Here is a 72,089-nt window from a genome sequence, read left to right as displayed (position 1 = left end):
AGCGTCTGGGCCCGTGAGCCATGGCCGCTGAGCCTGCGCATCCGGAGCCTGTGTTTCGCAGCGGGAGAGGACACAGCAGTGAGAGGCCCATGTACCACAAAGAAAAAAAAAAAAAAAGCTTCCTACCTTTGAGAAACTTATGATCTTTTTTAGGGAGCTAGGCTCTCAGTACACGAGCTGTGCAGTCAGTGACCAATGGGAAGGGAAGTACAGTGGGTGCTTTGCAGTGGTTTCTGAGCTGGGGCAATTCGGGACGGCTTCTCAGAGAAGTGAAAATGAGCTGAGTCTTCAAGTGGGTGGCTAACAGGGCAGGATAAAGGAAGAGTGTGAGAGTGTGAAGATGAAATTTCACAAGCATTTTTTGGAAGACAGTGACTAGAGTAGACTGCCTAGAAGAAAGTCTGATGTGTAGTGGACAGAAAAGCAAATTGGAAGCAGAGTGGAGAAGGCCTTGAATGTCAGGCCATAGGGGCTAGACATCTGGACCCATCTCTTTAGAACTGGAGTCCAGTTCAGGCAGCCATGAAGCAGTCACAGAAAGGCAGGCTCCTCCTGAATGAAGCCAAGGCTGGGTCACCAGACTGATAGGGAACAAGAGGGTTTGACTACTAGGTACAGAGGTACAGCATGTGCACTGCACAAGAGCACCTGGGCAAGGGAGCAGGTTCTCACTCCTCATCAAGCTATGCACCCTGGCATGGGGCTGCCTTCTTCTAGAGGGGCCCTCCATCCAGTGTTCATAAAGTCACTCCCACAAGCTGGCAGTGGTCTGATCCTCTAAAGCCACAGCCATGGATGTTTTCTCCTCACGGCAAGGCATTTTCTCAGAGCAACCAGTCGTGTACGTTCCCAGGGTGTCCCAGGGAGGGCGCTGCTCAGCTTTGCACAGGACGACAGAGCCCAGGACACAGAGTGGTTCTGAGAATGCAGCTAGTACTGGAGCAAGCCAGATTTCTGCTCCTGGGCCGACAGACCAGCGAGCAAGTGTTCTGTAACTGTCCACTTCAACCAAATTTAACCACATCTTACTGCGAGGACGACTTACTGCTCCCAAGCAGGAAAGGAGTGAGGACAGAGCATCTGCAGCCCTAAAGATTCTGAAGTTAGGACCAGCAGCCCTCTGTCCTGAGGGGTCTGGGCGGAGACTTGCTTGCTTCCCAGAGGCCAGCAGTTACCAGCTGGGCAGGAGTGAACATCACATATACAGACGAAACAGAGAGACGCAGAGGGCTCCGAGGATGGGAGAGCCGGTGTGTCTCACCAGGGCCACTGCTGGCCTTTTGGTTCCCAAGTCCCTGTGACAATCAGGAACTTTCCCCTGCATGATTCAAAGGCTCTCTAAGGAGGGTTGAATCACCCCCAAATGAGAAATGGGCTAGCAGCATGTGGATAGAGGCAAGGGTCCCAGCCTCAGTCAAAGGCTGCTGAGTGGGCAACGCCACTACCTCCCACCAGGTCCTCGGCTGGCATCCTCAGAAGAGTGAGTTTACTCACTGGGACACAACCCCCAGCAAGGACGGGGTGCCCCCAGTTATTTTCAGGGAGGTAAACCCAATGGCAAATAACCACTTAGATAGAGAAGGTCATGTGTGGCTTTGGTTGTTTACTGTTCCTTTGCCTTATTTTCATATTTTATCACATTCTTTCTTTTTTTAATTTTAATTTATTTTTGGCTGTGTTAGGTCTTCGTTGCTGTGTGCAGGCTTTCTCTAGTTGTGGCGAGTGGGAGCTACTCTTCATTGCGGTGCGTGGGCTTCTCGTTGTGGTGGCTTCTCTTGTTGTGGAGCACGGGCTCTAGGGTACACAGGCTCAGTAGTTGTGGCGCACGGGCTTAGTTGCTCCGCGGCATGTGGGATCTTCCCGGACCAGGGCTCAAACCTGTGTCCCCTGCACTGGCAGGCAGATTCTTAACCACTGTGTCACCAAGGAAGTCCCTATCACATTCTTATGAATGTTTAAACGATGTATTGTTTCACCTTGCTCGTTTGGGAATGTTAGAAAAAGATCATACCCTAGGTGAGCTACATTTTTTTAAAATCCAAAGCTATGTTTGTGAGATTCTTTTGAGTTGATGCAAATAGCTGTAGTTCATTCATTTTCACATTCTCGTTACAGGTCTCCCAGTGCACATGTGCAAGAGTCTCTCCAGGTATGTATTTAGGAATGGAATTGATAGGTCATAGAGTTAGCAAATTTTCAACTTCACTAAGCAGTACCAAATCATTTTGCAAAATGATTGTGGATTTCATACATAGTTATTTCATATTTATATATGATTATTTTAATATTTAAAGTCCTTGAAGATCTAAATCTGGTGTACTTTGTTTCTGCTGCCTCTGGCCCAAAGTGGTTTGACTTCTTATGTTTTGGTTTCTTAAATTTTATTAAGAGCTTATATTTTGTTGATCTTAATCTGTGGAAATCCTAGAAACCCTAAATGAGGAAGTTTTCTCCAGAGCAGAATTGTATTGGCATTTGCTGAGAGTCAGTGTTACCCAGCTTATACTTTAGCCCCCCTATAGAATCCCAGACTTAATCTCTTCACCTTGTTACTTAGCTTTGATTTTTGGTTTTAATATCAGCATTTGCCAGCAGGGCAGCGCTACCTTTCTCTCATACTTATCACTTATCACTGTGAGTTCAGATCTTTGGGAAAGGGTGAGTGTGGGTGTGCAAGAGTCATATATCCCTTCTCTCAAGCCTGGGAATGAAATAAAAGGTATGTTTTATCAGGTTGTATTCATTTCATAGTAGTGGAGACTCCATAGCATGTAGTTCTCCATAGTGCCAGAAATGCTTTTTAACACTTGGCTATTGGATTCTATTAACAGGGAATTTTGGTGTAGATGGTCAGGATAGAAATTATCTGGTCTTCACAGTCATCTCTACCTCCCAAACACCTTTAGGCAATACCATTTGTTTCCTTTGTATTTCTTTGGCCTTTCTCTAAATCTGCAGCATCTTTGGTGTGCGAATTTTTCCCATGATAAGAAAATCTCTTCAATTTTTTTCAGCTCTTTGGTTTCTGTTTTACCCACTCCAGAGAATAAATCTATAAGCCTGCACTGTTCAGTATGATAGCCACTAGCTCCATGTGGCTATTTAAATTTAAATTAATCAAAATTAAATGAAATTAAAAATTCAGTTCTCGGGCTTCCCTGGTGGCGCAGTGGTTGAGAGTCCTCCTGCCGATGCAGGGGACATGAGTTCGTGCCCCGGTCCGGGAAGATCCCACATGCCGCGGAGCAGCTGGGCCCGTGAGCCTTGGCCGCTGAGCCTGCGCGTCCGGAGCCTGTGCTCCACAATGGGAGAGGCCACAACAGTGAGAGGCCCGCGTACCGCAAAAAAAAAAAAAAAAAAAAAAAAATTCAGTTCTCAGTGAAAAATCTCAAAAGAGAAATGCGCTCAGCATGTTGATGGATTTCTTTGAGGCCAGCTCACCACTCTTTGGTGTAGCTGCTCACCTCATTCTAATCAACCCCAGTAGAGAAGGGAGTTGGGGGCTGGGGGTAGATCACAGAACACAAAGCAGGGTGGGAGAGGGGAGTGTACTGCCTAGAGGGAGCAGGGAGACAATGGTGGGCATTTCTGATATCCTCCATGATTTCATTTGGTTCGCAAGAAAATCCTGGCACATTATGATGCCGGTTTAAGCCCCCTTTTAAAAGATGAAGAAAGTGAGAATCTGAGAAGTAAAGTGAGTTGACCAAAGATACAGAGCTATGAAGTGTAAAGCCACACACACACACACACACACACACACACACACACACACACACATGATTTATAGAATAATCCTTTTCCCACTTTCCTGCTCAGCGTCTTTGTGCGTTCCTCTGACTTTCAGTGTATAGTACTAAAAGGTTTCCCATAGATGTAGCCTCAGAATCCAGTCCTGTCTTCCCACCCCTGCTTCCTAAGTCAGACTTCTTGCTCTAAGACTGAGGTTACCCACACCCTCCACATTCTAGCAAGTATAATTTTCCAGTTTTACATGGTAGCTAGTTTCTTAGTAAGTTTTGAGTAGAATTCAGAGAGAAAATTAGGATCCTTTCTTGTCTGGGATTTGGACTTTCTGGAGAACCCAGGGCCCCTTTGACAGTGAAGTCTGCCATCGTTTCATAGCTTGAAATTTGCAAAGTTGCCACTCATGACCATTTATTTCTTCCTGGAATCTTTCTCTCCAATGAGGCAGACCTTGGTTATGGCTTTGTGGCACATAAAACTAGATTTTGCATAAAAGTGACTGAACTGAATGTGTCCATTTTTATAGACCCGGGAACTCTTTGTTAAAACAATTAAGTAGCACAAAAACAAGCAATACTAAACAATGTGAAAGGGCTACACAAAATATAGACACTCAGGTTGGAAGTCTTTTTCCAAAATCCTATACTATTACCTCTCACGTGGATAATTAATATATATATATATATATATATATTATCAGATAAACTAATTATGATGCTTCAGTAGATCAGAGAAGGAGCAGGACTCCTCAGCCCCTGCCTTTCCTCCAACTTTTCTGTCAAGGAATTGGAAAGAGAGATAAAGGTGGATTAGATATTTAGTTTCATTAAACATACTGGTTTGGATAAGTTAGAGCTGAGGAGAACGGGACCATGCCAGTGAGATCAATTATCCACAGGCAGTGACCTCCTGGGACCTTAAAGACCAGGAGAGGTGCCAAAGAGCCAGAGACAGCAGGCTGCCACCTCTACGATCCTGAATTTTCCAATGCTGAAGGTGAGCTCATAAACTTGACAACAGAAGCAGACAAGGAACTAGGAGCCCTGGACATCCACGGTTCCAGTAGAGCTGGGGTGTGGGCCATGTAGTGTTGCACCAACAAAGGAGAAGCAGTCTGGGGGTTCTCACTGATTGCAGACTCCAACATGAATCACCACTGGGATGTAGCAGCCACGAGCTAATGTGACCTTCAGCCGCATTCATGGAACTATGGTGTTTCCAAAAGAGAGCACAGCGACTCCCCCCACCCGTCCCCAGATGTAGCGACATCTGAAACACCGAGTCATCCTCTGTTGATCCTGATATTGTATAAAGAAGAGTTTCATATGACATTTACGCTGGGCAACAGGGTCTGTGCTTTGATTTTGGTTTTCTACCGCAATGAAATAAACATCACGGGGCCCTAGAGACAGTGGCTCTTCTCTTAGTTCTTTTTTTTTGTACGCAGGCCTCTCACTGTTGTGGCCTCTCCCGTTGCGGAGCACAGGCTCCGAACGTGCAGGCTCAGCAGCCATGGCTCAGGGGCCTAGCCGCTCCACGGCATGTGGGATCCTCCCGGACCGGGGCACGAACCCATGTCCCCTGCATCGGCAGGCGGACTCTCAACAACTGCGCCACCAGGGAAGCCCTTCTCTTAGTTCTTAATCAAGCGTTGTATCAAGGAACATTCTGTTTTTTCCCCCACTGCTGCTCCCCTCCATCTGAAGGTAGGAGTCCCTAACTGAATGGATAGTCCTGGGCCCCAGAGCCAGTGTGGCTTGTTGATGAAGAGCCTATAGGACAGAGGAAGGATATGTCTCAGCTTATAAACAAGCCTCTGGGAACTTAGCCAGTCAACTACATCAATCAGGGAAAGTGCCACCCACCCTGCATCCCATTTTTTGACACACTGTAAGGCAGATTTCCTAACAACCAGGGCTGTTTAAAAGTAAAATTGGCTGTCTTAGGGAGGAGTGAGTTCCTCATCACTGGAAATGTGCAAGAGCAGAGTGTGGGTGACCCTCTGAAAATGAACGTGGATCAAGAAAAGGTTTGGGGCTTCCCTGGTGGCGCAGTGGTTGAGAGTCCGCCTGCCAATGCAGAGGACACGGGTTCGTGCCCCGTCCGGGAGGATCCCACATGCTGCGGAGCGGCTGGGCCCGTGAGCCATGACCGCTGAGCCTGCGCGTCCAGAGCCTGTGCGCCGCAACGGGAGAGGCCACAGCAGTGAGAGGCCTGCGTACCGCAAAAAAAAAAAAAAAAAGAAAAGGCTTGGCAGAGATGATGCTGGGCCCTCCTCCCAATCTGACACCATGATCTTACATTTAGACCACCCTGCTTTTTGCTGGTGATAAAATTTTCCAAGTAGCTTAATCCTCCCCATTTGGAGTTAGCAGCCCCCTGTGAATTACAGTGTTAGGATTCTGAATCCATTTTAAAATAAAAAGTCTTTGCAGATGTTCCTTTACCTCTCTTCATCACTATCGGTGTAGCCCCCAGTGCCTCTGCTATGACCACCTGAATTCATAAGAAGGGAGAGACTGCCCTCTTGGGTTTTCTGGATTTCCGGGTCCAGTAGAAGGACATCATGGTGTTCCCTCTGGCCTCCTCTCTAATCCCCATAGCCTTTTTGGCAAAGCGGTGGAAAAATCACTTTATAAGGAGTGTGAACAGATTGCCATGGGAGCCACCTGTGATCATTCTCTCCTCCTCACCTGCTTCCCAGCCAGCTCAGTCCAAATGCATTTGAAGCGAGAGCATGAATTACTCTAATTTAGGGCAATTATAGGATTTACAGATTAAACATATTCCCAGTGGTTTCCCTGGCAACCATCTCTGAATCACACAGTGAGATAAAACTATTGTTCTATTTAATAGAGTCCACTGTTAAGAGAAGTCCAACTATAATTCACAGCGAGTACCTGCCTGGTGTGGGCAGAAAGAACACTGGGCAAGGAGACCCGGGGGTCAGATCCAGAACAGGAACACATCCCGAGACCCTGGTGATAGTGCCCCAGCAAAGCAAAGGAGTCTGAGCAGGGACAAGAGAATGTAGACTCAGGTGCTTCTGAGCGAGTGAAAACAAGCACAGAACAATCTGAGGCGAGGAGTCTATGTGAACGATGATGAGATGTAGTAGGGTCCAGTGCAAAGCAGGCTTATGCAGTGCCACAGTGCTCAGGCAGTGCTTAATTAATAGAGCAGGGCAAGGCCAGGCAACCGAGCAGTCTTGGGCAACCTACTTCATTATGCTGCTGGCTTCGGTGGGGTCTGGGAGGGCAAGCCAGCAGGAGGGCATTCAGTTCGCAGCTTTTTACCTGTACGATAGAGACTTGAACCATATCCCTTTCAAGCCCCCTTCTAGCTCTTCTGGGTAGTAGGACTTATCTGGTTCTGGAACAATTAAAAAATAGTCATACTTATAGTCAGACAGAGATGAAAATAGCAGCTTTATTGGTGGTCATGTTGGAGCACTTCAACTGGACCTACAACCAAATGACCTTCAAAATGGCACAACCCTGACCAAGCCTGGACCTGCGCATGGGCAGAATTGGGGCTACAGCTCAGACACACGAGAGTGTTCAGCTTGCCTCGAACCCATGAATTCTGGAGAAAGATGTGTCCCCCTTGACTGTGGACTGGGATCCAACTGTTCTTCTCACAGGAAAGCAGAAACAGTGAAAAAACTCTTCATTCAACACACAGCCAGCCTAACAAAGAGAGTCCACGTTTCAGGGCGCTTCTCCAATCTCACCAGAAAGAGAAGTCTTTCCCTTCCCTGGGAAGAAATGAAGGAGAGGGAGAAAGATGGGTGTGAGCTAGCTCTCCAGTATCCCAAAGAGGGCAGAGATTCCTGTTTTGTGGACTGGCAAGAATGCCGGAGGGGAGAAAAGGATCCCCTAACACAGGGCCGGGGGGTGTTGAGTGAAATACTAGAGGCACGTAGCTGGCTCCTGGTGGACGCACTTTGCCTCTTCTTGCTTCCCAGACAAAAGACGTCTGGCCACCTGCAACCCTGTGTGTGCACAGAGAGCCTGCAGCTCCCAGCAGCTGCCACCCGTACATGGACAAGTCAAAGTCCCTTTGAACATTAAAATCTGCAATAAGACATGTCATTTCTGTCCAATGACTGGTTTGAGTAGAGTGGAGCTATTGAGTTACTGAATTTTTTTTTCTTTGCATTTTTTATTTTATTTTATTTACACCTTTATTGGAGTATAATTGCTTTACAATGGTGTGTCAGTTTCTGCTTTACAACAAAGTGAATCAGTTATACATATACATATGTTTCCATATCTCTTTCCTCTTGCGTCTCCCTCCCTCCCACCCTCCCTATCCCACCCCTCTAGGTGGTCACAAAGCACTGAGCTGATCTCCCTGTGCTATGCGGCTGCTTCCCACTAGCTATCTATTTTACATTTGGTAGTGTATATATGTCCGTGCCACTCTCTCACTTTGTCCCAGCTTACCCTTCCCCCTCCCCATATCCTCAAGTCCATTCTCTAGTAGGTCTGTGTCTTTATTCCTGTCTTACCCCTAAGTTCTCCATGACATTTTTTTCCTTAAATTCCATATATATGTGTTAGCATACGGTATTTGTCTTTCTCTTTCTGACTTACTTCACTCTCTATGAATTTTTAAGGGTATAAAAAAATTTTTTTAGTTTTCCAGTATTTCTCACTATGACTGAACTATAGAGTTTCATAACGTTCCTTGTAAAAGAAGGAGAGTGTGTAAGCATGCACTTTGCAAAGTCCCTTGCTGCCAGTCTTTCTGAACTGTCACCAGTGGGAGATTCATCCCCAATTCACTGCCTTTCTAGATTTCTTGTACAGTTTTTCAAAGTTCCTCATTTAGGAACAAGCACTTTAGTAATGGCAAACGCTGACATGTGTCATATTCTGGGCAATGAACAAATGTTTGTCTAAGGGTCAGAGGGGGAAGAGAACGTGCTCAGGAACTCACCACAGTGAGTGATTGTGTTGGGTTCCACCCCACATCCATGCTGCCTTGCACTGCTTCTCATGGGCCTAGAGTGACTGGGCTTTCAGGTGCTTTCTTTCCAGACACCGCCCCGCCCCCCATTCCCCTCCCCTAGATAACTGGGTTCTTGGAGGAGGAAAACACTGAAATAAAATCTTTCTGGGGTGAAATAACATGTGGCCTCCTTTCTTCGGAGCGTGAAGGAAAAATCTCTCTCTTCTGGTAGGTTGCTGATGCCTGATAATCTTTATTGGCTCCTGACCCTGTGCCAGGCATGGTGCTGGGCAATTTACGTTATTTCATTTAATCTTCACAGCGATCCCATGAGCAGTGATTATCATCCTCACGTTACAGATGAGGAAAAGGAGGCTTGGAGACCCTTAGGTAACTTTCTGTGCAGTCTCGCTAGAAAGTGGTGGAACTTTGCCAGCTCAGACAATTTCATTTTAAATTCTTGCCAAAACCTTTACCCTCTACCTATCCATTCCTCCTCCTCCCCAGAGTTGGAGATTTATTCAAAGGAAATCCACTTTGAACGTGCATGTGCCTTGAGTGTTTGAGTTTATGGCTCACTCACACTTGATTTGTTTCATTCTTTGCTCTCTATACTTAGGGACAAATGGGAGTTTGGAGAGTAAGAGGACAGTTGGGGGGAAGGCAGGATTTTGGAACCTGCAGACATGCTGGGTGCGAAGATCACAGGCCCATTCTCTGCATCCTCTCCCTGGGCCAGCTCCAGCCATGGAGGGTTGGGAAGAGCAGCAGACTGGAGCCGGTGACCTGGCTCTTCCACCACCTTAGCTACATGAGTTCGGCCACTAGATTTCCACTCTCTGCTTACAGTTTCCTGCACTGTAGTGCAAGCAGGTTGGGATTGATGAATGTTGAGTTTCCCCTAAGCATCCAAGCTAAGTAATTCAATCTCACATCACTCAGTGAGAGAAACTGCTAGGAAAAGCTGTGTTTTCTCTGAGCAACTGTTTTAGCTTGTTTGTTTGGCAAATATTTATATAACATGTACAAGTAACTACTGTGTACTGTTTTAGGCACTTTATGAATATCAACTTATCTAATTCTCCCAATACTCCATGTGGTAGGTATTCCAGGTATTATTATTATTACTCAAGGTCCCAAAACTAGTAAGCATGGAGCCAAGTTGAACCGAAGCAGTCAGCTCCAGAGTCCACGTTCTTACCTTGTTTTTATCTCCTGGACAGTGGAATTGTGTAACTGACCCAGTGCCCCTCTTTAACTTGACAACCCAGGCTACCTATTACATTTAGCAAATGTACAAGCCCTGGGAGTGTGTGCTTTAGGCACTAGGTTCACCCCCAGCTTCATTCTGCCTGCGTGTTTTCCTCTCATTCTTCACCCCACCAGATTTTTTCCCCCTGTTTATGAGTAGACCTCTTTGCCACTCACCGAAACATCCTTTTGGGAAGATGATAAGAAATTTTAAGAATAATAATAAAAATAAATATAAAGATGATTCAATGATGCAAGTTTGGAATCCTTCTAAGGGGCTTGCTGTATCCTCCAGTGTCTGTGTGGTGCTTTCACAGAGTTTGGGAGAGAGATTTGGGGTGAGGAGGCAGCTCTGTCTCAGGGGAACAAGGTTCAGGTTCTCAGCAAGGATGACAGTGCTTCCTGGCAGGGGGCAGGGGTTGTTGGAAAATTTATTGTGGGAGGGGATTGATTATTGCAGTAATTGGGGGGGTGCTATTGGGATAAACTGGGTGAGGGACAAATCCACTAAAGTCCTACAGTGAGGGAGAAAGCCCCACACAAATTACAAATGCCCCATTGGAAATATATGTAGGTAAAAATCTCTATGGTTACCAGAGCCTAACACCTAACTCCATTTTACATATGTTTAAAAGGATGTTTTACATGGTTTTGACATATACTGAATTTTCCAGGAATGCAACTCCCGTGTAAATCAAGAGAAGATTGAACTTTGTTTCAGAACTTTACCAAGAATTGTTCACCACTTGGAAATATTCCATCATCAACAACAGCACTTCTGGTATCTGAGTCAACAATGCAATATACCGTATCAGTTTACACTTGTAGCTGTCACATTCATATTGATACTACTTATATATATATACACACACAAATATGCTCATTTAGCTTTTATCTCAAAATGTTCAATATAAAGAAAAAGTGTCAACAATAAACATTATTTGAGTATTGTCTTCTCATACATCCAAATTTGCTCATTATAACTAGGAGCAAGCATCTGCCAACTTCAACATGTCTCTAGCGTAATCATGCCTAAACATTTCCAGGTTGAAATACACACTCTTTTTATTATAAATTACTTTTCATTTATTGATTTTCTATTCAAGAGTTTATTGTATTATTTTCTAAAAATTTAGACTATTTGTGAATTTCTTTTCAAGATATCAAAGGGGGGAGTTACAAACGTATATTTACAATGATGGTGTTGTGTCTGATAGGTTTGGGAACCGTTGGCTAAGGCCTCAAATATACAGGCTCCCGGCATGCACAAGGGTCTTCTTCAACTGTGCTTCCCAGCTTAATATGACAGTAAGTAGTATTTGGTCACTGTGTCTTCATGTGTTTCTGTTTCACTCAAATTTATTCATTCATTCCTCAAGTAATTTATTGAATGCTACCAGCTGATAGACACTGTGCTACGTGCTAGAAGGGCAGTTTGCTTAAACTCAACAAATGCTACAAAATTAACAAGAGAATTATATAAATAATTTTTGCCAGTCAACTTGAAATTTTACATGACATGGATAAATTCCTTAAAAGTCACTACTTACTGAAACGGACCCAAGAAGATATAGAATATATGAATTAGTCCTATAAATAATTTTTAAAATTTAATTCCAAGTTTCTTTCCCAGAAAGAAAAGTTGGGCTTCACTGGTGAATTGTACCAAACATTTAAGAAAGAATAATTCTATTTCCATAAAAACTATCCCAGAGGATAGAGAGGAAAAGCTTCTAATTTGTTTTATGAGGTCCTAAAACCTTGATACCATAACCTTGTTATCAAAAATCATAGGCCAATATTATTCATGAACTTAGGTGTGAATACCCTAAAGAAAATATTAGCAAACTCAATCCAGCAATTCATCAAAATCAAGTTGGATATTTTCTAGGAATGCAAGACTATTTTAACATTGGAAAAAAAACAGGCAGTGTAATTCACCATATTAACATTAAGAAAGCTATAAATCTTTTGGACATTTCAATAGATGAAGAAATATTTAATTAAATTCAACATCTACTTATGAGAAAAAAACTTCTTAAAAATTATAAATAGAGAAGAATTTCCTTAGTTTCATAAGGGGTTGCTAAACAAAACACAACATCATAATAAATGGTGCAATGTTGAAAGCTTTCTTTCTGCGACTAGGGATAAGACAAGTATGCCCAGCATCACCACTTCCATATAGCATTTTACAGAAAATCCTAGCAAGTACAACGAGAACAGAAAATAAACAAAAGATATAATGAATGTAAAGTAAGAAATAAAACTATTATTGTTTTAAAAAAACTATTATTGTTTACAAATAGTGTTCTATGCAGAAAAAATTCATTTACAATTAAATTATCAGAAATAGTAAGTGAGTTTAACAAAGTTTGTGGATACAAGGTCAAGGTACAAAATCAATTAAAGCAGCAAAAGTTAGAAAATACAAATTTTAAGCATATACCATTTATAGCACCAAATACCTATGAATAAATCTTACAAAATATGTGCAAGATTTCTGCACAAAAATAACAATATTGAGAGAAATTAATGAAGACCTATATAAGTAGAGAAATATCTCATGTTTATGGATTGAAAAACCCTGTAAGACATAAACTGCATGGTTATAATCCTGATAAAAATCACAGGGTGCTCAGCTTGGTGTTCTGTGATGACCTAGATGGGTGGGATGGGGGGAGGGAGGTACAAGAGGGAGGGGAATATATGTATACATATAGCTGATTCACTTCACTGTACAGCAGAAACTAACACAGCATTGTAAAGCAATTATACTCCAATTTAAAAAAAGAAAAAAAACTTATGAGCTGCTTCTAAAATATATATGGAAATAAAAAGGGATACTATGAAAGAGTAAGGTCAAAGAACTTACACACTAGATATCAATACTTATTATAATGCTATAGTAATTAAGACCGTGTGGTATTTATGTAAAGGTAGACAAATAGACTAAGAAAAAGGTCCTCAAACAGGTCCACACATATTTGGACATCTGATCATACAAGTTGGGGAAAGGACAGGTCAATCAATGTTTTGTCTATTGGGTAACTGTATGGGAAAAAGAAAAGAAACTTGATTATTATGTCACAGCATACATAAAAATCAATTCTCAATTGATGGTAGCTCTAAATGTGAAATTTCTTTAAGATAAAGTAAGAAAATATCTTCATGATGTGAAGATAGAGAAAAGTATTTATTAAATGACACATATACTCACCAACAATAAAGGAATTATTGATAAATTGGACTACATTAAATTAAGAACTTTCGTTAATCAGATGACATCACTAAAAGAGTGAAAAAGTAAGCCACTTAGTAGGAGAAGATACTTGTGACACATAATTGACAAAGGACTTATGTCCAAAATACGTGAAAAACTTTTTATAAATCAGTAAGTAATACAGATAATTCAATATATCTTCTTTACAAAAGAGGATATCCAAATAGCTGATATATCTACAAAAGGTGCTCAACCTTATTAGTAATCAAGGAAATACAAACTGAAACACACCTACCCTGTGACCAGCAACTCCACTACTAGGCATATACCCAACAGAAGTGCAAGCATATGTGTACCAAGACATTTATGAGAATGTTCATTGCAGCATTATTTGAAACAGTCCTAAACTGGAAGCAACCCAAAAGCCCATTCATAATAGAAATTGTGGTATACTCATTCAGTGAAGTACTCTTCAGCAATTATGATGAAGAAAACCATGGAAGAGTAAAACATGAGAAAATCTCACGAACATTATTTTGAGAACAGAAATCCAACACAAAATAATATATGCTGTATGACTCCACTTATACAAGGTCAAAAACAAGCAAAACTTAACTATAGCTTTGGAAGTCTGTGTAGTAACTAAATAGGGAGAAAGTAGTTTTGGAAAGGGGACCTGAGCTTGGCTTTTGGAGGTGCTAAAAATGTCCTATTGGTTATGATTATGGATTATATCAAGTTGTATGCTTATGATTTGTACATTCTTATTTAGTGAGGTACATTTCAATAACTTTTTTAAAAAATTCAGCAATGCCCTAATAAGACTAATCTTACAGAATTATTTGTTGGCACTATCAGTTATAATAACATAATAGTTGATGTGAAAATTTATAAGTGATATTGATGAAACAAAAGTGAGAAATTATCCATGGTTAATAACTGCTAATAAAAAATAAAGTTGAACACATGGAAGGAAAGCTACACACAGAATGTAACCTGAAGATTTTGAAGAAGGAAGTTCAACAAAGATCAAACACCTTAGGAAAAGTCTTCTTGCTTGACTCAAGACTTTGGGCCCTGCTGGCATTCAAGCACACTCTGTCCTGGCCTATGAGGCTCTTGCTGGTTTATACCCAACTTACACCTCCTCTGGCCCCAGTGAGTCTTTTGTATTAATCTTGCACCAGATGAGGACCGAACTCTTTGAGCACTGACTGGTTCATAGAACTGAAATGTTTCCAATAACACAAAGCTGCAAATTGCTATGATTCAGCCTGAGTCCATGCAGCCCTTGGAGAGCTTTATTGTAAGAGCAACACACTTGCCAAAACCCTTCTGTATGGCCACAACCTCCCTCGTCTACACGTGGGATCCTGAGATTTGGGTTTTAAATTTTAATCTGAGAGCACAGATTGGTATCTGGGCTGTTTTCCTCTGTGAGGTTTTGTCTTTGCTGTTGCCATTGTTATTACTGTTGCTATAAGAGAAAGGGAAGGAGGGAGGGAGAAATCTCATATTCTTTTGCCTGGATTTCAAGACCCTTATAATGGTTCCCCAAGCTACCTTTTCAAACATATCTCCCACTGATCACCTGGGTGGTGCCTATATTAACCGAACAAAAGTCACTACTGCAAAATACTGTGTGCTTCTTGCTTTTAAGCATTGTTCCATACTTTCCCCACTCATTTCTACTTAGATGAATCAATTCCGCCTTCAAGGCTGAATTCAATGCAGCTTCCACCAGAAGCGTTCACTGACCATTCCCAGCCCCTGTGAGTGCTCTTTCCTGCTCACTCTAATGGCTATTTAACTGACCCTATTTTCCATACCCTAAATCAGAATGCATAGTCTGCAGGGTACTTGTCAACCATTTATGGGTATGAACAGCCATCTATGAGACGTTTGAAGCTGGGAATAATGGAATTTCACATCAAAAAATTTTTTTCCTGCTGTTAAAGTATATATCATGTGCCAGGCACTATATGAAACACGTCATCTACATTATTTCATCGAATCCTCATGATAATCCTAGTTGGTGGATATTCTCATATATCTGCCCAAGGTTATTCTAGAGACAATAAACTGCAGAGCCAGAACTCAAACCCAGAACTGACTCATCAGGATATGCTCCCCCACTCTGCCACAGAGCTGTTCACAGATGTGGAGAGGGCAGGGGTGCAGGGTGTAGGACGCTGAGGCAGCATTATGGAGAGAAGCTGGGAGAGACGAGGCTGGGCCTGACCATGTTTGGTCCATGTCAAATCAGTGCATGCTAATCTGAAGCCCTGTCCAACAAGCAGCAGGAAGACAGCGCGTGTGAGTACGAAGGCTTCAGGGAGCTGCCTGGAAATACAGATCCGGTAGATCCCCACTAGTTTCAGAGTTGGCGTAGTACAGCGGCTGCAAGCATAGACTCTAGAGCCAGACTGCACGGATTTGAATCCTGGCTCCATCACTTATTAGATGTACGACTTTAGGTAAGTTACTCGCCCTCTCTGAAGTCACGTGTCCACTCTGTACCTGTTTTTTTTTTATCTGCAAAACGCAGATGATAGTACTTATCTTGTAGTGCTGTTGTGAGGATGAAATGAGTTAATATGTGGGAAGCTTTCTGCAGGGTGCCAGGCACACAGTAGGTCCTGTGGGAGAGTGGGCTCTTCCTCTTCTTCTCTGTTTGGGCCTCTGTAAATGAGAGTTGGATCAGATCGTCCACAGTACGGCCACCATAACATCCGTTTCTGCTCTGCTCTTAGATGTCATGAGTTCTTGGAAAGTCTAAACTCTGCTTCTAATTTGCTGCATCATGCCGGCAAACCATTTAAATGGAGAAGCAGCTAAATGACCCTGAATGGGTTACTTGATGTCTCCAGCCATCACTTCTGCTTAACTTTTCCAGGACCCCAAACAGAATAGTGCACACCTCTTAGCTGAAAAGTGTTTCTGGGTCCCCCAGACCTATGGAGTGTTAGAAGCAGGACTGTTTTCCTCTTTCAGCACCCATCTGCCACCTCCCGACTCGTGGGCAAGTTGCCCTTGAAGGTAAGGTCCAGGTGAGGCATTTCTGAGGTTAGCTCTATGAGGGGGGAAAGCCGAGAAGCCCACCTCCACAGGCGTGTGGGCAGCAGTGAGGGCTTTAGGCCCTCATAATTCTGCCGCCTTCTGCACCCCGTTCTTGGATGAAGACAATTGGCATTTTCAACATCTGATATGAAGTACTGTATGTATGCAGTTCAGGCTTCACTCCAACCCAAGGACTGCCCCTTAGCCCCTTAAATCAGGGGTTCAGGAGCCACTGATGCCTGCAGGCTTCCTGTGAAGTTTCACCAGGGCACACCGCAATCCCTTGCACGGTGACTCAGGCAACAGTTTTATCAAATATTTTGCCATAGCAAAACAGGACTCCCCAGCCTGCCCATCTCCAATACCTGTTTCGTCACACAGTCAGTGTCACATGCTTTAGTCTTCTGTTATGGGAGCACACACTTCAAAGTACCAATTTCTAATTTGGTTAGGGTAGTCTAAGCAATGCTGTGATTGCAGACAGGCCCAAGCATGTCATGGTTCAACAGGAAAGCAGTTTACTTCTCACTTGTCTCAAGGTCTAGCAGGATGGATCATTCTTTTCGAAGCAGTGATTCAGGAAACACAGCTCCATCTACCCAGTGGTTCTACCATCTACAATGCATGGTTCTCAGAGTTGGGAACTTGGGAGTTCACTCCATTCCAGTATGATGGGGAAGGAAAAAGAGAAAGAGAGAGAGTGAGATGGGCCTGGAAGTGTCATCCCTGACTTTCATCCGTAACCTTTCTGTCCACCTGGAACTCAGTCACATGCTGCCAGCTAATAGAATGGAGGCCGGGAATGGAGTCCAGCTGTGTGCCTAGGAAGAAGAGATGGCTTTGGTGAGCATCCTGCCAGTCTCTGCTACTGTTAACTACGGTATTGGTCCAAATCCTGTCTATTCTGCCTCCAAAAGTTTTCCACTTTTTTTTTGTTTAATTTTCTCCTCCTATTTTTTTTTTTTTTTTTTTTTTTTTTGCGGTATGCGGGCCTCTCACTGTTGTGGCCTCTCCTGTTGCGGAGCACAGGCTCCGGATGCGCAGGCCCAGCGGCCATGGCTCACGGGCCCAGCCACTCCGCGGCATATGGGATCCTCCCAGACCGGGGCACGAACCCGTATCCCCTGCATCGGCAGGCGGACTCTCAACCACTGCGCCACCAGGGAGGCCCTCTCCTCCTATTTTTTTAACATCTTTATTTTTTAACATCTTTTATAATTGCTTTACAATGGTGTGTTAGTTTCTGCTTTATAACCAAGTGAATCAGTTATACATATACATATGTCCTCATATCTCTTTCTTCTTGCGTCACCCTCCCTCCCACCCTCCCTATCCCACCCCTCTAGGTGGTCACAAAGCACTGAGCTGATCTCCCTGTGCTATGCGGCTGCTTCCCACTAGCTATGTATTTTATGTTTGGTAGTGTATATATGTCCATGCCACTCTCCCACTTTGTCCCAGCTTACCCTTCCCCCTCGCCGTGTCCTCAAGTCCATTCTCTAGTAGGTCTGTATCTTTATTCCCATCTTGCCCCTAGGTTCCTCATGACCTTTTTTTTTTTTTTTTTTTTTAGATTCCATATATACGTGTTAGCATACAGTATTAGTTTTTCTCTTTCTGACTTACTCCACTCTGTATGACAGCCTCTAGGTCCATCCACCTCACTACAAATAACTCAATTTCGTTTCTTCTTATGGCTGAGTAATATTCCACTGTATATATGTGCGACATCTTCTTTATCCATTCATTTGTTGATGGGCACTTAGGTTGCTTCCATGTCCTGGCTATTGTAAATAGAGCTGCAATGAACATTTTGGTACGTGACTCTTTTTGAATTATGGTTTTCCCGGGTATATGCCCAGTAGTGGGATTGCTGGGTTGTATGGTAGTTCTATTTTTAGATTTTTAAGGAACCTCCATACTGTTCTCCGTAGTGGCTGTATCAGTTTACTTTCCCACCAACAGTGCAAGAGTGTTCCCTTTCCTCCACACCCTCTCCAGCATTTATTGTTTGTAAATTTTTTTTTCTGCGGGCCTCTCACCGTCATGGCCTCTCCTACTGCAGAACACAGGCTCCAGAGTGCAGGCTCAGTAGCCGTGGCCCACGGGCCCAGCCGCTCCGCTGCATGTGGGATCTTCCCGGACCGGGGCACGAACCCGCGTCCCCTGCATTGTTAGGCAGATTCCCCAAAACTGCGCCACCAGGGAAGCCCTGTTTGTAAATTTTTTCATGATGGCCATTCTGACCATTGTGAGATGATATCTCATTGTAGTTTTGATTTGCATTTCTCTAATGATTAATGATGTTGAGCATTCTTTCATGTGTTCGTTGGCAATCTGTATATCTTCTTTTGGATAAATGACTATTTAGGTCTTCTGCCCATTTTTCGTTGGGTTGTTTGTTTTTTTTGATATTGAGCTGCACAAGCTGCTTGTAAATTTTGGAGATTAATCCTTTGTCAGTTGCTTCACTTGCAAATATTTTCTCCCATTCTGAGGGTTGTCTTTTCGTCTTGTTTATGGTTTCCTTTGCTGTGCAAAAGCTTTGAAGTTTCATTAGGTCCCATTTGTTTATTTTTGTTTTTATTCCCATTTCTCTAGGAGGTGGGTCAAAAAGGATCTTGCTGTGATTTATGTCATAGAGTGTTCTGCCTATGTTTTCCTCTAAGAGGTTGATAGTGTCTGGCCTTACATTTAGGTGTTTAATCCATTTTGAGTTTATTTTTGTTTACCGTGTTAGGGAGTGTTCTAATTTCATTCTTTTCCATGTAGCTGTCCACTTTTCCCAGCACCACTTATTGAAGAGGCTGTCTTTTCTCCACTGTATATTCTTGCCTCCTTTATCAAAGATAAGATGACCATATGTGGGTGGGTTTATCTCTGGGTTTTCTATCCTGTTCCATTGATTTATATTTCTGTTTTTGTGCCAGTACCATACTGTCTTGATTACTGTAGCTTTGTAGTAGAGTCTGAAGTCAGGGAGCCTGATTCCTCCAGCTCCATTTTTCTTTCTCGAGATTGCTTTGGCTATTCGGGATCTTTTGTGTTTCCATAGAAATTGTGAAATTTTTTGTTCTAGTTCTGTGAAAAATGTCAGTGGTAGTTTGATAGGGATTGCATTGAATCTGTAGATTGCTTTGGGTAGTAGAGTCATTTTCACAATGTTGATTCTTCCAATCCAAGAACATGGTATATCTCTCCATCTATTGTATCATCTTTAATTTCTTTCATCAGTGTCTTATAATTTTCTGCATACAGGTATTTTGTCTCCTTAAGTAGGTTTATTCCTAGATATTTTACTCTTTTTGTTGCAATGGTAAATGGGAGTGTTTTCTTAATTTCACTTTCAGATTTTTCATCATTAGTGTATAGGAATGCAAGAGATTTCTGTGCAATAATTTTGTATCCTGCTACTTTACCAAATTCATTGATTAGCTCTAGTAGTTTTCTGGTAACATCTTTAGGATCCTCTATGTATAGTATCATGTCATCTGCAAACAGTGACAGCTTTACTTCTTCTTTTCCAATTTGGATTCCTTTTCCTTCTTTTTCTTCTCTGATTGCTGTGGCTAAAACTTCCAAAACTATGTTGAGTAATAGTGGTGAGAATGGGCAACCTTGTCTTGTTCCTGATCTTAGTGGAAATGGTTTCATTTTTTCACCATTGAGGATGATGCTGGCTGTGAGTTTGTCATATATGGCCTTCATTATGTTGAGGAAAGTTCCCTCTATGCCTACTTTCTGGAGGGTTTTTATCATAAATTGGTGTTGAATTTTGTCGAAAGCTTTCTCTGCATCTACTGAGATGATCATGTGGTTTTTGTCCTTCAATTTGTTAATATGGTGTATCACATTGATTGATTTGTGTATATTGAAGAATCCTTGCATTCCTGGGATAAACCCCACTTGATTATGGTGTATGATCCTTTTAATGTGCTGTTGGATTCTGTTTGCTAGTATTTTGTTGAGGATTTTTGCATCTATGTTCATCAGTGATATTGGCCTGTAGTTTTCTTTCTTTGTGATATCTTTGTCTGGTTTTGGTATCAGGGTGATGGTGGCCTTGTAGAATGAGTTTGGGAGTGTTCTTCCCTCTGCTATATTTTGGAAGAGTTTGAGAAGGGTAGGTGTTAGCTCTTCTCTAAATGTTTGATAGAATTCGCCTATGAAGTCATCTGGTCCTGGGCTTTTGTTTGTTGGAAGATATTTAATCACAGTTTCAATTTCAGTGCTTGTGATTGGTCTGTTCATATTTTCTATTTCTTCCTGGTTCAGTCTTGTAAGGTTGTGCATTTCTAAGAATTTGTCCATTTCTTCCAGGTTGTCCATTTTATTGGCATAGAGTTGCTTGTAGAAATCTCTCATGATCTCTTGTATTTCTGCAGTGTCAGTTGTTACTTCTTCTTTTTCATTTCTAAATCTATTGATTTGAGTCTTCTCCCTTTTTTTCTTGTTGAGTCTGGCTAATGGTTTATCTATTTGTTTATCTTCTCAAAGAACCAGGTTTTAGTTTTATTGATCTTTGCTATCATTTCCTTCATTACTTTTTCATTTATTTCTGATCTGATCTTTATGATTTCTTTCCTTCTGCTAACTTTGGGTTTTTTTTTGTTCTTCTTTCTCTAATTGCTTTAGGTGTAAGGTTAGATTGTTTATTTGAGATGTTTCTTGTTTCTTAAGGTAGGATTGTATTGCTATAAGCTTCCCCCTTAGAACTGCTTTTGCTGCATCCCATAGGTTTTGGGTCATCATGTTTTCATTATCATTTGTTTCTAGGTATTTTTTGATTTCCTCTTTGATTTCTTCAGTGATCTCTTAGTTACTAAGTAGTGTATTGTGTAGTCTCCATGTGTTTGTATTTTTTACAGAATTTTTTGTAATTGATATCTACTCTCATAGCATTGTGGTCAGAAAAGATACTTGATATGATTTCAATTTTCTTAAATTTACCAAGGCTTGATTTGTGACCCAAGATATGATCTATCCTGGAGAATGTTCCATGAGCACTTGAGAAGAATGTGTATTCTGTTGTTTGGATGGAATGTCCTATAAATATCAATTAAGTCCATCTTGTTTAATATATCATTTAAAGCTTGTATTTCCTTATTTCTTTTCATTGTGGATGATCTGTCCATTGGTGAAACTGGGATGTAAAAGTTCCCTACTATGATTGTGTTACTGTCAATTTCCCCTTTTATGGCTGTTAGTATTTGCCTTATGTGTTGAGGTGCTCATATGTTGGGTGCATAAATATTAACAATTATTATATCTTCTTCTTGGATCAATCCCTTGGTCATTCTGTAGTGTCCTTCTTTGTCTGTTGTAATAGTCTTTATTTTACAGTCTTATTTTGTCTGATATGAGACTTGCTACTCCAGCTTTCTTCTCTTTTTCCACCCCCTCACTTTCAGTCTCTATGTGTCCCTAGCTCTAAAGTGGGCCTCTTGTAGACAGCATATATACAGATCTTGTTTTTGTATCCATTCAGCCAGTCTATGTGTTTTGGTGGGAGCATTTAATCCATTTACATTTAAGGTATTTATCGATACGTATGTGCCTATTACCATTTTCTTAATTGTTTTGGGTTTGTTATTGTAAGTCTTTTCCTTCTCTTGTGTTTCCTGCCTAGAGAAGTTCCTTTAGCATTTGTTGTAAAGCTGGTTTAGTGGTGCTGAATTCTCTTAGTTTTTGCTTGTTTGTAAAGGTTTTAATTTCTCCGTCAAATCTGAATGAGATCCTTGCTGGGTAGAGTAATCTTTGTTGTAGGTTTTTCTCCTTCATCACTTTAAATATGTCCTGCCACTCCCTTCTGGCTTTCAGAGTTTCTGCTGAAAGATCAGCTGTTAACCTGATGGGGATTCCCTTGTGTGTTATTTGTTGTTTATCCCTTGCTGCTTTTAATATTTTTTCTTTGTATTTAATTTTTGATAGTTTGATTAATATGTGTCTTGGCATGTTTCTCCTTGGATTTATCCCGTATGGGACTCTCTGTGCTTCCTGGACTTGATTAACTATTTCCTTTCCCATATTAGGGAAGTTTTCAACTATAATCTCTTCAAATATTTTCTCAGTCCCTTTCTTTTCCTCTTCTTCTTCTGGGACCCCTATAATTCGAATGTTGGTGTGTTTAATGTTGTCCCAGAAGTCTCTGAGACTGTCCTCAATTCTTTTCATTCTTTTTTCTTTCTTCTGCTCTGCAGTAGTTATTTCCACTATGTTATCTTCCAGGTTACTTATCCGTTCTTCTGCCTCAGTTGTTCTGCTATTGATCCCTTGTAGAGAATTTTTAATTTCATTTATTGTGTTGTTCGTCACTGTTTGCTCTTTAGTTCTTCTAGGTCCTTGTTAAACATTTCTTGTATTTTCTGTATTCTATTTCCAAGATTTTGGATCTTCTTTATTATCATTATTCTGAATTCTTTTTCAGGTAGACTGCCTATTTCCTCTTCATTTGTTAGGTCTGGTGGGCTTCTGCCTTCCTCCTTCATCTGCTGTGTGTTTCTCTGTCTTCTCATTTTGCTTAATTTACTGTGTTTGGGGTCTCCTTTTCGCAGCCTGCAGGTTTGTAGTTCCCATTGTTTTTGGTGTCTGTCCCCAGTGGCTAAGGTTGGTTCAGTGGGTTGTGTAGGTTTCCTGGTGGAGGGGACTAGTGCCTGTATTTTGGTGGATGAGGCTGGATCTTGTCTTTCTCATGGGCAGGTCCACGTCTGGTGGTGTGTTTTGGCGTGTCTGTGGGCTTATTATGATTTTAGGCAGCCTCTCTGCTAATGGATGGGGTTGTGTTCCTGTCTTACTAGTTGTTTGGCATAGGGTGTGCAGCACTGTAGCTTGCTGGTCGTTGAGTGAAGCTGGGTCTTGGCATTGAGATGGAGATCTCTGGGAGATTTTCCCTGTTTGATATTACGTGGAGCTGGGAGGTTTCCTGTGGACCAGTGTCCTGAACTTTGCTTTCCCACCTCAGAGGCACAGGCCTGACGCCTGGCTGGAGCACCAGGAGCCTTTCATCCACATGGCTTAGAATAAAAGGGAGAAAAAAAAGAAAGAAAGGAAGAAGAAGATAAAATAAAATTAAGTTATGAAAATAAAAAGTAATTATTAAGAAAAGTTTTTTAAAAATAAAAAAACAGACAGACAGAACCCTAGGACAAGTGATAAAAGCAAAGCTATACAGACAAAATCACACACAGAAGCATACAGATACACAGTCACAAAAAGAGAAAAAGGGGGGAAAAATATATATATATATATCTTTGCCCCCAAAGTCCACCTCCTCAATTTGGTCGTTTTCTATTCAGGTATTCCACAGATGCAGGGTATATCAAGTTGATTGTGGAGATTTAATCCGCTGCTCCTGAGGCTACTGGGAGAAATTTCCCTTTCTCTTCTTTGTTCGCACAGCTCCCGGGGTTCAGCTTTGGGTTTGGCCCCGCCTCTGCGTGTAAGTCGCCTGAGGGCATCTGTTCCTCGCTCAGACAGGACGGGGTTAAAGGAGCCGCTGATTCGGGGGCTCTGGCTCACTCAGGCCGGGGGGAGGAAGGGGTACGGAGTGCGGGGCGAGCCTGCGGCGGCAGAGGCCGGCGTGACGTTGCACCAGGCTGAGGTGCGCCGTGCGTTCTCCTGGGGAAGTTGTCCCTGGGTCCTGCGACCCTGACAGTGGCGGGCTGCACAGGCTCCCGGGAGGGGAGGTGTGGATAGTGACCTGTGCTTGCTCACAGGCTTTTTGGTGGCGGCAGCAGCAGCCTTAGCGTCTCAGGCCCGTCTCTGGGGTCCGCGCTGATAGTCGCTGCTCGCGCCCGTCTCTGGAGCTCCTTTAAGCAGCGCTCTGAATCCCCTCTCCTCGCGCACCAGGAAACAAAGAGGGAAGAAAAAGTCTCTTGCCTCTTCGGCAGCTCCAGACTTTTCCCCCTTCTCCCTCCCGGCTAGCCGTGGCGCACTAGCCCTTTCAGGCTGAGTTCACGCAGCCAACCCCAGTCCTCTCCCTGCGCTCCGACCGAAGCCCGAGCCTCAGCTCCCAGCCCCCGCCCGCCCCGGCGGGTGAGCAGACAAGCCTCTCGGGCTGCTGAGTGCTGGTCGGCACCGATCCTCTGTGCGGGAATCTCTCCGCTTTGCCCTCCGCACCCCGGTTGCTGCGCTCTCCTCCGTGGCTCCAAAGCTTCCCCCGTCTCCGCCTGCGAAGGGGCTTCTGGTGTGTGGAAACCTTTCCTCCTTTATGGCTCCCTCCCACTGGTCCCGTCCCTATTCTTTTGTCTCTGTTTTTTCTTTTTTCTTTTGCCCTACCCAGGTACGTGGGGAGTTTCTTGCCTTTTGGGAGGTCTGAGGTCTTCTGCCAGCGTTCAGTAGGTGTTCTGTAGAAGTTGTTCCACATGTAGATGAATTTGTGGGGAGGAAGGTGATCTCCGCATCTTACTCTTCCGCCATCTTGAAGCTCCTCTCCGTTTCAAAAAATTTTTTAACTAGTTTACTTTTGTCTGCGTTGGGTCTTTGCTGCTGTGCATGGGCTTTCTCTAATTGCAGCAAGCGGGGGTTACTCTTCGTTGCAGTACGTGGGCTTCTCGTTGCCGTGGCTTCTCTTGTTGTGGAGCAGGGGCTCTAGGCGCTCAGGCTTTAGTAGTTGTGACATGTGGGCTCAGTAGCTGTAGCTCACAGGCTCTAAAGCCCGGGCTCAGTACCTGTGGTGCACGGGCTTAGACGCTCTGTCGCATGCGGGATCTTCCCGGACCAGGGCTTAAACCCGTGTCCCCTGCATTGGCAGGCGGATTCTTAACCACTGCGCCACCAGGGAAGCCCTTATAACTGCTGTCTTTCTCTAAGTTTTTATCCTTCCAATTTCCTTTAAACAGTTGCCAGTTACTTTTCTAAAACTCGGATATGATCATATTACTCTCCTTACCCCAAAATCTCAATGTCCCCCACACCTATGCTTATAGAATGAAGTGCAAACTCTTTAGCCTAGTATAAAAGTTCTGCCCATCCTGTGTGCTCAGATATTAGAGCTCTCCATTTCCTATGTCTTGTCCTTTCCTTTTTCGTGTTAGTGCACGTGATGTTCCTTCAGCCTCCTCTATCTCTTAAAACCATACTCACATGTCCTACCCTTCATGAAACTGTCCTCAAGTTGCCTGGTTGAAATTGTTCTTTTTTCCAATATTTTCATAGTCCTTTGTTAATCTCTGCATTTGATTCCTACATTATTTCTATGATATATTACAGTATTCTCACCTTATGTGGCCAGGGACAAATGTACATTAGCAAAGAGCAGAACCAATTGGAAAGTGACACATATTCACATCTCCATATTGTACAGGAAAACAAAAGTAACATTCTTGTGAGTCTTGTCAATTTAAAGCTTTATCAAATCAGATTCTTCATGCAATCTTCCTGAGTCAGAAGGAAACAGCTCTCCCACAGTTGGTACAGGGGAAGGGAAACCTCTTCTCGTTCTTTTCTGAGAATCCTTTTGCTAATTGTAAAGACTTCATTTTTAAGACCAGCCTCTGGAATTTCATTAATTAGTCTTAACATTTAAAAGTAAGCTTATAAGTATAGGATGGAAAGGGAGAAAAAGAAGAATAACTTTACAGTGAATAAACCTGACAGACACTACCTCAACCAGGTGATCAAGGAAAATGTCAACAGTGATGAGTCATGTTGATGGTGTATCCCTTGATGTGGTGTGATGAGAATGGCACTGTACCTCTGTGGTCCTCCTCCCAAAACATTACCCCAGTCTAATTATGCGAAAAACATCAGACAAGCCCCACTTGAGAGACTTTCTTCAAAATATCTGAACAATAATCCTCAAAACTATCAAGGTCATCAAAAACAGGGGAAGTCTGAGAAACTCACAACCAAGAGGAAACTAAGGAGATAACTAAATATAATGTGGTAAACTGGCTGGGATCCTGAGACACAGAAAGGACATTAGGAAAGAAAATGAGGCTATCTTAATAAAAAATGAACTTGAGTTAATAATCATGTATCAATATCAGTTCATTTATTGTGACAAATGTACCATACAAATGTAAGATGTTAATAATAGGGGAAACTGGCTGTGAGGTATATGGGAACTCTCTTTACTATCTTTGTGATAATTCTGTGAATCTAAAACTGTTATAGTATTTTTAAATCCTTTTAAAAATTCAGCCTTGTCAAATTCAATTTAACTGGCAGAAACATGATTTTGTTTGAAAACAGTGAAACAAGGAGTATATACCATTGTGTTCCACAGAAAAAAAACAGCATTCAGAATCCTGCTGAAATAACACAATGGGGTGAAAACTTATTTCTCTTTATGAACATGTACAAGGATGCTTTTGTTTAGGCAATGAGTATTTTACAGTGGAAACACTGTGCACGTGGAAAAAATCAAAGGGAAATACGCTGCAAAACTAAACTTTTTAACTTAAAAGGGGCATAAAATGTGCTTCTTGTTTTTAATGGGGATAATTATTTTCATTCTTTAACAATTATTCCTCTCTTTGTAGGCAGCTCTTTCCTGCTACTTTAATAGAACTTAGTGACACAGAGAGAATTGGGAGCACGGGCAAGGGAGGTGTTGGGAAGAAAGGTCTTTGCTCTGTCTGGCAGGTACTGCTCAGAACATTGGGGAAGTTGAAAATGAAGCCATTCATTCAGAAATATTTGTTTGCCTACTATAAACCAGGAAGTGTGAGGGTTTCTAAAATGCGTCATTTACAGATGTTGCCCTCAAGCACCTTATCATTGTTCAGGGTTGTAATATACACATGCACACATGATTTATATAAGGAGATAAAATTATATATATCCTTATATAAATCAAGTATGTATAAGAAATGTAAATATGTAATATATATATGTGTACGTGTGTATATATATATATATATATATATATATATATATATATATATATGTCCTGTATAACTCACTGTCTTTCCTTGCCTCCCATATGCAACTACTCTAATGTGTTAATATGTATCTTGTATGTATGTGTTCCTGCAAAATGTATAATGTTGTTTTGTGGGCATATATCTTTAATTTATATAATTAGGTAATCCCACTTTCTTACTTTTTTACAGTGAGCACTATGTTTTTAATACCCATCCTTGTTGTTCTGTGAATACATAATCTTTTACCTGTAATACTCCAAGAAAGAAGGAAAGATCTCCTCTGCCAGTCCCATTGTGGTGTCTGACACTCTCCTCCCACCAACCCCCTCCTCAAGGAGCCTTCATTTGGTTGGTGCATTCCCTTGGGTCTAGGGTATAAGTATTCACTTACATAGACCTGATTGTCTAGGAAAGTTTCCAAAGAAGGATTCTGGCTCATTTCATTAAGAAGACTGCTTTGTGACCACATAAAGGGGTGGGATAGGGAGGGTGGGAGGGAGATGCTAGAGGGAGGGGATATAGGGATATATGTATACGTATAGCTGATTCACTTTGTTATACAGTAGAAACTAACACAACAATGTAAAGCAATTATACTCCAATAAACATGTTAAAAAAAAAAGTAAAAAAAAAAAAAGAAGACTATGCTGGCAGCTTATTCAAAGCCGTAATGAGTGAAACTACAAATCCTCTCTGCCTCCTGAGGATATATCATCTCTGATTCTTTTTTTAACCTTGACCCCAGAAAACTATGTTAACCTTGACCCCAGAAAACTATGTTAACCCTAGAAAACTATGTTAACTCTCTAAAATCTCCATAGTATTTCTGAGTATTAATTGTGTTTCAGGATGCGTACCTGTGGGAGAATGGAAGGTGAGGGTCTGGGAGACAGGGACTAAGATCTTGTCCTGGCTGTGTCTGATTGGCTGAGACATCTTGAGCAAGTTCTTACATCCTTCTGTGGTTAGAATAGGTGCTGAAGTCACTCTTCCTGGGTTTGAATCCCAGTTCTGCAACTTTCTAGCTGTGTAAACTTGGGCAGATTACTCACCTAGGAAATGAGGTAATTAAACCACAGATGATTACTAGGAGGGATTCCAATTCAACTACTATTTCATCCATGGATGCTTTCTTGGCTCTGTGCCCTTTTGGCACCATTCTTCTGTCCGTCTCTTCCCCAATAGCCTCTTCTCCCTTCAAGGTTCTCTCCAGACAGCATATTCTCTAAAGCTTTTCCTCAGATTTCAGATTTAAATAAAGACTAGAAGAGCAGTAGAAATGGAATAAATAAAAGTTAAATAAAATTTTTTACTGTTTAATTAATTGATCTAATAGGTAACTTCAAAGTGATAATAGTAAAAATGCATTAGGTGATTATAGCATATGGATGAGTGAAATGAATGACATAAATTTATAAGGGATGAGAGGGATTAATTGGGAATATTATAGGTCACCTGCCTTTCATCTGAAGTGTTATTTGAAAGTGGACTTAAATTTGTTATAAATGTATATTATAAATTGATATGCTAAGAGGAGAGAAAATGGAATTATATAAAATGCTAAGTTAAAACCAGAGAAGGAAGAAAAAGAGGGAAAAAATAAACAAAGAACAAGTACAATGAATATAAAACAGCTACAAACATGGTAGATATTAAACCAAATATACTGATAATCACATTAACTATGAATTGTCTAAATATACCAATTAAAATACAGAGACTGTTAGAGTAGATAAAGAAGAAGATCCAACTCTCTCTCTCTCTCTCTCTCTCTCTCTCTCTCTCTATCTATCTATATATATATATATTTACAAGAAATCCATTTTAAATATAAAGACAGATAGGTTAAAAGTAAAGGGATGGAGAAAGATATTCTATAGTAACACTAATCAAGAGAAAGCTGAAATAGCTATATTAATTTCAGACAAATTAGACTGCAGAACAAGGGAAATCATCAGGGATAAAGAGGGTCGTTACATAATGATAAAGGAGTCAATTCTCCAAGAAAACATAGCAATCCTTAATGTGTGTTTACCTAACAACAGAACATCAAAACATACGAGGCAAAAACTAATAGAACAGCAAGGAGAAATAGACAAATCTATTATTATGGATTTGGAGACTTGAATACCCCTTCAGTAATTAATAGATCCAGCAGGCAAAAACTGAGTAATAACACAGTTGAACTGACACAGCACCATTAATCAACTAGACTTAATTGACATTTATAAAATACTTTATCCAACAATAGCAGAATACACAGATACCATGCCATGTTGATCACTATAGCTTTATAGTAAGTCTTGAAGTTGGGTAATTGCAGTCCTTCAACTTTGTTATTCTTCTTCAGTATTGTGTTGGCTATTTAGTTTTGCCTTTTATTTGTTTGTTTTGCCTTTCCATATAATCTTTAGTTTGTTTGACACCCACAAAATGGCTGCTCAGATTTTAGTTTGGATCATATTGCATCTATAAATCAAGTTGGGCAGAACTGACAACAATATTGAGTCTTCTAATCCATGAACACAGAATATCTCTTCATTTATTTAGAACTTTTTAAACTTTTTTCATTAGAGTTTTTTATTTCTACGCATATAGATCTTATATATATTTAGATAGATTTACACCTAAGTATTTCAAGGTTTTTTTTTATATCTTTATTGGAGTATAATTGCTTTACAATGGTGTGTTATTTTCTGCTTTACAACAAAGTGAATCCATTATACATATACATATGTTCCCACATGTCTTCCCTCTTTATTTCAAGGTTTTTGATGCTAATGTAAATGGTACTGTATTAATAATTTCAAGTTCCAGTGTTCATTGTTGGTATGAAGGAAAGCAATTGATTTTGTACATTTACCTTGTATCTTGTGATCTTGCTGTAGTCACTTACCCATTTCAAGTGGGTTTTTTTTTTTTTTTTTTTTTTTTTTTCTTTTTGCGGTATGCGGGCCTCTCACTGTTGTGGCCTCCCCCGTTGCGGAGCACAGGCTCCGGACGCGCAGGCCCAGCGGCCATGGCTCACGGGCCCAGCCGCTCCGCGGCATATGGGATCCTCCCAGACCGGGGCACGAACCCGTATCCCCTGCATCGGCAGGCGGACTCTCAACCACTGCGCCACCAGGGAGGCCCTCAAGTGGGTTTTTTTATTTTGTCAGTTGTTTGGGATTTTGTACATAGACAATCATGTAACCCTCAAACAAAGACAGTTTTATTTCTTCCTTTCCAACCTGTATACCTTTTATTTTTTTAAATATTTAGCCCTATTTTCCCCTTAAGTGAGAATAGCTAACATTTACTGAGTGATTACTATGTCCAGACACTGTCCCAAGCATTTTATATTTATTTACTCATGAAATACTCATTATTTACTCACAAGAACTCTATAGAGTAGGGTACCACTATTATCCCAATGTTACAGATGAGGAGACTGAGGATAGAGAAGTTAAGAAAATTGCCTAAAACATTGAAATATCCCAAGAATGTCGACACGTTGGTATTAAAATTTTCTCTCTTGAATCTGGGAGAAGCACAGAAATCCACTGCAAACCATGGTTTCCAGTTCTTGTTCCAGGAAATATAATCATGAAATCTGTCTAACCACCGATAATCATATTAAATATGAATTGTCTAAATATACCAATTAAAATACAGAGACAGAGTAGATAAAGAAGATCCAACTATATATATATTTACTAGAAATCCATTTTAAATATAGTGGATTTATATCCATCTTTCCCTGGAGTTCTATTCAATAGTTCCAACTGAGTACTAGAAATAGTCTCCTGTGTGTCCCACAGGCATCTCCAATTCAACATATTCAAAATCATACTCAAAATTTTCTCCTCCAGTTTTGCTTTTCCTCTTGTGTTTCTTTTTTCTTGTTATCTCTTCTTTCTTTTAACCTTTTGACCCCCCTTCACTCATTCTGTTAGGTTAGAGATGGGATGATGGATCAAGCAAGGTGCTAAAGTAGTTTCAAGCTTTCTTCTGTATCAGAATCAGCTGAGGGCCTTGTTAAAATGCAGACCCCCAGGTATCACCCATATATTCTCATTCTGTAGATGTGGGTTGTGTATTTTTTTTAATTGAAAAAGTTTGACATGTAGCATCGTGTAAGTTGGGTTGAGTATTTTTAAAAAGCATCCCAGTTGATGCCAATTCAGGTGATCCTAGGACCACAGGTTGAAAAGCACTCCAGGGCTCAGATGAAGGCATCAGCCTTGGATGGAGAAAAGAGAAAATGCTGCAGGATATGTGTGGGCTAGGGGCTGCTGGAGTTTTATCTGGTGTCCTCCTTTCTTTATGAGGTAGGAGCTAATACCTCTATGAACAAGGAGCTGTTTATAGCATCAGGGTGCTAGGAGAAAGCAGTCAGGCTGGGAATAGAAGTCATAGGAATGGGAGAAGATCGTTGCAGGGTTAAAGGAAGAGTCTGAAGCAACACTGATCTTGGAAATGAAAACTGTAAAGAAGATACTATTTTTTGGTGAAGGGTGGGGAACACAACTGCCATTAGTTGTCTACAGAGCTTAAAAGAGGGGAAGAACCCAGAAAGAAATGGAAAGAAAACAGATTCCCCAAATTATGATTGTGAGGGTCCTAAACATCACCACCTGTCTCTGCTAGAGAGGCAGCATGGTGTGAAATACACAAGTCCGAGAGGTAGCCAGAATTCCTAGCCTCTACCATGCAGTTAATCTCTCTATGCCTAGTCTCCTCATTTGTAAAATGGAGACAGCATTAGTTCCACTTCATGGACTCATAATATAAGTTCCAAATGAATAAACACATGTAATATATTAGGCTCATAGCAAAGACTCAAATGGATGTTAGCTTATTCACATTCCACAAGCAATATCCTGCTTGAATTTTACACACATAAGTCAATTAATCTTACTTCAAACAGGGGTATTTTGACCCCCTTCTACAGATGAAGAAACTGAATATAAAAGGAAAAGAAGTTATTTGTCTAAGTCCAAACAAGCGGTATGTGAGCAAATAGGAACTGGAGACCAGGTCTCCAAACTCCAGCTGCATTTTGAGTGTCTACTTGTTGCCAGGTATTGAGGAAGGTGCTTTTAACATGTCAACACTTGCCATGTATTTCCCTATTATCAGTTGAGGATATTAAGGATAGAATTAAAGGCCAAATTATAAACAGGTGGTGGAACCACAGCTGGAGAGAAGCCAGCTGGCTCGAGAGCTCGGAACTCCTACAGTGACTTCTACCCCTCTTGATGGAATCTACATTACCCCGCACCATCCTGGTCACCTCTGAGAGCTACATGATGGTGCTTACTAACACCTGTAAGGGAATCAGAGATAAATGAATCTCAGTTCCATCTGAGAAAAGCTCATAGCTTTGCGGAGAGTATAAAACAAGTATATACAAAGCTATAATACAAGGTAAAATGTGCATGGGGATTCAGAGGGAGGGATTCCCTCCAGCTGGATGTGCCATTTGGAGATGAACCTAGAAGAAGGGCAGGATTGGGGCATGTGGATGAGGGGATGGGGTTGGAGGATGAACTGAGTGGAGAAGCAGACACAGGAACTCCCAAGAATATCCAGTTATTAAGCCAGTGTGTGTAGACTTGTGGAAGGTAAGATTTGAAAGGGAATCTGGGATCTGTTTGCAGGGAGCTGGAAATCTGAAGATAAATAGTTTGAACTTTAATTCTGTAGGCAACAGGGAGCCACAAGAGATGTGTTGTTTTTGGCTTTTTTGCAAATGCCTCTTAAAATTAATGATTTTACTTGGAGGTAACTGAAGACTGACATGCAATTGTAAGCAATAATACAGAGAGAGCCTGAGTAACTTAGTCTCCCTCGATGGTAATATCTTGCAAAACTGTAGTCAATATCACAACCAGGATGTTAACATTGATACAATCCACTGTTCTTATTCAGATTTCCCCTGTTTTACTTGTACTCATCTCTGTATGCATTTAATGGTATGGAATTTTATCAAATGTATAGGTTTGCATATCTACAACCACAGTCAAAATACAGGACAGTTCCATCACCATGAGAATCTCTCCTGTTGCCCTTTTACAAGAATACCCACCTTCCTTCCATGCCTCTTCCCTCATCTCTAAGCCCTATTACTAGCACCGTTTCTATAATTTTATTTCAAGAATGTTTCATAAATGGAATCATAGAGTATACAAACTTTGGTGACTGGCTTTTTTCCCCCTCACCATAATTCTCCTGGGATTTATTCAAATTGTAGCCTGTATCAATAATTCTCTTTCTCTCTCCCTCTCTCTCTTTTTTTTTTTTTTTTTGGAGTAGTATTCCATGATATGGATGTACCATAGTTTAACCATTCACCTGCTAAAGGATGGCTGGGTTGTTTTCAGTATTTTACTACTATGATTTAACCTGCTGTAAATATTTGTGTACAAAATTCACACATAAAGTTGTGTGCATTTTGTGTGAACATAAGTTTTCATTTCTCTGGGATAAATACCCAAGAGCTCTGGGTATGTATGTTTAGTAGTAGTAGGTATGTACGCTGGGTTGTATGTTTAGTTGCATCATTAATTTTATAACAAATGAATATATATATATATATATATATATATATATAACTAATGTATATATATCATATATATTCTTTTTCAGATTCTTTTCTATTATAGGTTATTACAAGATATTCAACATAGTTCCCTGTGCTATACAGTAAGTCCTTGTTTATCTACTTTATATGTAGTAGTGTGTACCTGTTAATTCCAAATTCCCAATTTATCCCTCCCTCCCCTTCCCCCTTTGAAAAACATAAGTTTGTTTTCTATGTCTGTGAGTCTATTTCTGTTTTGTAAATAAATACATCTGTATCAATTTTTTAAAGATTCCACATATAAGCGATATCATATGATATTTGTCTTTCTCTGTCTGACTTACTTCACTTAGTATGATAGTCTCCAGGTCCATCCAGGTTGCTGCAAATGGCATTATTTCATTCCTTTTTTTTTTTTTTTTTTTTTGCGGTACGCGGGCCTCTCACTGTTGTGGCCTCTCCCGTTGTGGAGCACAGGCTCCAGACGCGCAGGCTCAGCGGCCATGGCTCATGGGCCCAACCGCTCCGCAGCATGTGGAATCCCCCCCGACCGGGGCATGAACCCGTGTCCCCTGCATCAGCAGGCGGACTCTCAACCACTGCGCCACCAGGGAAGCCCTGGAATGTTTTATAGGATTCTATTTTGATTTATTTTTAGTGTGTTTGAGTATATCTCTTTATATAGAAAGTTATTGCTTTGGGTATTACAATATGCATATATGACATCATAATCTATTACCATTTGAGTGAAGTATGAAAACCTTACTTCTATTCAGGTCCCTTTACCTTCCTCAATTTTTAATATCATTGCCTTGAATATCAGGTGTTATAATTTTTGTTTTGATCATCATGATTGTAAAAACTTATGACAAGAAGGATTGTCTATCATATTTACCCCTACTTTTTCTTTTACCTATCTTGATACTCTACTTTCCTTTATGAAGTTCCAAATTATCTTTTCCTTTCTGTTTATAAAACTTCCTTTAGCCACTCTTTAAGGGTAGGTTTGTTAACAACAAATTCTCTTAGTTTTTCTTCATCTGAACATGTCTTTTTTCATGAAGGACCATTTTGTTGGATAGAGAATTTGCAGTTGACAGTTCTTTTCTTTCAGCACTTGAAAAATGTCATGCCATTTCTTTTGGCATCTGTGGTTTCAGATGAGATATCTGCCATCATCTGAAATAATGTTCCTCTGACAGGTAATATATTGTTTATTTCTAGCTGCTTTTAAGAATTTTTCTTTGTGTTCAGTTTTCAGAATTCAATTATGTGTCTTGGCATGGATTTCCTTGGAATTATCCTGGTGGGGTTTGCTCAGCTTCTTGGAACTGTAAGTTTGTGTCTTTCACCAAATTTGGGAGACTTTCAGCTGTAATTTCTTCCCATACTCATTTAGACTTCTTTTCCTCTCCTTATGGGACTCTGATGATACAAATGTTGGGATTTTGGTTACTGTACCACAGGTCCTTGAGACTCTGTTCATTTTTTTCCCCAGTCTATTTTCTCTCTATTGTTTATATTGAGTAAATTTTATTTTTTTATCCTCCCTCAAGTTCACTGATTCATCCAATGTCATCTCCATTATACTATCAAGACCATTCAGAAAGTTTAAAAAATTTCTATTATTGTATTTTTCAGTTCCATAATTTCTGTTTAGATCCTTTTTATACATTTTATTTCTTTGCTGAACATTTTTTAAAATTTTATTTTATATTGGAGTATAGTTGATTAACAATGTTGTGATAGTTTCAGGTTTACAGCAAAGTGACTCAATTATACATATATATGTATCTATTCTTTTTCAAATTCTTTTCCCATTTAGGTTATTACAGAGTACTGAGCAGAGTTCCCTATGCTATACAGTAGGTCCTTATTGGTTGTCTATTTTATTTTTTATTTTTAAAAATATTTATTTATTTTAGGCTGTGTTGGGTCTCCGTTGCTGCATGCGGGCTTTCTCTAGTTGCAGAGAGCGGGGTCTACTCTTTGTTGCAGTATGTGGGCTTCTCATTGCAGTGGCTTCTCTTGTTGTGGAGTGCAGGCACTAGGTGCACGGGCTTCAGTAGTTGTGGCATGCAGGCTCAGTAGTTGTAGCTCATGGGATCTAGAGTGCAGGTTCAGTAGTTGTGGCACACAGGCTTAGTTGTTCCATGGAAGTGGGATCTTCCCAGACCAGGGATCGAACCCATGTCCCCTGCATTGGCAGGCAGATTCATAACCACTGTGCCACCAGGGCAGTCCTTGGTTGTCTATTTTAAATATAGCAGTGTGTACATGTCAATCCCAAACTCCCAGTCTATCCCTCCCCACCCCACCCTTCCCCTCGGTAACTATAAGTTCATTCTCTAAGTCTGTGAGTCTGTTTCTGTTTTGTAAATAAGTTCATTTAGTATCATTTTTTTTTTTTTTTCTTTTTTGCAGTATGCGGGCCTCTCACTGTTGTGGCCTCTCCCGTTGCGGAGCACAGGCTCCGGATGCGCAGGCCCAGCGGCCATGGCTCACGGGCCCAGCTGCTCCGCGGCATATGGGATCCTCCCAGACCGGGGCACGAACCCGTATCCCCTGCATCGGCAGGCGGACTCTCAACCACTGCGCCACCAGGGAGGCCCTAGTATCATTTTTTTAATATTACACATATAAGTGATATCATATGATATTTGTCTTTCTCTGTCTGACTTACTTCACTTAGTATGATAATCTCCAGGTCCATCCACATTGCTGCAAATGACATTCTTTCTTTCTTTTTAATGGCTGAGTAATAGTCCATTGTATATATGTAGCATATCTTCCTTATCCATTCATCTGTTGATGGACATTTAGGTTACTTCCATGTCTTGGCTACTGTAAACAGTGCTGCAATAAACATTGGAGTGCACGTATCCTTTCAAACTATGTTTTTCTCCAGATATAAGCCCAGTAGTGGGATTGCTGGATCATACGCTAGCTCTATTTTTAGTTTCTTAAGGAACCTCCATACTGTTCTCCATAGTGGCTGTACCAATTTACATTCCCACCAACAGTGTAGGAGGGTTCCCTTTTCTCCACACACTCTCCAGCATTTACTGTTTGTAGACTTTTTGATGATGGCCAATCTGACTGATGTGAGGTGATATCTCATTGTAGTTTTGATTTGCATTTCTCTAATTAATTAACGATGTTGAGCATATTTTCATGTGCCTCTTGGCCACCTGTAAGTCTTCTTTGGAGAAACGTCTATTTAGGTCTTTGCTAATGTTTTTATTTTTTATTTGTTTCAAGAAAATTTGTAAGTGCCTGTTGAAGTATTCTTATGATGGCTGCTTTAAAGTCTTTGTCAGATAATTCCCACATCTGTTTCATCTCAGTGTTAGTTTCAATTAATTGTCTTTTCTCCCTGATATATCTCCAAACTGTGGATCCTAACTAGCCAATATTTGCTCCAGAACTCTGGTCTGGCCCATTCCTTTTATTTTTTTTTCAATTAATTTTTATTTGAGTATAGTTGCTTTACAATGTAGTTTTAGTTTCTGCTGTATGGCAAAGTGCATCACTTATACATGTAGCAAGGGGGAAGGGGGGGTGGGATGTACTGGAAGATTGAGATTGACATATATACACTACTATATATAAAATAGATAACTAATGAGAACCTACTGTAAAGGACAGGGAACTCTATTCAATGGCCCATTCCTTTGACACTTCTGGCCCACCACAGTGCTGGTTCCCTGGGCTAGGGCTCTTAAGGTGAGATATTTTATACTGGCTTTTGAGGTGCAAGACTTGGTTTGGATGTAGAAGTTATGGTTTCCAATTTTCATTATTCCTTGTGAATTCTATTTATAATCTCTTAATTTCATCTCTCTGGCATTTGAAGGCTTTAACTTTGGGATATATTTCCACACCCCCTAGCTTTTTTTTTTTTTTTTTTTTTTTTTTGCAGTACGCGGGCCTCTCACTGTTGTGGCCTCTCCCGTTGCGGAGCACAGGCTCTGGACGTGCAGGCTCAGCAGCCATGGCCTCTCACTGTTGTGGCCTCTCCCGTTGCGGAGCACAGGCTCTGGACGTGCAGGCTCAGCAGCCATGGCTCATGGGCCCAGCCGCTCCGCGGCATGTGGGATCCTCCTGGACCGGGGCACGAACCCGTGTCCCCTGCATCGGCAGGCGGACTCCCAACCACTGCGCCACCAGGGAAGCCCCGCCCCCCTCCCCGCAGCTTTTTCCTTCTTCTTCTTCCTCCTTCTCTCCTCCTCCTCCTCCTCCGCCTTCTGCTTCTCATCTTCTTTTTGGGTGTTTCTTTATTTTAAATGTCTTGCCTCCAGAGGCACCTTCATTCATCGTCCATATCAGTGTTTTCAGGAACCTCTTTCCTTTTGTTTTTTTATGTTTAAAACATGTATTTTTAGGTTTTTTTTTTACTGTAAAAAAACAACTGTGCATTATAAAAATTGGAAAAATCTAAAAAGCGGTGGAGAAAAAGACACCCACACCCCCCCAAGGAACAGTTGTTTTCAAACAGAAGAGGAGGCTGAGGGAGAGAAGAGTAAGCTTGGTCAGGAGTCGGGGCATGATGTGGCCTCTGAGGTTCAGTTTCCTCATCACCAAAACGAAGGGCTTGGCTAGATGGTCCTCAGGCCATTTCCAATGTTATGAATGACTTAGTGATGGGACATGACTGTCCTCAAATGGCTGAAAGGATATAAAGTTATCCAAGGGAGCAGATTGATCAGTGCAGTTCCAGACTGCAGAAGATGAAACTAGAATCAGTGAGTGGAGTGACAGGTAAACTAAGAAAACTTCACTAAGAATTAGAACTACCCCCCAATATAGAGGACAACTTGTCAAGCACCAAGTAGCCTGCTCTGGGATAAACCGATGCCTGTCAGTTTCAGTTTCCAGAGCCTCTTTTCTAGTCTTTCTCATTTCTAAAGACTTTGTAGTTGCCCTAATTTCAACAGAGTGATTCTTGTGGTTTAGGAGGAATGTGCAAAGATTTCATTAAAGCTTAGAATTCTCACCCTACTTCCTTCCTGACCCAAGTTCTTCTATCAACTTATTTACACCCAAACCTGCTATGTTTTCCAGACTGAAATCTGCTCTTCTTTGGATTAAATAAAAAGATCATTTCCACTTCCAAAAAGCCGCTCTTAAAATACTCAAAGACTACAGGATTATGTGTATACAGACTTCTGTATTACTATGTGAAGGTCAATAGCTGTCATTTATGTTACCTATTGCATTCTATATGCCTTCTAAGTAGTCTTCAGGCAGTAGCTCCTTGAATCCTCCCCACAATTCTTTCTCATAGGTATCAGTTCCCCTTCTACAGAAAAGTAATTTCTCCAGGATCCCACAGCTCAAAGGTATATTAAGATGTACTCAAAAGAAGGAAAAGGGAAAAAACCCACGAACATTCTAAACCTAGTTTTCTGCCTCTAAAACGTGTGCTCTTGATCTCTACCTAACACGCATGAGCTTTTGGGTAAGAAAGAAAAGCTATAAAAATGTTCTCACTAGTGAGTAAAATATAGTGTATCAGCTTAATGACACGGAATGATAATACCAGAAAAAGAACAAGACTTGGAGTGAGGAGAACTAGGTTTGGGTTTAGGTTCATCATTTATGAGCCCTGTAGCCTTGAACAAGTAATTTTACCTGCTGCATTAGTTTTCTTTTGCTATGTAACAAACTACCACAAATTTTGTGGCTTAAAACGACTCCCAACCGCAGAACCCACAATTCTGTAAGTCGGAAGTCTGGATGGGCTCAACTGGATTCTCTGCTTAATTAAGGCTAAAATCAAAGTGTTGGCGGTCTGATCTTATGCGCAGTTTGTAGAGAAGAATCTGCTTTCAAGTTCATTTAGGTTGTTGGAAAAATCCGGTTGCTAGCGCTGCGGTCCATGTTTTCTTATTGGCTGTCAGCCAGGGGTCGCTCTCTGCTCCTAGAAGGCTGCCTACATTCCAGTCTCGATTCTCTTACGAGGTTTTTGTGATGATGACTAAATAAGACGTATTGTACACATAGTGATGATGGATGTGATAGCTGCTTAATGTCGCTGGGTGTACAGGATACCCCTCAACCCTTAAACACAGCACATGTCTATACAACAGGAAATCCTACCGGGGGCAGGTTCCGAAGTCTCTTGTAACAGAAGGGACTTCTGTTGGTCTTCCCCCACAAAGACAGAAACTGGGTTTTGCGCTGGACAAATGTTTACTAAGTGAAGTGGATGAGATGCGGTGAAGTGTCTGGCACCAGTAGCGGGAAGAATTCTAACTGGCCATTCCTCAGTGAAAAGAAGGTGGCAAGGCTTGGGAAAGGCTAACCCCGCAGGGGGCAAAAGCACAGAAGTGGTGAGGAATGCAGTAGGTGAGAAATGCCTGCATCGCCAGCGCTGTAAGCAGAGCCCCCTCAATGGGCGGGCGCCTGTGAACGCAGGACCGCCTCCCACCCCCGCCCCCGGCCGGGCTGTGGGTACCCGTGTGGGGGACGCCGGGGGAACTGCGTGGGGGGCGCGTCTGGGCTCGGTCAGCCCCTCATAGCCCAATCCCCCCTCCGTGAGCCATGCAAGTGGAGTCTCCCAGCCTGCGCCCCCTGGCTCTGGCTAACCAGCCTCAGTCCCCCCGTTGGAGCATTTCGCCCCGAGCCTCCGAGCGCGCTGGTTGCCAGCTGCAGCTCGGAACTTGGTTACGCAATTACTTGCCGCCGCTGCGTCCGCGGCCGGAGCCCACCCCGGCAAGGAGTGAATTTGCCGCGAGGTTCCCGCCTCGGAAAGAGGTAAAAGCTATCTTCCGCCTTTTTTTTCGGGCACATGAACGCGCGGCATAGCGGGCGAACCAGCCTGGGTTATCGTGGGGTGGAAACCGGTGGGTGCGTTGTCAGGGAAGAGGGTACCTGGGGACAGTTGCTGCAGGTAAGGGGTCTCTGTTAGCGTCACGAATCCTGGACTCTGTGGGCTCCCTGGGCGCCCCTCGCTGCCCCCGTGACCACACCCTGGATCGTGATGTCTGCAGCAACCTAACCTTGCCCGCAGTGATCGATCCATGTCAGAGACGCGCACAATTTTTCATACCGAAGGAGAGAAGACAACAAGGGCTTATTTGGGGAGAAAATGTTTGGTAACATCGCTCAGACGTGCGTGTTTTAAGGGTTGGCAAGCTGTCCGTTATTGCGGCATTCTGTAGAGTGGAGTAGTCTGGCGTGAAAAATAAAAATGGGTGCGTAGCCACCGCGAAAGTAACAGTAAGGTATTACTGGAATAGGTGCGGGGCGAGCCTGCCCTCCTCCCCGCCCGCATTGCCTTCCGTAGGTGCGTGGGGTGGGTGGCGGGCTCGCCGCAGAGGAGGGAGGAGGGAAGTGAGAGGAGGGTGGGGTTAGGGAGCGAGATGAGGCAGACACCCCTCCCACCTCCCCCGCCCCCAGTCCCCAGGGAGCGGCGGGCCAGGCAGGCGCTGCGACAAGACACCATTCCGGGTTAGACTCCCATCGCTCACTCTTCCTCTCTTTCTCTCTTCCTGCCTAGGCTTCCCTCACTGCTGGCCAAGTGTCAGAGAAGGTGTGCACGCATCTCCCCGCCAATACCCAACCATGGGCAACTCCTGCTTTGGCCTCAAGGAACGGCTGATGAAGCGGCTGCGGCCTCTGCCTACCGTGATCGTCATCCGTACCTGCCTGCCCCAGAGGAGGAGCAGAGATTTCCGCGTGGTGGTGCTCGGCTCGGCCGGCGTGGGCAAGAGTGCGCTGGTGCAGAGGTGGGTGCGCGGCAACTTCCGTGAGGCGTACCTGCCGACCATCGAAGATACCTACCGCCAGGCGCTGGGCTGCAGCCACAAGGCGGGCGCGCTGCACATCACCGACACCACCGGCGGCCGCCGCTACCGGGGTCTGCAGCGCCTCGCCATTGCCAGGGGTCACGCCTTCATCCTGGTCTACTCCGTCACCAAGAAGCAAACCCTGGAGGAGCTGAAGCCCCTCTATGAGCTGATCCGTCAACTCAAAGGCAACAACCCGCAGAAGTGCCCCGTCATCCTGGTGGGCAACAAGTGCGATGAGAGCCACCGGGAGGTAAGCGAGAAGGAAGGGGCTGCCTACGCGTCGGAGTGGAATTGCGCCTTCTTGGAGACCTCCGCCAAGATGAATATCAATGTGCAGGAGCTGTTCCAGATGCTGATAAACTTCGAGAAGAAGCCCGCCGCCACTGCCACCGCCGCCCAGCCTCCCCAGAAGAAATCCCAGATCCCCAAGACCGCCGAGAAGCTGCTGGGCAAGTGCATCATCATGTGAACCCTGAGCCTTAAGGAGCCCGACCCTCTTCTCCTTCAGTGTGCTGAAAACATGGACCGACCCCATTGTGCTGTGTCACCTGTACACGACTGACTTTTGTGCTGTGGTTTGGGTTGTAACAATTAGATGTCAATAAATGTCCCTTGTGAGTTAGTAACTTTTCTTTTCCCCAGGCAAGAGAACTCGAATCTTTAAAATATGGACATTGGAGGAGGAGAGGAAAAAGGAACAGGATGCATTTTAAAGGATGGGACTTGGACGGACTTTAGAGATGAATGTTTAAAAAAGAGAATGGAAATAGCAAAATGAATTGAAAGATCTCACTGCCCTTCTTGTAATCCTATTATTGTGTATTATTCTTAAACATTTCAAGTCCTGTAAATGTCTGATCATATCTTCCCATTGTGTATTTAATTGTTAAGAGACATGTTTTTGCAACAAAATCTCTGACAGATGACTGTGAGACAGAGATACTAAACATGATAAATAAATGAACGTTCTATAGTTGAGCATTGAGGGTGGGAGCAGAGAAAATTGTGATAGTGGAACTTGCTTACTAAATATATACCAATTGTTTCCTAAGTCATTTAAAAATGTTTGAGTATTCTACACTGCAGTTTAAAAAAATTGTAACAGTTCCGTGACTTAATAAAGCTTTTCCTGCATGCAATCAGCTGTAATAATTTCTTTTTCACTGAACAACAACAAAAATCACCCATTGCGTTACCCATTACCCATTGCCAGTCACATCTGGAGAAGATTTCTAATAAGAATTTTTCACACTGATGCCCCTGCCCTCTTGAAATTAGCCACTTGGGGGTGGGGCTGGTTCATGGGTCCCTGCAATGCAGAGGTGGTTTGTATCCATCACCTTTCCTGGACTGACATCCAGAAGAACTCCAGGCATCTTTGAAGAGGTTGCTTGCTCATTCTGCTGCTGTCTTGGAGGTAGGTGGTGAAAAGCAAACCTCGGCCTTTGGCTGCCTCAAAAGTCTTTCCTCAACAAGTATTGGATATAGGGAATGGGGAGTGGGATGGAAGGTAAGGGGAGAAACAGGTGGGATTTGAAATCTGAGAAACTTCTCCTTAAGAGAGTTTTTTTAAAGACTCATATTTGAACATAATTTTTTGAGTGAGGGAATCCATATCTATACATGTTCTTGTTTTCAAGTGTTTTTTTTTTTTCAGTTAAGGGAAGGGGGGAGGCTTTTAGTCTGGTGGGTTTTTTTCCCCATAAAATATCCCTTATTTGATAAGTATTTACTGAACAACTTAAATGTGTTTTTTAAAAATGGCTTCTTATAACTTGATTTTTAGGGAAGAAGTACATCGTTGAGAAGAAATCATAAACATCCGTCTCATAGTAGTAGAGTCAGAGTTTTGAGCTTAGAAAATTCATTCAGTGGATTCTTTTAAACAGTTATTTAAAATTTTTCCTATTCACTTTCAAAGCAATTATTCTCAACCACTAGGAAATACCTAAGTAGTTCTTCCATATTGCTTTTAAATGTAGTCTATTTTTAAAAAATATTTCTTAGCTAACATCCCAAATGGAGTAATTCCATTTCTAAAAGAAAACACTCTATCTTGGCTATTTTCCAGGTGAATTTTCCTTGAAAAAATATATGCATTCATTGTTCTTCTTCGTAGATGAGCAAAGGGATTACTAAGTGGCAGATACTACCCTTTAGAAAGGGGAAGGAGGAGATTTAATGTTGCAAGTAATGCTTAGTAAAAAATATTTTTAAATTATAGCAAATATATATACAGTCTATCTATGTGCCAATGTTTCTACATTACATTAGAGCAAATATTTATATAATCTTTCTACATGTCAATGTTTTACATTATATTATTTAATCCTCACAACAATCCAGTGAAGTAGATACTGTTATGCCCATTTTGCAGACAGATAAATGTTACAAAACCAGTAAGTGACAGAGTCAACATTTAAAGCCAGGTGTTCTGCTCCAGAGCCGCTGCTCTTAACCACCATGATGTACTTCCTTTCTAAGATGACTAGTCCAAGGACAAGTGAATTTTTTCTGTTCTCTATTTGTGCTATACAGATGTGGAAAAGGAAGCTTTCTCAGAGCCTCCCTAGAATCCAGAAGGGAGGCAAAGAAGCAAATTGACAATTACAAAATGCATAGGGTGGTTTAGAAACAGGGAAGAGAGCATTTTATATGGGGTGTTGGAAAACTTTTCCCTGAAGGGATTACACGGTTGGAATCTTTTATGCCTAGAGACTTAGTAGGGGTCTCCCAAACATAATTACAAGCAAGAAAGAAGCTTTACATTATTACTGCTTGGAGCAGGGAAGATATAAACCATTCTAACCATTCTTCAAGCTAATAGTGTTATTCAAAGGAGCTGGAACCTATAGCTTCTATTTTTGCACTATACAGCATAGTAGCCTCTAGCCTTACGTAACTTCTGCACTTGAAATATGGCTAGACCAAAGTGAGATGTATTGTAAATATATCACAATATTACAAAAAGAACGAAGATAGAATATCTCATAATTTTTAATATTTATTACATGTTGAGATAATATTTTAGATATAGTGGGTTAAATGTAACATACTAATTTGGTATCTCTTTTTACTTTTTTAAATGTGGCTACTGGAAATTTAAAAATTGTATTTGTGGCTCATCTTTGGCTCATATTATCTTCCTGTCGGGCAGTGCTGATACATAGTAAGAGTGGCTAGCAGAACTAATTTCTAATTTGAATTTTATTACATACATTTGCTAGGATCAACAATCAAGTGTCAAAAAACATTAGCATGTATTTAAAATAATATATGTTGTCAGATATCTATGTAACTTCATGAAATTCAAGATTAACAGAAATGTAACAAAATCCACTGAGAGGTATGTTTGCATATAAATGAATGTGAATAATACATCTATAAGCTACATCTATAAACCTGGACCCACAGGGCCAGAACTTGGAAAAATAAATATGTAAGAGAGTGAATTCAGGGACTTGGTGAGGATTAAAATAAATGAAAACTGAAAATATGCCCACTGCACTGATATGATGTTTTTTCAGGCTACTGATGCTGACAAACCTGCCATGCGTTTGATGTCGGGAAGTGAAAAAGTGGAGGAAAGAAACCTGGTATGGAGATAAATACAATTTTATAAACTGAGATTCAAAAAATTTAACTATTTGACACCAGTATTGTGGGTCTATGTGGGTGCACTCATAGATGCTCATCTGTTTTGTCCTTCAGGTTAATGGACGTGGCCTAGAAAAGATCTCACAAACTTAGCATAGCATTAGAATCCCCCATGTCTGCCTCCAAATTTCCTTTCCAGTCTCCTCTGTGAACACATCACACTATGTACCCTTTCTCCAAACAGCCTGGACAGTTTTCTGTTCCCTCAAACATCCTATGTAGCCATTCCTTTGTTGTTTCTTCACACAAAGAAGAAACATTTTCTTTCATTTTCTGCCTATCAAAATTTTATTCACCCTTTAAAACCCAACCCAAATACCAAATACCAGTCCCATTGAAGGCTTCCTTATTTTTCAATGCTAATTATTCACAAATGTTATTAAGGGTCAGCAATATCCTGGCCCAGTGCTAAGCCCTGGGGCTCAGAGTCCCCGCCTTCAAGAAGCTCATAATCTTAACAAGGTAGACAGGGAAAAAATGCACAGCAGAGTGTGACAGGTGTTATAAGACGAGTCCATTCACCACCCTGCTATTATATTGATCTTTCAAAAATGTAAACTGATTACACTGCTGCTGTTCTTAAGAGCCATCATTTGCCAGATATTCTGACAAATGTGCACAAAACTCTGCAAAGATGTGTTACAACATTGGTCATTCTACCTCTCCCACTTGTTGTGTGTCTGTGGGGCAAGTTCTCTGGGCATCATTTTCCTCAGATGTGAAATGGATGATAATAATAGTTTCTATCCCGGACGGTTGTATTAAATGAGTTAATACATATAAAGTACTTAGAATAGTGCCTGGCACATTCCAAGCAATCCATAAATATTAGCTATCATTATTATCAACAGAAGACTGGAAATTACCTACCTGACTATCAGTATGGGCTTAGCTACATTAAAATAATGAGGTGATATGGGCCAACACACCATATCTCCAAGTCTTATTTTAAATTTGCTCCCATTTGAGGGCTAGAGTGTGTGTGTATGTGGTTGTATATGCATAATAGAAAACTCTTCTAGAGGGATATTCAAGTAAATGTTAATAGGCATCACCTCTGAGGAAGGCACTGGTTATTTAATGGGGAAGGAAGACCCACTTTTCATTTTATAACCTTTAATACAGTTTGAATTATACTGCCATGTACAATGTTGTTTTTCTAATTATTGAAAAAAACAGATAATTTCCTTATGCATCTCAGCAGGAAAGGAAAGAGTGGGAACTAGAATCCAAATTTTCTAACGCCAACCCCCAGTGCTTTTTAAATTATATTCAATATTAGTAACCCCAGTGAGGAACCACATAGTCTAATTGAAAGGAAAAAAAACTATAAGTGTTTTGTGCACATAGCATATGGCATTTAACAGACAAGGAACAGATGAAGCTCAGAACGGTTAAATAATTAACCTAAGGTCACACATTGGGATCACTGGAGCTGGGATTCTTCCCCAGATCCTCCTGACATCAGCAAGATGAACCCAGAATCAAAAAATGTGGGTTCAATACTGTCTTTCCTTCCTTATTTATTTTTTTAAATTTTTTTATTTTTTGCTGCTCACAGCCTTGTGAGTTGTGCAAAGGGAATAAACTAAAACCTGTGAAAGCATTGTACACAAATGCCTGGCACATAGTAAGTGCTCCACTGCTCAGTTGAATTGGATTGTTGTTTCTTTCCCTCTTTACTTCTGGATATTTATTCCATGACTAATGCGAATGTTGTTCTACCCAACACCCACTGCCTCAGAGATTATGTTCACCTGATATTTGTAGGAGAAGCACATCATCTAAAAAATTCCATTTCTAAAAGCTCTATACTCAGGCGTGGGAGGTAACCAGCACTCCACGTTAATGCATGTCCTCCTGTTTACTCCTTTGGCTCTGAAAGCTCATGTGGACTCTTTGTGAAGGCAGTCATTAATCCAGAGTGGGAGAGGAAGAGAGGGATTCAGAGAAAAATTACTCGTAATTGCAGAGCTCTATTAGTGTGTTTTTCTCTGCAACCTGGAGCTGAACATTGTGAAATGTATTTGTTCCCAGTGTAATTTAAATGTGAATTAAGCAGTGCTATCAGGCCAGGCTGTTTGAGGACAAGGCAGTTTATCACGTTTGGAATTATTGCTTGAAAATGCCCACCTGAGTGAAAAATGTCTCCTATCCTGCTGGTAGAAGGACTCCTTAAGATACTAACTATGATATCAGCTCTGCTATTCTTAACTAGCTGGCAGCCTCTGGAAACTTCTGTGGACTGCAGTTCTTTTCATCTTGGAAATGAGAGGATCTCATACTCAAGGTCCACAGTGGGCAAGTAGGGAGTCTAGTTGATGGTACGCAGGAAGATTATGCCCATCTATAGAGAGCTACCTCTACTCAGTTCTACTGGGAGATGTGGATCCAGTGTTACAATTTTTTTTCTGATTTTGGGGGGAATCTCACAATTTTTAAACAATGACAATTAATTAGAAATTGTTGGCACAAGAACAGACACATAGATCAATGGAACAAATCTATAGAGAGCCCAGAAATAAACTCATGCACTATGGTCAATTAATCTACGACAAAGGAGGCAAGAATACACAAGGGAGAAAAGGCAGTCTCTTTAATAAGTGGTGCTGGGAAAACTGGACAACTACATGTAAAAGAATAAAATTAGAACATTTTTTCATACCATATAAAAAATAAACTCAAAGTTGATTAAAGACCTAAATATAAGACCAGAAACCATAAAACTCCTAGAAGAAAAGATAGGCTGAACACTCTTTGATATAAATCGCAGCACTATTTTTTTGGCTCTGTCTCCTTAGGCAAAGGAAACAAGAGCAAAAACAAACAAATGAGAGCTAATTAAACTTAAAGTTTTTGCACAGCAAAGCAAACCATCAATAAAACAAAAAGACAACCTACTGAATGGAAGAAAGTACTTGCAAATGATATGTCCAATAAGGGGTTAATATCCAAAATATGTAAACAGCTCATACACTTCAATATCAAAAAAAAATCCAAGTAAAAATGGGCAGAAGAACTGAATAAGACACTTTTCCAAAGAAGGCATGCAGATAGCCAACAGGCACATGAAAAGATGCTCAGCATCACTAATCATCAGAGAAATGCAAGTCAAAATAATAAAGAGATATCACCTTACTTCTGTCAGAATGGCTATCATCAAAAAAGAAAAAATCTGCAAATAACAAATGTTGGAGAGGATGTGGAGAAAAGGAGACCCTAATACACTGTTGGTAGGAATGTAAATTGGTGCAGCCACTATGAAGAACAGTATGGAGGTTCCTCAAAGTATTAAAAATAGAACTACCATATGATCCAGCAATTTCATTCCTGGGTATATATCTGAAGAAAATGAAAACACTAATTGGAAAAGATATACACACCCCAATATTAATAGCATCATTATTTACAATAGCCAAGGTATGGAAGCAACCTAAGTGTCCATCAACAGATGAATGGATAAAGAAGAGGTGATATATATACATATAAACATAATGGAATACTACCCAGATATAAAAAGAATGAAAATTTGGGGAGTTCCCTGCCAGTCCAGTGGTTAGGACTTAGCACTTTCACTGCCATGGCCCGGGTTCAGTCCCTGGTCAGGAAACTAAGATCCCGCAAGCTGCTTGGCATGGCCAAAAACAGAAAAGAAATATTGCCATTTGCAGCAACATGGATGGGCTTGGAGGGCATTATGCTAAGTGAAATAAGTAAGACAGAGAATGACAAATACTGTATGATATCACTTATATGTGGAATCTAAAAAATCAACAAATTAGTGACTATAACAAAAAAAGAAGCAGACTCACAGATATAGAGAACAAATTAGTGGTTACCAGCAGGGAGAGGGAAGGGGGAAGGGGCAATATAGGAGTAGGGGAGTAAGAGGTGCAAACTATTAGGTATAAGATAAGATACAAGGATATATTGTACAACATGGGGAATATTGCCAATATTTTATAATAACTATAAATGGAGTATAACCTTTAAAAATTGTGAATCATAATATTGTATACCTGTAATTTATATACTACTGTACATCAACTCTACTTCAATGAAATTTAAATAAATAAATAAAAGTATTAACATATTCATATTCTGGATGAACTGTTTATTGTCAAATACTAGTTGAGATGCTAGAATTTTTGCTTCTGTTTACGACTGTACTAGTGATATGTGTTCCCTCTTTAATTATCTCAAACTCATGAGAAAACACCTTATATAAAAGATTGTATTCTCACCCTCACTTTGTTATATAGCACTCACCACCTCCATTCTCACCAAGAATTTCTGAGAGCCCCTTGAGTTACAATTATATACAAATTTTTCAACCAAGTGCAGTCCCACTTGGCATCTACTATGTTCTTCCAGAGCTACTCAGTCTCCCAATAGCAAGGTCCAAAGCTAAGTTCACATGATGCTGTTCCCAATGCTCGAAAATGTCAGGATTTCATGCAGAAGTTGAGATAATTGCCTTGTCTCAGATTCTGTGTACTTTGTCACCTGGTCCCCAAAGTAGCATGACTTATTCCTAGAATCTTACTAAACCTCTTATGAAAACAGAATCTTCATCTCTAATCCTAAACCATAGCTCAACATCAAACATTTTTCTCTTTCCTTGCAGCCCCCACACCCACATCCCTTCTTTGCCTAACTCAGTTTAACCCTCACTGCCTCAGTTAAACCTTCTCTGATTGTCCAGACTGGGTTATTTCCCCATTGTAAGTTCCCATCACACCTTGTCTTTCCCCTTTGCATTGTTATTTGTTTAATGGTTTTGCAACCAGGTAGAGTATAAGATTATGTGCATGAGGCCATGAGTGGCTTTTGCTCACTGGTGTACCTCTAAAGTCTAACACAATGCCTGGAACTTAATAGGTGTTGAATAAATACATATTAATGGAGGAAGTCACATTTTATAAAGGAAATTGAGGCTTAGAGAGGTTAAGTATCTTCCCAAGGCACAGAGCTGGTAAGGAGCAGAACCAGGATTCAAGCCTAGATTTGCCCAATTCCAAAAGCCCTGATCTCCTAACCACCATAACCAAGAGCATAGCCTCATGTTCTATTCCCAAATTCACTCTCCCAAGGGAGAGCACAAGTCAAACAAATCTGAAGGTAGGATTTTGTTCTTAAGTCAGAGTCATCAACCAACTTTTCTGTGCAGATCGAAAACAAGAGCTAAATATATGCTTTGGAGTGTAATTACCCCATTGTTGCTGGGAAACTTGTCATTCTGAGGTTGGCTTCATCAGGTATGAAGCAGAGAAGCTTCTGGGATGTCAGATCCTAGTAACAAACCGAAAGATTTCCTAGCAGAATAAGAAATAAAATTCTCAAGTAGACTTCTTACCTCCCCAGAACACATTGGGGAGGATGGTGTCACCACAATGTCTTGGAACTGATACATGATGACAGTCCAGGAGCTTGAGGAGGCCATGGCGGGTGCCACAGATGAAAAGGAAGCAGGTTCAAGACCCAAGCAGGTACAAGTGAGCCACCTAATGGGACCCCTAATCCAAAGGGAGATATTTGAAAAAATATTAAGTTATTAATAACAACCAACTTTTATTGAGCTCTCCATCCATCTATCTTACCATCCATCCATTTATCCAATCATCAAACTTCATCCATCCCATCCATCTCCATCCATCCCTATCCATCCACCTATCCATCCATCCATCAATCCCCATCCATCAAATATTTACTTGGGGCCTATTAGGTACTGGGGACTTTTTTAGATGCTAAGGATATAGAGATGAATGCAGCAGACTGAGCCCTTGCCCAGATGGAACATACATTCTAGTAGGGTGGAGAGTAGAGGGAGGAGACAATGAACAGATACACAAATATTATATAATAAAACCTCAGTGATAAATGTCATGAAGAAAAATAACACAGGATGAGGGGATCAAGAATGTCAGGGGAGTTTTTTAGATAACATGGCCAGGACACATTTTTAAGCATGTGACAAAAAACATGATTGCACGTGCTTCTCCTCTGCAGTACATACCAGTTTTCCTACAGAGGAGGAAACTGGACGGTAGTAAATTAACTTGTGTCCAAGAGTTAGAGTCAAGCTCAAGCCCATCTGATGCCAAAGCCTACAGTCTTGCCACTGATGTTTTGCAATCCCAGGGATTTGGGCTGGTCAAAGCTGAGTCAGATAAATGCTGGTTTGTTGCTATTATTTTTTCTCTAGCACAAATATCTATGAAGTTTGCAAGATGTATAGGACGCTGCACCAAACTCTGGGAAATAGACTGTCCATGCTCTAAAGGAGCACACAGTCTGGTAGGAATGTGGACAACTGGAAAGTCACTTAGAATACAGCAGAGAGAACACTAGGTCTGCTGTAAGGACCAGTGCAAGTGCTGGGATGGGAGCTCTAGTGAAGGCTGGAGCCCCTCAGCCTGACCCCCAACCCGAGGCCCTCCATGCTCAGCCCTGCCTTCCTTGGATCTCACCTCCTTTCACTCACCTCTTGCTCAGGTGCACCACCCAACCTGCCCCGCTTGCTGTTCCTCAAGCCCACCCCTCTTGCTCTTGCCTCAGACCTTTCACCACTCACTGCACCTGCATTGCTTTCCATTTCCTACCCTATTTTCTTCAAAGAGTTATTGCTATCCTCACATATAGTGTATAATTTCTGCTTCTGTGTTATTTTATTTCACTTTATTTTTGGCCGCGCCATGCGGCATGCAGGATCTCAGTTCCCCGACCAGGGATCGAACCCATGCCCCCTGCAGTGGAAGCGCCGAGTCCTAACCGCTGGACTGTCAGGGTAATCCATCTGCTTCTGTGTTTATGAGCAGTCTCCTCCACTTAAACATCAGTAGCAGAGATTTTGTTTTATTCAGTGTCATCTTCCTGGCACCTTGAAACAGTGTCTGGCACAACGCAGGCCCTTCAGCATTCAATGTGTGGGTTGAATACTTGAATGAAAGGAAGAATGTACAAATGACTCTCTCTGGGTTTGGTGATAGCTGGGGGGCTTGGTAAAAATGGAAAAGCCTGGTCCCACCCTGGGGAATTAGTAATTGTGGAGTAGAGCCTGAGCATCTGAAACTGTCAAACGCTGAACAGTTAATTCTAAGGTACCAGAGCCAATTGTTAAATATTCAGGAATTTTGTGAGCTGGTTGCTAAATACGGCCATTGTGAAAAATTAGATTATATAAAGCCACAATTAAATAAATTATGTTTAATCATATTTAAAACAAATATACTCAAACTCAAAATACCCCAAATTCAACACTATCATTCCTAATTATTTTACTACAGGTTACTATTATCTGTGCTCTTGGGTTTTCTATGTTGACTATATTTGTACGGTGGGAATACTCTATGACATGAGCTACTGCATGGCCCTTCCCAACACTGGGTTCAGTGATGTCATGTTGGTAGCTGGAAATTGGCTACCATAGGAGTATTTACACCCTGGAAATTGCTAAATGCTACAGATCAGGGCTTGGTCCCTCTGGAGAACCAGCTGTTGAAGATTTACCACCCTCAAGTACAAGAACGACTGACAGAGTGGGAAGAGAGTGGATTCAAATCAACCGTGCCACTCACTCGCTGTGTGACCCGAGTGGTTTCTAAACCTCTCTGAGCCTAACTTTCCTTAGCTCTAGACTGGAACTGATTATATTTTCCCCCTCACTGAGCTTTCTTTTCCCTGCCCCAGCCTAACTCAGAGGAAGAGAAAATGCAGGTACAGCAATGATTACTATGCTTGGCATATAAGAAGCCTTCAGTAAAAGCCCTGGAGCTGCTCTGGGGAGCTGAAAGGAGTCTTTCCCTGAGGTATGGTTCTCAAGCTGAGGACTAAAATGTGCAGAAGTATTGGCAGGCCAAGGGCGGGGAGGGGAAAGTTATGTGACTGGGGAAGGTAACCCTGCCAAAGAGAGTCATTAAAAAAAACCTGAAGGAGAAGGAGAGAGAGAACATGACACTGGAATACTCTGTGTGGTTCCACTGGGCTAGTGCAGTAGTTCTCAAACTTTCTGGTGTAGGGACTCCTTTACAGTGTTAAAAACTATTCGGGATCCTCAAAAGATTTTTCTTATGTGGGCCATATCTATGGATATTTACTGTAAAACACTGAGTTAAAACTAAAAATTTTTGAATGTGTTTATTAACTTAATAATAATAAGCCAATTAGGTACTAACATCAATAACCTATCTTTTATGAATATTAAATGCATTTTCCAAAACAAAAAAATTTAGTGATGAATTGGGAGATTGGGATTGACATATATACACTAATATGTATAAAATGGATAACTAATAAGAGCATGCTGTATAAAAAAATAAACTAAAATTCAAAAATTCAAAAAAAAAGTAGATGCCTTATATGTGAAAGTTCAGTAGAAGTAAAGTATTTTGATAAGAAAAAAATATTTAGCAAAAAGCTGACATAATTACATTTTTACAAATCTCTTGTTGGGCTTGATAGAAGACAGCTGGCTGCTTGTACCTGCTTTTGCATTCAGTCTGTTGGAGTATGGCCCATCATGTAGCCTTGGGAAAATGTCACTGAATACTCATGAGAGAATGAAAGTGAATAAAGCAAATATTGTCTTAGCATTATTATGAAAATAGCTTTGACCTCAGACCCCTTGAAAGGGCCCTGGGGACCCCATGGGTCCTCGAATCTTGTTTTGAGAACCTCTTGTGTCATGTACAAAGTCCAAAGTATGCAGTAGAGGAACTGATGGATTGGAGATAAAGCTTGGGAGAAAAGCAGGGGCCAGATGGCATCTGATGGAGTTCATGGAGAGCCACTGAGGGCTTAAAAGCCGGAGAGTGACAAGGTCGCTTTTATTTTGGAAAGATCATGGGCTCTAATGAGGAAACTAGATTAGAAAGGCTGAGAGGGGATGGGGTGAGGGCCCAGCCAGGAGGTTGTTGCCATAAAGCAGATGAGACATGAAAGTGGCCTGAACTGAAGTCGTGGCAGTAAATCTGGAGAGCAAGGGCAGCATGGTAGAGTTGCAACAATTTTGCGATGAGTTATGTGTGAGGGGAAAAGAAGGTAGGGAGGGTGTCCCCCAGGTTTCTGCCTTGGGCAGCTGAGTGGGTGGTGGGGAGGAAGAGTGGATTTGGTGCAGGAAATAATTAACTCCATTTTGCACATGCAAAGTAGAGTTTTCTAGTAGACAGATGACAGGTGGGTCAGAGGATAGGAGAGGTACCTGGGCAGAAAAGAGGTGGCCTGGGGAAAGTAGTCAAGGCTTAGAGGGACAAATTGATTTGACTGTGGTCATACAGCTTCTAAGTGCCTTTAAAATTTTTCAGCAGGATACTGCATGAAAACGTTATCGCAGTACCTAGTACCCGATGGTTATGCAAATAAATTGGTTATATTTTGCCTTCATTTGTTTATTTTTCTCTAACTTGTAAATGAATTGTGTAGGTGGTCCCCCGGCAGTCCACTCACAGTTCCTGATGTTCATTTGCGACAGTACAATGTGTGGGCTTAAAGCGAAAGTCTTAATGCAATTTTCTTCAGCTGTGGCCAGGAAAATTAGTAAGATTGGAAAATATTAGGTAGCTATTCTGCAACTTGCCATGGAAAAATCTGAATAGTGTAGAAACCTGGGAGTAGAGTATAAGGCATTTACCCCACCCCAATGCTTTAGGAGCGGAAGAAATATGGTGCAGAGTTAAATAGCTACTGCATAGGCTCTGCCTGTGTTGGCATTGATACTGACCACGTGAATGATGTGGACACGATTTATAGTCACAGGGTGCCCAGAGGGTGAGGGGTATAGTCAGTAAAGGCTCACATAACTGTCATTCAGTCATACATTCAGTCAACAAATATTCATTGAGTTTCCGATAGGAGTCAAAACAAGATGGCAGGTCCTGTGGGAGTTACAAAGTGGAATGAAATTAGGATCCTACCTTTAATGAATTTACAGCCTCTAACACAAATAAGGAACATTTCTTGAACTCTTACATTATGCTCGGCACTGTTCTAAGCCTTCGACATGTATTAGGTCTTTTGATCGTCACAACAAATGTATAGGGCACATGTTATTACTACAGTTCTCATTATTCGAATGGAAAAGCTGAAGCAAGCCGGAATTAAGGCACTTGCCTAAATCCCTAGAACATGTGCTCCCGTTGGGGGGGGATAAGTTAGTCTCTGAGAGTGAAACCAAGGGTAATCATCACTTAGATCCATTAAACCTGTAACCTGTCTTCACTGAGCAAGCTCACTTTAATTGTTGCTACAGAAAACTTGCATGTCGGGCTTCCCTGGTGGCGCGGTGGTTGGGGGTCCGCCTGCCGGTGCAGAGGACATGGGTTCGTGCCCCGGTCCGGGAGGATCCCACATGCCGCGGAGCGGCTGGGCCCGTGAGCCATGGCCGCTGAGCCTGCGCGTCCGGAGCCTGTGCTCCGCAACGGGAGAGGCCACAGCGGTGAGAGGCCCGCGTACCGCAAAAGAAAAAAAAAAAAAAAAAGTAAAAAACTTGCATGTCCTCCAAGTGTCACGTAGCCTAAACAATAAAGAACTTGCCCAAGTTGTTTTCAGGAACTTGGAGTCAGCTGTGTCCAATTTAAGCTCAAGCCAATTAAGATTGTTAGGCCCACCAACCCTCCAACTTGGGCTTGCACGGGTGTTTGCTTGTGGCCTTTTGACGTCATAGGGCCCAAAACTCCACCCTCAGAACGTGCTAATGCCTCCATTTCATGAACGTGCATCCGATGAAGAAGGCTGTAGCTTAGTTACGCCTGCGCAGAACGATGATTACATCACCTTTTTATTTCCAATCACCTTTCCCCACGCTCTGCACGCCTCAGCTTTATCCCATAAATACCCCCAGCCTCGCACTTTTAGGGGAGGCTGGCTTGAGAGTTCTCCTGTTTTCTTGTTTGGCTGCCTTGTGAATAAACACTTCCTCTGCTGCAAACCTCAGCGTCTCAGCATTTGACTTGCTGCACGTCGGGGAAATGAGAAACGAACCTGGTTCAATAAGAAGAGGATATTTGCTAGTGCACTGGGTCTTCCACAATGGAGTGTGCCAAGGAGCAGAAACTTGCAGGTGAGAGCATATGAGACTGGTCCGGGGCAGAGGCAATATATGGAGCGTAATGGGAGGTGAGGGGGAGGCATAGAGCCAACCTGGCACAGAGTTGGCACTTCATAAACATCTGTTGGATGAGGATTTGAGGGGGGAAAAGTGCTAGTAAAAATACACAGATAGTATACTGTTAAAAGATTGCCGAAGACCTGGAAGGCCAAGTTTAGGAGTTACTGTGTATATACACACACACACACACACACATTATATATATATATATTTGCAGTGAAGAGCCAGAAAATCTTTAAAGCAAGGGATTATGTAATAAAAAGAATGGTTTAGAAAAAGTGACATGGCAGAAGGTATAGCAGAAGAGTTGAAGGAGAGGGAGAATGAAGGCAGGGGAATATAGAATTAGGACCCCAGTGATTCCCAGTGATTCTTTGATCCTCTTCTTTGAAAGAAGACATAGGGTTAACTTGTTTCTGCAATTGATATTCCTTATAACTCCCTTTCACATTTAAAGTAACACGTGCTCACAATAGGAAATTTAGAACATATAGAAAAGTGTAAAGATGAAAAACACCCAGGAGACTAATATTCCAAGGTAATTACCATTAACATATTTATTTACTTCCAGGCATTTTTCTAGGCATATATCCTCTAGGTAGATTGAGAGATGATGGATGGATGGATAAATAGATAGAATTGATTGACAAAATTGGAATCATATTGCTTGTCATTTTGAATCCCGGGGTTCCCTTCTCCCACCCCACCCCCATGGTCAAATTGCGAATGTTTTTCCCCTTCTATTAAACATTTCTTTAAACAACCATGTATTTGGTTGATTGAAATATGGCAAAATTTAAGTAATTTACTATTGTTAGATATTTTCTTTGGTTCCTATTTTGCTTTTGTACTTGCAAATAGTACTGCAGGGAACAACCTTGTACGTTAACCTTACCCCTTGTCTCTGAGTATTTCCTCAGGTTTAATCCCTACGAGTGAAATTACTGGGTTAAGGGGTCTGAGCATTCTTAAGGTTCTTGATCTGTATTTCTAAATTGGTTTTTGGAAAGACTGCAACAATTTGCATATCCACCAGCCCTGGGCAAATGTTCTGCCAGTGGACTGTACATTCTGCATCAGCTTTTAAATATCTGGCCCTGAATTGTGTCAATTATGCCAGACCACAGTTTCAAATTGGATTTCAAATATTTTGACTTGGATCATGTGTCAGATCAGGAGAGTTCTTTCTTGAAGCCAGGTTTGTGCAGTGGCCCGGGCATTTGATAAGGAACTGTTTATGTCATGGGAGTAGAAATGAAATTGACGTCATTGAGCTCATTGCCTGACAGAAAGGAATGCAACTTGGAGAAGGCTCTTTAAAGAAATGGGAGGATTGGCTTTTCAGACACCTTACTTTTAAGTCAGCTTCAACGTAGGCAGTCCTGATGATTTAGGGCCTGATTACCATGAATTTTTACCCCTGTCTGTCTCCTTCTGATGAGATGGGATTTGACCAGTTCACTTTTCATTAACACCTCCACCAGAAGACTGAATAGAGGAGTAAAAGGAAAAGAAAATCAAAGATGCCCAAGCTTTTTTTTTTTTTTTTTTGATTGATGGGAGAATAAACTTAGAATGTAAGTGAACACTTTAATAATCCCTGCTCTTTGACCCTCAAATCACAGAAAATTGAGAAGTTGTCTTAGAAATGATTGAGAAGAATTTTCTTTTCAATCATAATGATGCCGGATTTTTCTAGCTCTGTATATTACATGTCTAATCTTCTTTAAACCTCTAACATACAGAAGGCCTCGTATTTCTCCACGGGACTCCCAGGGTTTTGTCATATTTCATCCCACTCATCCTCATAGCATGCCCCAGTTTGTTTATCTGTACGATGAGAAAGAGGGGATGAATTAGGTTATTGTCAACATTAACCCCAATGATTCTTTGATCCTAACATCTTAATCCAGGATGAATGCCCTATTGGGGAAGATTGGGGGAGCAGAGAACCCTTGTGTTTTGCCATTTCCTTTAGGCAAACTATAGTTCCTCCCATGACAGCTACACTATGCTAAGTGCTCTATAAATATTATCACATATGGTCCAAATGATGACAGGTACTATTAATAGTGCCAGGGTCTACAGATGGGGGAATTGAGGCACAGAGGCTGTAAGTAATTCAGCGAAGGTGTCACACAGTAAGTTGTAGAGGTGTGTTTCAAACCAAGCTGGCCTGGCCCCGAAGTGAGTGCTCTCAACCACTTACTATGCTGTCTCCACAATAGAGCCTTCCTCAGTTAGCCTCCAGATAGTCCAAACCCTGCTGACTCTGCTTCCCATGATTGGCCCAGTAAACAGGTCTGTATGTCTCACTGGCCTCAAACTGATGGAGGGAACACAAGCATACCTCACTGTGCTGGCATGCAGCATAAATACTGTGTTGTTTATAATAACTTCATTTATTGGCATTTGCTAGCTGTGTGACCTAGGCAAGTTTACTCTCTGTGCCTCAGTTTACGTATCTGTCAAATGGATGTGATAGTATCCATTTTAGGGGATTGTTGTGAAAATCAAATGAGTTAATACATGTGAAGTACTCAGAATAGTATCTGGCACAGTGAAACTGCTCTTTAAGTGTTGTTAATATCAATACAGTACATTATAAACTACCAGGCACTGTGCAAAGCATTGGAGAAACAAGGTTAAATAAGACAGGTGGGTTCCTCCCCTCAGGTCTAGTGGAGGAATTTTTTGAACAAATACAAATGATAAAAGTTAGGAGTGTTACCAATGAGAACTATACATTGCTCTAGGAGCAACCAATAAAAGGCTCAAACCAGGACTGGAGATCAGGGAAGTCTTCTGTATGAAGGTAACTTAGTGTAGCAGACACTGAAATCTTCATTTCACCCCAGGGGTATTTCTCCTTACTTTCTGGATTGTCACTTCTGTTTTCTTCACCCCCACCATCTAGTCCATGAACAAGATCTACAAGCTCTTATTCTAAAATAAACCCCAATTTTATTTAATTCCACCAATACTACCCTTGTCTGAACCACTCACATGTCCACCTTGCCTCCTGCAGGGCTCTCCAAAGGTTCTCCTTCCATGCCTCCTCTCTGTCATCTCTACTACTCATTCTCCATAGCATCCAGGGTAATCTTTTAAAATGTAAACATAATTTAAAATGCCCCAGTGACTTCCATTTATAGTTAAAATCTGAGCCCCGTACCCCTAATGTCCTAGATGATCTGCCCCACCTACCTCTATGACCTGTGGTATACTTTTCAATCTCCATCTCTGGCCCTAGGAACAAGCCTTTACCCCCCACCCCCTTGACTTTACAAAGCTTTTCCTGCCTCAGGACCTTTGCACTTGCTGCTGCCTCTTGTGTATCCTTCTTACCAGTGTCACAGCTCAGGTCACTAAGAGGTGAACCAATCAATGTATATGGCCCTCTCCCACCCAGCCACCACCCTCCAGAGAGCCTGGAGTTCCCCCATCCCTTTACTGTCTTTTAGCAACCATCAAAATCATCCTGTTCATTCATTGCTTGCTTGTTTACTGTCTCCCCAGTGCTAGAATATGATTCATGGGACCCAGGGCTCTGCCTTTCTATTCACTACTGTCCCCATCATCTAAAACAGGGCCTGGAACACAGTAGGTACTCAATAAATACAGTAAGTCCCCTACATACGAACGAGTTCCATTCTAAGAGAGTGCTCATAAGTCCAATTTGTTCATAAGTCCAACAAAGTTAGCCTAGGTACCCAACTAACACAATCAGCTATATTCTACTATACTGTAATAAGCTTATAATACTTTTCACACAAATAATACATTAAAAATGTTTTATTTTTTGTGTTTGCATTTATCTTACAGTACAGTAAGTACAGTAGTACAGTACAACAGCCAGCGTACAGGGGCTGGCATCGAGTGAACAGGCAAGAAGAGTTACTGGAGGAGAGAGGGGGTGGGAGATGGTAGAGCTGAAGGATCGTCAGCAATAGGAGATGGAGGGCAAGCTGCAATTTCACTCAGGCCTGACGCTGATGGAACGTGAGTTCGTATCTTTGAAAGTTTGCATATTGAATGTTCATATGTAGGAGTGTATTTGTGATTTGAATGACTGAAGTTCATTTAATATGAATCCTAAAAGAAGGATGAGAGTTAACCAAGTGAAGATGAGCAGCAATAATTTTCCAGGCAGGGGGACAGTATGTTCAAAGGCCTAGACCTTTGGGAAGAGTGTGGTGTCTTTAAGGGAACTGAAAAGAAGGCCAATGCAGCTGAGTACCAAGGGCAGAGGAAGGCATGGTACAAGCTGAAGGTGGCAAGTGAGTAGGGCCAGAGCATCCTGGGACCTGCTAAAGACTGTGGAATTTTGTAAGGGCAGTAGGAGGCTGTTTTAAGGCTTAAGCCACAGACTCAGGTTAGTGTTTCTAAAAGAACTCTGTAGCCGACGCGTGGGCTTAGGGTAGATACGTGACACCAGGTCATAGCTCCCTTTCCCTTGCCTCAATCTTAACAAAACCCTGTGGGGTAGACAAGAAAAAGTATGGTTACTTCCAAACTATAGATGTAAAAAAGCAAAGATTCTGGGCTTCCCTGGTGGCACAGTGGTTGAGAGTCCGCCTGCTGATGCAGGGGACACAGGTTCCTGCCCCGGTCCGGGAAGATCCCGCATGCCATGGAGTGGCTGGGCCCGTGAGCCATGGCCGCTGAGCCTGCGCGTCCGGAGCCTGCGCTCCGCAATGGGAGAGGCCACAACAGTGAGAGGGCCACGTACCACAAAAAAAAGAAAAAAAAAAAGATTCTGAGAGCATAAACAAGTGGCTGGTGGTCAGTGTGGCTTTATTCCAGCCTCTCCTGTCTTCAAGCAGCCATGAACAAAAGACACGGGAGGTGCTTATGGGGAGCACCCAGATGAACGCCCTTGGCGTCTCTCCTCTTCCCTGTCCTGAGGAGGGAGGGCATTGGGCACACCGTACATTAGAACCTGTGCTTGTAATAAATCTTCTGCTTCCTTGTGCAAAGACCATCATGAATCTTGTCTCTTAAAGAGCTTCTCTGCTCTGTGAATTTTAACAGCCTTCTTTAGTGTAGACACTCGGACTCTTGTTCATGTTTGAAACTCAAATCTTGGATGAGTAGATATATTACACCACTGAGCTGCAAGAGTGGGTAGGCCATCCATCTATCTGCCTCCGTTTAGGTCAATCTTTTTCACCTGTAACTGATGAGTCCTCTGCCCTGGTTTGCTTCCACATCACACTTCACCCCATCCCACCCCCCCAAGACGAGAGCCCAGAAGTGACCACTGCAGTGGGAGGAGGGGGGCAGCAGCTACTGATCAAGTGCCAGGCTTCAGACGAGGTGTGGTACATGCCTGATCTCACGTAATCTGTCTGCAGCAGTCCCTGCCGTGTTTTGCTGATTGAGGGATCTAAATCACATGTTTCAGGTAAAACGTACCAACACATTGGAATTAAAGTCAATGTTCTCTATTCTGACTGCCCCCCACGCTGGATCCACCCCCATCATCCCTCACATTGTCAGAACTACCTCCCCGGTGACTCAGCCTCGGATTTTTCTCGCAACTATCTCATGCTCCATTACCAGCAGTCATCTGATTGAAGCACAAATCTGGTTAGGTTTCTGCCCGGCTCAGAAACATTCCCTGGCTCCCCACTGCCCACAGCTTACTATCTAATAAGGAACAAAACCAATCATGCTAGAAGAACAATAATAGAAGAGGACTGTTAGGGCAACGGGAAGGGGATGATTCAGACGCTTTTGCTGCGGGAGCAGTGGGCGGGGGGGGCAGGGAGACTCCACAGAAGGCAGCTGAGCTGGGTTTGGTGATGGATAGAGGGGTCTCTGAAACGAAGGCAGCAACATGAGCAAAGGCACTGAAAGGCGAAAGCCATGGCTCTGGCTGCCCCTGGGACACATAACCGGTTGTTATTGCACCATGGAACCTTTCTCTCTGAGCTCTAAAGAGCAGCATAGCAACAAGCAATGATTTGTTACAGCTAGACTGTCAGGCAGTTTATCTGATGTTAGCGCCCACGTGAACTGCATGATGATTTATGAAACTCAATTTCTCCACCAATACAGGCAAACAGATTTAGCTGTGCAGTTAGGAAGAGCCTGGGGAAAGGCAGCCTCTAGGGAGAGACTGAGGCTACCCTCCCCCCATGGCCCCAGCTCCACCTCCATGGAACACTGGAGCACTGATTGGGATCAAGGCCCCGGAACATAAAGCCACAGGGCTGGGGCAGAGCTTCCAGGGCAATAAGAAAAATGATTAAAAAACAAAAAACAACGCTGGAATCCAAATGCCATGGTGTCTCTGACTTTTCCCTTTTTGCCTTCTAGATTTGGCTTTGGAACTCTCTTCTCCTGTGGGGCTAAGGAAGGGGTATTGGTGCCCTGGGAAGGTCAAGTAGATGCCACAAGGGCACCAATAGAGGGGCTCAGGGAAAGGGAGGCTTCCTCTGTCTCTGAGGCGTTTCCTAGCCTAGACTTAAAGCTAAAGGGCCGAAGAATCCTGAACATTTTCCCAGCGCTGTTCACTGGGACCAAGGCTTCCACAGAGGGACTAGGTCTAAATCATTGCTAATAATAGAGAGGGTCCATGTCCCCAGGCTTGTTCTCTGTGTGTTGCTTTCATGAAACTTGGCAGCCTAAGGTCAATGGTAGTTGTCTAGCCTTGTGATTGGTTTGTCAGGGACTCTGGCAGGAACCCACAGTAGGATCTAGAAACAAAGGTGGGGACAGAGCTCCAACTGCCTTCAGCCAAAAGCAGAATTGCCACTGATAAATGCACACTGACCCATCCTAGGCCACCTGCCCCTTTAGCATTGCTTCTGCACACCCTTCCATGTTCTCTCTAGGCCTGTGTATGTATTTAGCCAGTCCATAAGAGTCAATTGATCTATAGACTTAGTGCAATTTCTATAAAAACCCTAGCAAGGTTTGGTAGACATAGACAAGCTTATTCCAGAATTTATATGGAAAAGGAAATGTGCCAGAATGGCCAAAATAATTTTTTAAAAGAGGAATAAAGTAGGAGTAAAGAATAAAGACTTTTCAGTGTTAAGGCTTAATACACAGTTACAGTAATCAAGGCAGTATGGTATTGGCACAGAGAGAGAGGCACACAGATCAAGGGGGCGGAACAGAGAGCACAGAAATTGACCTGTAACATACACCCAACTGATTTTTGACAAAGGTGCATGGGCAATTCAAGAATAGCCTTTTCAACAAATGGTGCTGGAGTGATAGGATGCTGTGAATGAATAGTGTCCATCCCACTCTCCCACAAATTCATATGTTGAAGCTCTAACCCCAAGGTGACTATATTTGGAAGATAGGGCTTTTAGGAGGTATTTAAGATTAAATAAGATCATAAGGATAGGGTCCTAATCCATATTAGAAGAGGAAGAGGGAGAGATCTAGGGTCTCTTCCTCTCTCCCCACTCCCTCCTCTATGTGAGAACACAGCAAGAAAGGAGCTCTCTGTAAGCCAGGGAGAGAGGACCTTCACCAAGAACCCAATCCTGATCTCAGGCTTCCAGCCTCCAGGACCATGAGAAAAGAAATTTCTGTTGTTGAAGCCTCCCAGTCTATGATATTTTGTTATGGCAACCTGAGCTGATTAACATACATTTACAGGCAAAAAAAGAGCCTAAACCCCACACCTTATGCAAAAATTAATGCAAAATGATTCATGGACTTGAATGGGAAATACAAAACTACAAAACTTTCAGAAAGAAACATAAGAGAAAATCTTTGGAACCTAAGACTGGGTGAAGAGTTCTTAGGCTTGACAGTAAATGCATGATCTATAACAGGAACAATTAAAATATTTTCATCACCATGAAAATGAAAATTAAAAATGTTTGCTTTGTGAACAACTCTATTAAAAAGATGAAGAGACAGATATGCAGGCTGGAAGAAAGTAATTGTAAATCACCTATTGGACAAAGTATTCCTATGAAGAATATATAAGAAACTCTGAAAACTCAACATGTAAAAAATTCCAATTAGAAGATGGGCAAAAGACACGAACAGACATTTATCACAGAAGGTCTACAGATGGCAAATAATCACATGAAAACATGTTCGGCATCATTAGCCATTGGGGAAATACGAATTGAAGTCATAATGAGATGTCACACACTCCTACCAAAATTGCTAAATTTAAAAAGGTGATAACACCAAATGCTGGGGAAGATGTGGAGAAACTGACATATGTTGATGGTGGGAATTTTAAATGGTACAACCACTCTGGAAAAAAGTTTGGCAGTTTTTTAAAATGTTAAACATAAATTTACCATATGACCCAGCAATTCCACTTCCAGGTATATACCCAAGAAAAATGAAATATACAGACTTGCACGTGAATGTTCATAGCAACTTTATTCATAAGAGCCAAAATGAGGAAACAATCCTGATGCCCATCAAATAGTGAAGGAATAAGCAAGATTCCTGTTGGTGAAGGGATAATCCAACTGTGGTACATACATACAATGAAAATGAAGTACTGATACATGCTACAACATGAATGAACCTCAAAAACATCATGCTGCTTGTCCCTGCTGTTTGCCTCTTGGAACACCCTTGATGTGCTCAGCTGAGTGTCCCACAGGCCCAGAGTGTTTATTGTTTTAAAAAAAAAAAGCAAAGTATTCAAAGCCATTCCAAGCCCCTTGGAGACTGCAGCCATGAATAAGGAAATAGGACCACAGTTTTATGTGGGGTTTTGTTTGTTTGGTTTTTGGGGGGTTTTTTGGCCACAGCACTACAGCATGTGGGATTCTAGTTCCCCGATCAGGGATCAAATCCTGCGCCCCCTGCATTTAAAGCGCAGAGTCTTAACCAGTGGACCACCAGGGACATCCCTCTGTGTTTTTTTTCTTTTTTTCTTTTCTTTTTTTTTTTTTTTTTTTTTACAGTAGGTCCTTGTTGGTTATCTATTATAAACATAGTAGTGTGGGGCTTCCCTGGTGGCTCAGTGGTTGAGAGTCTGCCTGCTGATGCAGGGGACACGGGTTCGTGCCCTGGTCTAGGAAGATCCCACATGCCGAGGAGCGGCTGGGCTCGTGAGCCATGGCTGCTGAGCCTGCGTGTCCGGAGCCTGTGCTCTGCAATGGGGGAGGCCACAACAGTGAGAGGCCCGCGTACCACCAAAAAAAAAAAAAAAAAAAAAAAAATATATATATATATATATATATGTATATATAGTAGTGTGTACATGTCAATCCCAAACTCCCATTCTATCCCCCCGCCCTTCCCCCCGGTAACCATAAGTTTGTTCTAAGACTGAGTCTGTTTCTGTTTTGTAAATAAGTTCATTTGTATCATTTTTTTTTTAGATTCCACATATAAGCGATATCATATGATATTTGTCTTTCTCTGTCTCAGTATGATAATCTCCATGTCCATCCATGTGGCTGCAAATGGCATTATTTCACTTTGTAATGGCTGAGTAATATTCTATTATATATATGTACTACATCTTTATCCATTCATCTGTCAATGGACACTTAGGTTGCTTCTATGCACCCCAGTGTTCATTGTGGCACAGTTTCCAGAGTTCTGTTTTGTTGGTCTTCAGAACCGAAGCCATGGTTCGAGGGACAGCTGGGGGATACTTGTATTGCACTACTAGAGGTGAGACTCATGTACAGACAGAAGAAACAGAATTATTTATCAAGAATGTTTAACTTTCATCCTTGATCGAGGTAGAGATAAAGCAATGCAAATTAGGCTATGTGACAATGTAATTCCCACGACACTTAGGGCAGCTTCTGGGAAACCAGTCTTTGAGTTCTAGGGGCAGTATGGTTGCAAAGCTTAAACTTAAGGGAACTGAAGAAGGGCACCCCCAGCAGTGGCACCTGTGACTTAATTTGATTCAACAGGGGGATCCTTGGCCAGCCCAGACAGACAAGGTTGATGGCTCCCCACTGAACATTCTAAGTTGATGGAGCAATTCATCTGGTTAATTCTGATAAGGGGATTCTGGTACGCTGACTAGTTATGTGACCCTGAGCAGCCAGTGTGTCCCAGCTTCTTACAGGGACAAGTAGTGGTCAGCCACCTCACATTGACCGTTATCAACTCTGTGATGCCTTTGGATGGCCAGGGATGCCCCAACTATACTAACCAGCTCTGGGTGTGCCTAACATATGTAAGAGGTGTGGGTAATGCATTGAACTCAGTTCCCAGTCCATAACTGCAATTATTCATCCTGAAGGAGGAGTCCCCAGTAAGTTCAGGTCATAAACTTTCATTGAGTCCCTGCCCTTTATGCATTCAGTCAGTCCCTCTTACTGACCATATGGTGTTAAAGCACTGGGGATCAGCCCCTCTGCAATGGCCATGGCCCTGGTGGAGCACTGAGAACATGGTCGAATTTGACTTTGTAAAAGAAGTAAGGTCATAACAAGGCTTCTGTAAATGAACATGGGGAAGGATCAAGATCTGTTGTTTCTTTCTCTGCACTATGCAGAGGGATCTGATGCAGTGTGGTGAGCTGATCACAGTCAAGAATCGAGTTGTGCTGAGGTGTCACCTGTGGCTTGCCCTTCCAGCTCCCTCGGGGAGTCCCAGGAGTGACCTGTGCCAAAGTTTTAGTTGGACAGACTGACTGACTTCCAAGGGAACATAAGAAGTCAGACACAGAAGACCACGCATTGTGGAATTCCATTTATATATCATGTTCTGAAAAGGCAAATCTGTAAGAGACAGAAAGTAGACTATTGTTTGTTTCGGGCTGAGAATGGGAGCCAGGAGTGAGAGTGGGCAGGAGGGATCCTTTTGAGGTTATGGAAGTGTTCTAAAATTTCATCATGGTTACGGTTGTACAACTCAGTAAATTCACTAAAAATTATTGGATTTACATGAGTGAATTTTATGTAGGTTACACCTCAAGAAAGCTAATTATTTTTAAATTGACTTTTAGTTTGAAGGTTTAATTACAGAAAAGCTACTAAGAAATGAATAGCATATTTAGTGTGCAGATATAGCTTTAAGGTAATTTTCAGTTAACAGAAGGTGGGGAGACCCTTTGTTCTATGCCCTAGAACTATGGAATAGTTCTATGCTCAGTTCTATTCCAGCACTGAGATTCCTTGATGCTAAGATGCTGAGTTGAAATCAAAATTTATCACGGAGGACCACAAATACAGTGGGTCTGCTGTTATCTCATGACATATTGTATATTTAGGTTTTCAGACCTCCCTTTCCTAGAGCTGTCATTATTAAAGAAATTATGGCTTTTCGGAGAAGTCACTCCATATTAGAATTTCCATGTTAAATTTAAAAATAATTTCAGTAGCAGAAATCAGAATGATCCATCTTGTACCCATGTTTTGATCTCATGAGAAAAATTTCACCCAGTGTAAAATCATAATTGTAGTTTTACAATTTTACCCTGTTCTCTGGCATTCTTAAATTCATTCCCAGGCTTGAAAAGTGGGGGAAGTCATCATTTATTGCAAAGAAGTTCAGCTATACTTAGAGAACAAATAAGCCAAACTAGAGTTCTAGTGAGAGATCAACATGTGGGTTGCCATTATTTGTTTGCTAAAAATATGTTTACTATAGTAGAACATATTTTCAGACTGCCAAGATGTGGAATCCTCAACTCATTCTTTTAACTCTCCATCTGTTCAATGCTCTGCCACTTTTATTTTTATAGCATGAAGATAACTTAGTCCCAAAAGAATAAGAGACTAAAATTACAACAAGGTGTGTGTATGTATATATACACATATATAAATAAAATATATATATACGTTCTAAAAATATATATCATGCTGTGCAATAGCTTTAGAGGTTTTTTTTTTTAAATATATATTTTAATCCTAAAGAGGAAACTCTACCTTCAGTGATCATGGGTGATATTATATAAAAATGTTTGAAAACCATTTCTAACTAAAAAGCAAGTTGACATACAGGATCATTTGGGTGAAGAAAAGGAGGCTTGTGTTCTGGTCCCTCACATGAGCCAGTCACTTGCATCTTTTAGGCCCCCTTTTTCTCATCTTTGAAGTACTGTAAGAGATTTAAGGAAGATAATCTCTAAAGTGCCTCTAGACCTAAAATCTGTGATTCAGAGACTTTTTTTAAAAACGGATTTGTTCAACGGACAATTGAACAACAGTTTTATATATGACACTTTGTAGCTTTGTGGAAATACAATGGTCTTTGGAGTCAGAATTCTTCCTCTGCCACTTTCAAATCTGTTACCTTGGTCAAATTATTTCATCATTCTGAGCCCTAATTTCACTGCCATTAAGCATGAGGTTAATTATGTATACTTAATAGGGGTGCAGTATGGTTTAAGGAACACTAACTGATATAAAAGATAAACCCCCAATTCTCAGTGGATTATACACTAGATGTTTCCTCCTCTTAAAAGATTGCAATGGTGAAAAGGGACCAAGGCTACTTCTACTTTATAGTCCCTCTATTAACACACAGTTTTCCAGGTCTCTGTAGCAGGGAAAGGAAGAGTGAGGAAGGTATACATGCTTCCTAACCACATCACCTCTGCTCAGATTTCACTGGCAAAAATTAGTCATGTGGCCATACCTAGATATATGAAATATTATAGGAAATGTAATCTCTGGTTGGACAACCAATTTCTAGAAACAACTCTGCACTATGGCAGGAAAACACATTTTGTATAGAAAGCTATTGCTACCACAGGTTGTTAGGAAAATTAAATGTCTTTATTTTTAAAGTGCCTAGTATAATATAGGCACTGAAAAAACTTAAGATTTGTTAGGTATAGAGGAACTATTTTGGTAGGGAATAGATATGTATTTATATAATACAAGGTAAATAGTGGTATCAGAGAGTATAGTTAAAGTACAATGGGACTTTGTATTAGTTTCCTATTGCTGCTGTAACAAATTACCAGAAATCTAAGAGCTTAAAACAACACAAATTTATTATTTACAGTTCTGGAGGTCAGAAGTTTGAAATGGGTCTACAAGGCTAAGATCAAGGTATCAGCAGGGCTGCGTTTCTTCTGGAAGCTCTAGGGGAGAATCAATTCCTTGACTCTTCCAGCCTCTAGAAGCTGCCCTAATTCCTTGGCTCATGGCCTTATCTCTCCAACTTCTGCTTCCATAGTCTCATCTTCTCTGACTCTAATCCTCTGCCTCCCTCCTATAAAGACCCTTGTGATTACATTAGGTACATTCAGATAGTCCTAAAAATAATCTCCTCATTCCAAGATTCTTTCCTTGGCCACATCTGCAAAACCCCTTTTGCCTTGTAAGGTAACATATTCACAGGTTCTAAAAGTTAGGATGTGGACACATTTTGCCAGGGGTGGGGGGCTGGGAGAGCATCATTTTGCCTATCTTAAGAAGGAGAGACAGTGGTTATGATTTTAGATACAGAGAGTGACATGGACTTGAAAATTAGCTCTGTCTTTTGCTAGCTAAATGACCTTGAAATGTGCCTCTTTCCTTTTCTGTAAAATGGGGATGGTGATAGTGACTACCTCACACACATGTTGTAAGGATTATGAGATAATGTGTATAAATTACCTGGCACATACTCAAGACAGGAGATTCATTCTTATTTTACTATTTCATGGTATATACTGGCCCATATGCGCCCCATTTATCATCTTAGGCTCCTCTGAGATCACAGTTGAATCAGAAAACTGTACCATGGTTTCTTTGTACAGAGAGACTATCAGTCATGTTCAGCACACTGACCTTCTCTTGGAAGAAAAGCAGATTAATGTGTTTTAGGGAATTTTGCATCAGCAGAGATTAAGCACTATGGTTCTTCTGCTAAGTCTGGTAACCCATATATTCCAGGATATCATTATGGCCTGAGTTTTCTGAGCCTGTGGTTTTACTGTGGTCACCCAAGAAATCATTGGTGGAGATTAAGAAATCCGAGGCATTTTCTCCCATGAGGTGGTGACACAAATTGATCACAAGAATCTGGCCACACAGTGAGCAGGAACAGGAATGACTTCCTGGGAGGCCCTCTCCTTCCTAGCATAGGAGCCCCAGCCCTACCCACCCCACTTCTAGGTGGCTTAGAAGCTTCCCTCTTAATTTTTGTCACAAATATAAGATATCATTTCCAGGTAGAGAAATCTTCTGGCTGCCATCCTACCACACACCAAAAGACTTGTAGGCTTGACGGGGAGTGGGGGAGGGACGGATTGGGAGCTTTGGATTAGCAGATGCAAACTATTATATATAGAATGGATAAACAACAAGGTCCTAGTGTATAGCACAGGGAACTATATTCAATATCCTATGATAAACCATAACGGAAAAGAATGTGAAAATATATGTACGTATAAGTGAATCACTTTGCTGTACAGCAGAAACTAACACAACATTGTAAATCAACTACCCTTCAATAAAATACATTTTTTAAAAAGATCTGTAGGTTCAATTTTATGGTAAACAATTTGGCTTCAACGACATGATCATATTAGTGTTAACTCTTGGGTAGGGTCTAATCATGTAGAATGACTTCAAAGTTCCTCAGTTTGCTCATCAGCAAAATAATTGTAATAATATATGTCATAGCAATTCTATCATAAAGTGGAGAAGCCCCCCTCCCAAGGTCAGCTTCAGATGTCAAATCCCTTGAGAGTATGATCAGAGAAAGAAAGGGTTATGACTCACACAGATAGGAAAGCCCCAAGGTGAGCAGCAAGGGGGATGGGTCTGGTGGAAAAGATCCAGAAGTGAGAGTGTAGAGAGTGCATGGGCATTTTTTTAAAATTAATTTTTATTGGAGTATAGTTGCGTTACAATGTTGAGTTAGCTTCTACTGCACAGCAAAATGAATCAGCCATACTTATACATATATCCCTTCCCTTTGGGATTTCCTTCCCATTTAGGACACCACAGTGCATTAAGTAGAGTGCATGAGCATTTTATAGAGAGGAAAGTCCTGCCAGTGGGAGGCGAGCCCACTCACTGCCATGAAGTTTGAAAGAGGCAGTAAGAACACACATAAGCTTTAGGGACGGGAGTGGAACAGTGCGAACCTTACTGGACAGGAGTTGACAGACACAGACAGGAGATGAGACTTAGAGTTTACTGGCACTAAATCAAATGTCAATTGGGGGACCAAGTTTCTTTCCTATGTTCTTTGTAATTCATCTGAGATATTTGGGTTAATACAGCAACCTCCTAGTTTTCCTGTAAATAAACGTGTACTTGGCAGAGACTAAGTTTACAAAGCCAACACAAAATAATAAGGCCAGCAATTGTTATGATAGCTCCTTGAAAGATAGTGGGGAGTCAGCAAAAGGAGATAGCCAGGAGAAGAAATCAGTGGAGTCCAGGGAATGTCTTCGAGTATTTTAGTAATAATATTGACTATTTTGGTTTGCTGTTTTATTTGTTGGACTCTTCTGTAGCTCTTTCCTGTGTTATTGACCCACATGAAATAGGAGCGTCCCTTCAAGGCACACTCTCCTTGAGATGCCAGTAGGTAGTCTAATGCCAATCTATTACCAACTAGCATAGCAACCAGAGAGCTTTGTCCCTCATTAATGGCATCTAGGGCTGGGGCTGTTTGATAGATGTGGTCTTCCAGGAGTCGTGGCATTTGTGTGTCCTCTCTGAGTTGTGACTGTGTTACAAAATTGAAAATACCTAAACTTATGCCTGTTGCACCAAAGATTGGGGTGAGGTCCAATATAATAGCTAAAAGGTGGCCTCTTTGAGGGAAGGCTCCATGAGAGAAGTGAATTCTCTAGTTGGAAATGGAGTGACCTGGGTACTGTATGTGTGTAGGACACAGGCCAAGTCACCTAGCTGGGAAGGGGTGGGGTGGAGGAGTAGAGTATAGGACCCCGTGGAGGAGGAATAGTGCCACAGGAGAGCTAGTAGCCCAGGGGTCT

At 41.6% G+C, this 72,089-nt stretch overlaps 1 protein-coding gene across 1 annotated transcript; it reads left to right on the top strand.

Moving 5' to 3' along the window:
• Window positions 1-17,071: 17,071 nt before the first annotated feature.
• DIRAS3 (DIRAS family GTPase 3) lies at window positions 17,072-42,523 on the top strand (the record flags this gene model as incomplete). Its single annotated transcript, XM_082613874.1, has 2 exons — window positions 17,072-17,117; window positions 41,178-42,523. The coding sequence occupies 2 exons, from the start codon at window positions 17,072-17,074 to the stop codon at window positions 41,936-41,938; spliced, it is 807 nt and encodes a 268-aa protein (XP_082470000.1). The 3' UTR covers window positions 41,939-42,523.
• Window positions 42,524-72,089: the final 29,566 nt, after the last annotated feature.

The sequence above is a fragment of the Mesoplodon mirus genome, assembly GCF_964341445.2.
Source record: "Mesoplodon mirus genome assembly, chromosome: 3".
In the NCBI taxonomy this organism is placed as follows: Eukaryota; Metazoa; Chordata; class Mammalia; order Artiodactyla; family Ziphiidae; genus Mesoplodon; species Mesoplodon mirus.
The sequence above is the reverse complement of the archived record's forward strand: the minus strand, read 5'-3'. Positions and strand labels throughout refer to the sequence as shown.